Below are 72089 nucleotides of genomic sequence, written 5' to 3'. Positions count from 1 at the left end.
TTAGATGATTAAATACATGGAGATAACACATTGGAAATTAATCTAACCACTAACTGTCTTTTTGACCAAATACCACCCAATTATCCACATTGAAATGATGTGGTGTGCCCAGTTTCAAATCATTGCGACGACATGTAGCCTAATCAACTAGACATTAGAGGCATTAAACGCTGCAAAATAGGATACTCAATAACATGTTTTCAGTGTGGCTCGTAAAATCTGAATTTTAATAGTGTATGTCCGAGTGTCTTTAGTAATGTAAAATAGTCTAGTTTGTAAGCCTATTTAGGGGAAATGGCACCCTACGTGATAATCTCTGAGCATCATCACAGTATGACAAAAAATGAAATACACATGGCTGAACAACATCCACTCTAAATCAGTGATTATTAAAGTGTTACCTATGCTGAACAAAAATATAAATGATTGTACTGAGTTACAGTTTATATACGGACATCAGTCAGTTTAAATAAATTCATTAGGCCCTAATCTATGGATTTCACATGACTGGGAATACAGATATTGATCTGTTGGTCACAGATACACTACATGATCAAAAGTATCTGTGGACACCTGCTTGACTTGCTTCCATTCAGACACAAGAGAGTTAGGTCGGGCACTGATGTTGGGAGATTAGGCCTGGCTCGCAGTCGGCGTTCCAATTCATCCTAAATATGTTCTATGGGGTTGAGGTCAGGGCTCTGTGCAGGCCAGTCAAGTTCTTCCACACCAATCTAGACAAACCATTTCTGTATGTACCTCGCTTTGTGCACAGGGGCATTGTCATGCTGAAACGGCAAAGGGCTTTCCCCAAACTGTTACCACAAAGTTGGAAGCACAGAATTGTCTAGAATGTCATTGTATGCTGTAGTGTTAAGATTTCCCTTCACTGGAACTAAGGGGCCTAGCCTGATCCATGAAAAAATCCCCAGACCTTTATTCCTCCTCCACCAAACTTTACAGTTGGCACGATGCATTCGGGCAGGTAGTGTTATCCTGGCATCCACAAAAACCACTGATTCGTCACTCTAAAGAATGCGTTTTCACTTCTCCAGAGTCCAATGGCGGCAAGCTTTACACCACTCCAGCCAACGCTTGGCATTATGCATGCTAATCTTATCCTTGTGCGGCTGCTCGGCCATGGAAACCCATTTCATGACGCTCCCAACGAACAGTTCTTGTGCTGACATTGCTTCCAGAGACAGTTTGGAATTCGGTAGTGAGTGTTGCAACCAAGGACAGAAAATGTTTACGTGCTACTCACTCTAGCACTCGGCGATACTGTTCGGTGAGCTTGTGTGGTCCACCACTTTCGCGGCTGAGCTGTTGTTGCTCCTAGACATTTCCACTTCACAATAACATCACTTACAGTTGACCGGGGCAGCTCTAGCAAGGCAGACATTTGACGAACTGACTTTTTGGAAAGGTGGCATCCTATGACAGTGCCACGTTAAAAGTCACTGAGCTCTTTAAGAAGGCCATTCTACTGCCAATACAGTGCCTTCTGAAAGTATTCAGACCCCTTGACCTTTTCCACATTTTGTTAAATTACAGCCTTATTCTGAAATATTTTTTTTTCAAATGCAGCAATGTACACACAATACCCCATAATGACAAAGTGAAAACAGGTTTTTAGAACATTTTGCAAATGTATAAAAAGAAAGGACAGAAATACCTTATTTACATAAGTATTCAGACGCTTTGCTATGAGTCTTGAAATTGAGCTCAGTTGCGTCCTGTTTCCATTGATCATCCTTGAGATGTTTCTACAACTTCATTGGAGTCCACCTGTGGTAAATTCAATTGATTGGACATTATTTGGAAGTGCATGTCAGAGCAAAAACCAAGCCATGAGGCTGAAAGGATTGTCCGTAAAGCTCAGAGACATGATTGTGTCGGAGCAAAGATCTGGGGAAGGGTAACATAAAATGTTTGCAGCATTGAAGGTCCCCAAGAACACAGTGGCCTCCATTATTCTTAAATGGAAGAAGTTTAGAACCACCAAGACTCTTCCTAGAGCTGGCTGCCCAGCCAAACTAAGCAATGGGGAGAGAAAGGCCTTTGTCAGGAACCCAATGGTCACTCTGAAAGAGCTCCAGAGTTCCTCTGTGGAAATGGGAGAACCTTCCAGATGGACAACCATCTCTGCAGCACTCCAACAATCAGGCCTTTATGGTAGTGGCCAGATGGAAGTAAAAGGCACATGACAGCCCTCTTGAAATTTGCCAAAAGACACATAAAGACTCCCAGACCATGAGAAACAAGATTCTCTGGTCTGATGAAACCAAGATTGAACTCATTGGCCTGAATGCCAAGCGTCACATCTGGAGGAAACCGGGCACCATCCCTACCGTGAAGCATGGTAGTGGGCCATCATGCTGTGGGGATGTTTTGCAGCAGCAGGGACTGGGAGACTAGTCTTGATTGAGGCAAAGATGAACGGAGCAAAGTACAGATAGATCATTGATGAAAACCTGCTCAAGAGCTATCAGGACCTCAGACTGGTGCTAAAGTTCCCCTTCCAACAGGACAACGACCGTAAGCACACACCCAAGGCAATGCAGGATTAGCTTCGGGACAAGTCTCTGAATGTCCTTGAGTGGACCAGCCAGAGCCCGCAATTGAACCCGATCTAACGTCTCTGGAGAGACCTGAAAATAGCTGTTCAGCGACGCTCCCCATCCAATATGACAGAGCTGGAGAGTATCTGCAGAGAAGAATGGGAGAAACTCCCCAAATACAGGTGTGCCAAGCTTGAAGCATCATACCCAAGAAGACTCGAGGCTGTAATCGCTGCCAAACGTTCTTCAACAAAGTACTGAGTAAAGGGTCTGAATACTTACAGTCATGTCATATCTGTTTTTATTTTTAATACGTTTCCTAACATTTCTAAAAACCTGTTTTAGCTTTTTCATAATGGGTTTTGTGTGTAGATTGATTTGGGAAAAATAACAATTTAATCAATTTTAGAATAAGACTTTAATGTAACAAAATAATTGGGAAAAGTCAAGTGGTCTGAATACTTTCCGAATGCGCTGTATTTGTCTATGGATATTGCATGGCTGTGTGATCGAAATAGCCAAATCCACTGAAGTCCACATACTTTTGAATATATAGTGTACCTCAATTAAAAGGTAGGTGCGTGGATCAGAAAACCAGTCAGTATCTAGTGTGACCATCATTTATATCATGCAGCGCGATACATCTTCTTCACATAGTTGATCAGGCTGTCGAGTGTCGCCTGTGGAATGTTGTCCCACTCCTCTTCAATGGCTGTGAAAAGTTGCTGGATATTGCCGGGAAATGGAATGCGCTGTCGTACACGTCGATCCTGAGCATCATAACATGCTGAATGGGTGACATTTCTGGTGAGTATGCAGTTCATGAAAGAACTGGGACATTTTCAGCTTCCAGGAATTGTGTACAGATCCTTGCGACATGGGGTTGGGCTTATCATACTGAAACATGAGGTGATGGCGGCGGCTGAATGGCACGACATTTGGCCTCAGGATCTCGTCACTGTGTCTCTGCGCATTCGAATTGCCATCGATAACATGCAATTGTGTTCGTTGTCCATAGGTTATGCCTGCCCATACCATAACCCTACTGCCACCATGCGGCACTTTGTTCATAACTTTGACATCAGCAAACCACTATCCCAAACGACTCCATACACCTGGTCTACTGTTGTGAGGCTGGTTGAACATATTCTCTAAAGCGACGTTTGAGGCTGCTTATGCTTAAGAAATTAACATTACATTCTCTGGCAACAGCTCTGGTGGACATTCCTGCAGTCAGCATGCCAACTGCACGCTTCCTCAAAACGTGAGACATCTATGGCGTTATGTTGTGTGACAAAACATTTTGGAGTGGCCTTTTATTGTCCCCAGAACCTGTGTAATGATCATGTTGTTTAATCCTTTTCTTGATATGCCACATCTGTGAGGTGAACAGATTGTCTTACAAAGGAGAATGCTCACTAATAAGGATGTAAACAAATGTATGTAAAACATTTGACAGAAATAATATTTTTGTGTGTATGGAACATTTCAGGGATCTTTTATTTCAGCTCATGAAACATGGGACCAACACTTTACATGTTGCATTTATATTTTTGTTCTATGAACAGTACCAGTCAAAAGTTTGAACACATCTACTCATTCCTGGGTTTTTCTTTATTTTACTATGTTCTACATTGTAGAGTAATGGTGACGACATCAAAACTATGAAATAACACATATGGAATCATGTAGTAACCAAAACAGTGTTAAACACATTGTTTTATATACTTTTTTATTTCACCTTTATTTAACCAGGTGGGCCAGTTGAGAACAAGTTCTCATTAACAACTGCGACTTGGCCATTATAAAGCAAAGTAGTGCGACAAAAACAACAACACGGAGTTACACATAAACAAACGTACACAAAATAATATAAAATCTATGTACAGTGTGTGCACATGTTGGGAGGTAGGCAATAAACAGGCCCTAGAGGCCTGGAGGGATAGATTTGCAGATGATGTGCAAGTAGAGATATTGGGGTGAAAAAGAGCAAGAGGGTAAGTAATAATATGGGGATGAGGTAGTCGTGTGTGCTATTTACAGATTGGCTGTGTACAGGTACAGTGCTCAGTAAGCTGCTCAGACAGCTGATGCTTAAAGTTAGAGAGGGAGATATAAGACTCCAGCTTCAGAGATTTTTGCAATTCGTTCTAGTCATTGGGAGCAGAGAACCTTAAGGAAAGGCGGCCAAAGTAAGTGTTGGCTTTGGGGATGACCAGTGCAATATACATGTACCTGCTGGAGCGCGTGCTACGGTTGGGTGTTGCTATGGTGACCAGTGAACTGAGATAAGGCAGGGCTTTACCTAGCAAAGACTTATAGATGACCTGGAGCCAGTGGGTTTCGACGGATATGTAGTGAAGGCCAGCCAATGGGAGCATACAGGTTGCAGTGGTAGGTAGTATATGGGGCTTTGGTGATAAAACGGATGGCACTGTGATAGACTACATCCAGTTTGCTGAGTAGAGTGTTGGGGACTATTTTGTAAATGACATCGCCGAAGTCAATGATCGGTAGGATAGTCAGTTTTACAAGAGTATGTTTAGCAGCATGAGTGAAGGAGGCTTTGTTGCGAAATAGGAAGCCGTGTCACGTTCTAACCTTAGTTCCTTTGTTTTGTCTTTGTTTTAGTATGGTCAGGGCGTGAGTTGGGGTGGGCAGTCTATGTTCCTTTTTCTATAATTTGGGATTTCTGTGTTTGGTCTGGTATGGTTCTCAAACAGAGGCAGCTGTCAATCGTTGTCCCTGATTGAGAACCATACTTAGGTAGCCTAGTTTCACTTTTGAGTGGTGGGTGATTGTTTCCTGTGTCTGTGTTTGTACCATACGGGACTGTTTCGATTTTCGTTTGTTCATTCACATTGTTATTTTGTATTTTTGTAGTGTTCCGTTTTATATATTAAAATGGACACTTACCACGCTGCGCATTGGTCCTCCGATCCTTCCTACCGTTACAAGTTGATTCTAGATTTGATTTTGGATTGGAGATGAAAGAGGGGGTGGAGTAAAGAACAGGGCCACCTTCGAAGAGCAGCCACGCATAGAAGTGTCTCAACATATTGTCTCCTGACATCCTCCCATTCCCTGGTGCTGTGTAGGCTAGTCCAAGGGATTCACAAGGGCCTTCACTGCCTACACAACTCAGGGGCATGGGAGAGTGCAATATCAGAGCACTTTTAACCATTTCTAGATTATCCTCTGTATGTCTCTTGACTGTTGAGCAAATAATATGACAGGAATAGGTCTGACCTGCAATTTGCTCAGATGTTTTAATTGTCAAATTTCTTTAGGTTACAATGACATGACGTCGATAAGTCATTTCCATTTAAAAAAACAGGTATGTGTGTTTGGGCATCAAGTGTGTGTAGGTGTGTGTGCGCATGTGTGTGTGTGTGTGTGTGGCAAGTCAAGAGAGTGACCTGGGTTAGGGGGTGAGATGAATTTGGGGAAAATGGGGATACAAATCTGTGAAAAGCTAAGGGAGAGTAGAGCACACAGCTGGAGGCAGATTGGCATGTAGCAGAAAGAGGACATAAAAGCTGGCCACTGGACCATGTAGCGACTGGAGCTGGGTGGCACAATATCAATTGACCATCCCTGTTTCTGATCATAAGGATGATGCACTCCAACCACCAAATCTATCATGAACTGATTTGATTTCCAATGAATCCTACTGGGGAACTTCTAAAAAGATTACACTGGAGAGGCTAAAGGGTTAGGTGAAACAGGGTAACTCCAAATCAATTATTAGCTTTTAGACTAGGGCCAAATAATGAGGGACTGTCTTGGAGGTGTCTTCTCGATCAGTCTCGGAGGCTTTAGAGGAAGGTAGAAAGAGCAAATCAGAATATTTGGCAATGAAAACCAGCCATTGTGGAAAGTGCTGGAACTACAACTGGCACTGAGACCGTTGTGCTTAGGTTCTGTTGTAAAGAGCGTGACTTTCTCTCTCGCCCTCCCTCCCTCTTTCTCAGACTATTTGGACACCAGAGGAGGCTGGTGAGTGGAGCACAGCATGGCTCATAATAATACATGGAATATAATCAAACTCATGGAAAAACTTACAGGAGCAATTAGGGTTAACTGCTTTCCTCATTTTTCACCTAGTCTCTGGAGTTTGAACCAGCAATCTTGCGGTTTACCGGCCCAATGCTCTTAACCGCTAGGCTACCTTCCACCAATACCATAGCAATGAATTGACAGGGCACTGAGGGCAGAGGCGCACAGGACCATGCCTCTGAGGTCACTCTGATGGGGAAAGGGGAACTTTACAGTCAGTAGGCTTGGCTTTAGACAGTGTCTTGGTATTAAAGGCTCTCTATTTCTCAGCAAACAGCTGTCAGCATCTCATTAGTCTAACTCCACCAAACTGTGTGTTTTATGAGTTGAAGTATGATCAGTAAATTATCATAAATCCACAAGTGAAAGTAGTCTATCTATGTTGGGGGAAATAGGCAGGGAAGTGGAAGTTAGTCTCTGGTCAATGGGAATAAATCTAGCCTGAAAGAGAGGCATGCTGTTTTTCAAACCAATAAAGAAGAATATAGTAAAAATCTGAATTATTTCACAACCGATCATCGTACTTTACAGCTATGTTTCACAGATGACTGCATGCATGTGGTGAGAAAAACGGGATTAAGCAAACAATAAAAACGCAACCGCTATCATTTTAACCGGCATAACCACACAGCTTCAAGTTTTGTTGATTTTTCCAAAACGACTCCGGACGCCTTTTGAAAGTAGAAAACAGAATGCATGTGATTTATGCAGCCCCGACACATAAACTAATTCCAAATGAGGCCGATGTTTAGGTCGAATCGTAAAGGAGCTCCCATTCTGACCTGTCAGCGTGTTCCTTGACCACCCATAAAAGTCCAAGTGTTTCGGAGATGACCTTGGATGGCCTGGGGCCAGGGGCATGGAAGTCTTAACATATTGTTGTCAGAGTGGATAATCAGCAGAGCACATGAAAGGAATACATTCCAGGTTTTATGGGCCAAGGCGGGCTGCTGAAGCCTTTGCTCTGGAGTGAATTCATGTACCCCATTGCAAGGATTAATAACACCGGGCTCATTAGTGCATCCCCACTACCGAGACCCCTGGCGGGAGGCATGGTGGGAAACGAACCAACTGCATCGCACACCATGCTCTCTTTCGCAAATCATCATCCTCTCTCGAACATTTTTATTGTAAAGAATTTATCTGACTATTCTATCATGGAAGGTCCCTCAGTATATTTTCCACTGTGTAGACAGATTCCACACATTTTAATTGCTCGTATATTGCTTTCTTCATTGGCTATAAAATGGCATTTGGCATCTCTTCTTCTTTCTCTCATCTCCTTTTACTTAAGTTGTACTTTGGGTCAACAAAGGTGAGGATGATCAAGGTCCTATAAACCACGTCATTTTTACCATTGCTATTTCAGAGCAATGGTAAAAAATGATGTGGTTTATAGGACCTTGATTGAAGGTCAATTTCTTCCAAATTTGAGTCGTGCACATATTATTAATCGCCTTAATGACATTTTACATCCCCAAACAAATGTTTTGTTGTTGTAAAATGTTGTAAAATGTATTCATGCTTGATACATGTGTATGTCATTACAGATACTCCACTCTGGCGGAGCATATTATCATGTAATACAAGGCTCTCCCTTTTCTATCTTCTGCCAGACAGTCACTGAGGTAGCCAAGGGAATTCTCCACTATGTATGCAGCACATTATACATAATCCAATGTATGAATTGAAGCTATATAAAAATAAAAAAAACACATGAATGCATAAAATCACAGGAATGTTACTTATTAACGTTCCACAGATAAGCCTCCGTATATTTCAGGATGCTGTTTCTGTAGCTGTACTCTCTGCGTATATATATATGGATGGGAGGTGTGGATTATTGTTGCATCCTGTATCTGGGAGATGTGTTTAGCCTAGGCTGAGGCTCAATACTTGGATATGAGAAGGAGGTTTTTAGGGGGCTATGATAATCCACTGTGTTAAGATAAATCTTCAAAGTCCGGTACATACGCTGCTTACAGAGAGAGAGGACTGAAAGGCACGCAGACTGTATTTGATCCCAAGGCACGCCGACATGATTTTTGGATTACTGCATTACGGTAGGTGTCAACCTTCGGGCCTTCTGGGACTGGGACACAATATATAAGACGGGGCCTCATAGTGAAGTGTCAGGCTTGGTGTGCACATTATGTCTGACTTTTCAACCACTCTTACAACTAGGAAAAAAATCTTTCAAAGTACAATAGGCCTAGATAAGCAGTATTCTAAGCTTGAAGTACATCATTTTGGACTGGAGTGTCCTATTGATTTTTAATGGCCTGTTTCACGGCAGCAGTCCCATTCTCCATTTGCACCCTCTGGCAAGTTTAATGTAAAATATTAGTCCCGCTGACAATTGTCATTTTTTTTAATGAACTATGGTGATATTGCTGTGATTGTAAGTATCTTGTGAAACGTGTCAATGTTTCATTTACCTGTTGAAATCCGGAACATATTGAGGCTAGTCTGTGGATTCAAATGATCACTGCATGGTTTTGACACATGTAGCCAACCATTGTCTTCTCTTAGTGAATCATGGGTAAAACCTGAGCTTGTGATATCCAAGATGGATGCCAGTCATTTGGCCTCCATCTCACCCTCATCCTCATTTTAACATCAACCTTTGTTGACCCACTTCTCCCCTTCCATCCCATTCCATGCCAGAGGAATCGACATGAGGGGCCAAGCAAAATGGCAGGTGCTAAAAGTTTGGCTGGATATATGTGTTCTGTGGAACATGAGGCGTAAGGAGTGGGGAGGAAGGGGGAGGGATAGAACGATGGCAGAGTTGTATCGACTCTGCATCAAGCCTTGGAAGATATAACACACCCTTGACAGGCACATTCTCTTGGCTGGGAGGGGGGGGGGGCAACAGCCTTGCACTTCAGCGAACCCACTGCCACCAAGGCACGACAGCGGTGCTCACCCCCAATACTCTATCCTACAACCACTATTACTGCTGAACAAGGTGGGCTTTTATCACATTGCTAATCTTGACTCAGAAACTGCATTTCGGTCCCCTCTATATTTTCCCCCACCCCTTTTTGGACAGGGAGTACTCCTGCTCTGCCTCAGTGTGGTTAAATCAGTGAGTCAGAAGTGAGAATGTAGCTTCTAGAGAAACACAGAGGAAAGCCCTAGCTGACTCGCTATGCTGGTGGGAGGATGGCTATGTAGCATGGTTGAAGGCTGACCCGCGGTGAAACCGTGCCACTGCCCAGGGATCTCTAGTACCTCTCTGGGGAGCTGCACTTACTTACAATGCTAGACTTGGCTCTTCAGTGCACCTCTCTGTCTGTCAATCTCAGTAAATGTCTAGCTCATATATTTATATCACTTGCAGAAATGATTCTTGGCTTTCAGTACATTTTCTCAGACATCAATCCAATAATAAACAATTCAATCGTTCATTCAACAATGGTTGAATTTTTGCTTCATCCAGAGACAAAATGCAATTAGGGACCACAGAATGGAATTGTATTAAAACATTCCCTGTAATTTGGCAGCTCCATGTTTTAGATGTATTGGAGCAGGCCACACACTCATGCACCGCACACTCATATATGCACACACACAGGGACCTGTGTGCAAAGGACCCCTTCAATATTGAACACGGGCGCAGGCCCTCGTCTCTGTATTTACATGTAAATGGCCTACAACAATCTGGGTCCCTCCTGTACTGTAGGATCCCTCCAGAAGGCTGGTGGAAGGATGGGTGGCGACTAGTCAGATGGAGAGACCACATCAGATGCGCTTGCATGGCTCTGGAGCCAAAGCACCAAAGGAAGAGCCTGGCAGTCAGGGAAACAGCAGGGACTCCCACATACATTGTGGCGGCCCATAGCGGTTCAGTCTAATTGGAGAGAAGCACAGTGTCAAGTGCAAAAGCAAAGAAACCTGTGACAGAATGAAGATTTTTTTTTTACAGAAAATTTGCTTACCTGTTACCCCGAACAGGGTCCAGCAAAGTAGAAAGTGAGAGATGGACCTACTGGGCACACACTGGTTGAATCAACATTGTTTCCACATCATTTCAATACAATTACGTTGAGCCAACGTGGAATAGATGTTGAATTGATATCTGTGCCAAGTGGGGAGTAATCGTGTTTATTTATTTATTTATTGGGTTGACAGAAATGCATGGGAAAGTTTAGTTATAGTACAACCCATTGACAGCAACAGTAAATGAATGCCTCCACCACAGACATACGAAGAGGTATCAATGCAAACTCCCTCAGGTTGGACTTCCCAGAAGTGTAGGGGTCTTGCGTGACAAGAAACGCTGAACAGCAACGATCATGAGTCTCCACGTTACACGGGGAAGGGAAAGGAGTCTGTCTGTTCCTTTGGATCGTTTGTCGAGTGTTTGCCATGTTTGTCATGTCCTTCTGTGCTAGCAGGTTAGACATGATGGAGGTCTAGACACATCGATCGAACATTCTGTCGGTCAGGGAAGGGGAAGCTTCCTTTTGAGGATCATCTGATTGCTTTGGACCTTGCTAGAACAGAACAGCTGGGACCAGTTGGCCCCAAAGTCGGCGCTAACGCTCCGGGTTCTGTTTCAAAAATCTGTTGTATAGGCAATCAACGACTCACCCCCCCCGCGCCACAAATGCTTGCATTTTTTTACTCACTCATGCACATAGACATCTACATACAATATTAAGTTGTCAGATAATGTGCCACTCACAAATGTATAGATTGAAAAGGTTTTAGAGCCCAATTTACGTGTAGAGCCCACTTAAAAATGTCGGTGAAAAGGCAAGACGATGGGCTATGTCTTGAATATCCAACGAATTTTGGCTAGCAATGAGCATGAAAGACACAAAGAACATGACAACTACTAAGTAAACACCCCCCTTGAACTGGTAATAAAGCATCATCTTTCCTTATCAGCTCAGTAACAGGGGATCCCCTATGAAAAGGGACGCTACACGACTCTTTCCAATCACACAAAGGAAGTGTGATAAAGCAGCAGAGGATATCCCAACATAATACATACATGTAGGCCTGATTGAAGAGTGGTCCCCCCACCTCCACACCAGCAAGAGCAGCAGTCACACCTTCTGCGAGTACGCTGTCAAAAGGGGAGCCCCGGGCTGAAGCAGTGTGTGTGTGGGACACAGCGAGGTACATTTGTGTGGGAGGTGTTAGAGTTGAGACCCCTTCATACACAGTCAAAGAACAACGCCTGAAAACACTACTTGATCGTGTCGTTACCTATGGGGTCTTGTTTCAGGCTGTTCATTCTCTGTCGTGATAGGTATTTTGTTGAATTCTGCTATGGTATTTTGGTATTTGAATTAGGCTGTTATGGTGGTATTAGTCTAGTGAGCTTTAATCAACGGCAACACTCAGCTTGGGTGGTTTGGAAAGTCCTTATACTTGATATATTGGATGAGCTGTGGTCTGTGTCCTAGTTTGTGCAATATCAGGCCACATGTCAGTTGTTTAGGACAAGTCTTTTGACCTTTGAGGTTCCTGTTACTTGCAAAACTTTGGGGTGTGGTGAGAATTGTGGGTAACCAGGTACACCTCTGATACCCATCTAGCCTATGTGTGTGTGGGTGGAATTGAGGTGAAGTGAGTCAGTGGGTGCGGGAAGAGTGAGTGGGTGGGTGGGCAGCTCCAAGTTTGTGTACTTTCTCTTTCTCATTTTGTCTTTCACTCTCCTCTCTCCTGACACAATATCGTGTACAATAATATGTGACAGCCAATCACCCCATTTCATAGTGATTTATTCAATGAGACTCTCTTTCAACGTGACAAAATAACCTAATTTGAGGCATCCGGTTTCCACCTAACACTGTCCATTCTGATCTTGACAGGCCCTACATGGCTTGAGGGTCAGTGCAAGGGTAAGGCAGGTACGTTCCACTTTGTGCTTTTTATGTTCTGTGACATGCCTATAAAGGGTCTCTGCCTCCCCCCTATGCTCCTGCCTGCCTGCCAGTGCCTGTGAGTGTAGCCGAGGTTCCCATAGCAGGAAGAGGAGTCTGTGACCCTGCGCCTGCCTGCAGCCTGCTGGTCCTCCTCCCTGCCGAGACCAGAAGGCCTGCTCCCGAGCTCTGCCAGCTCAGCCACAGTCTGGGGCACTGATGTCATAATGGCAGGAGCCTGTAGGCGGCTGCTATTGGTGAGTCGTACTAACACCGGATTCCGGAGTGCCATCAGCTAGTTGTGTAATATTTGTTTTCTTTGTTTTTGTGGGGGGGCAAAGAACTTTAGGTAGGAAACAAGATGTTCTTCAACACGCTTGTTAATTAACGCACCTGTACACTTGGTGATGTGTAGATGTTGATGTGAAGATCTTTAGGGTCTTTGGAAGGATTTTGAACACAAGCAGGTATTGAGTTTTAGATTACCCTTTGATATGGGTGCCCTCCCCACGTGTGTTTTTATGGTTTGGTCCTATCTCCTGTAAAGAGTAGCAGCAGGAGCGAACCATCACATTTGGTGCCCAGCGTGGGGGCGGTTGGTGAGCTGTCACGCTCCAACTATCCCATGGAGTTTTTCTTCTGTCTTTTCAGTACAATTTTGACTAACCTCATTTGCATCTGCTAATTAGATCCTGTTAGCATAATTCATACACATGACACCCTTTTGAAGCCAATGAATAGATACATCTCCAGACAACTCACAAAGAGCATATAATGAGGTTCAACTTAACCATAAATACATGTTTCTGAAGGGAGCAAACCACAAGGCAAAATCAGACGCATCATATTTTGTAAGCTACCTGAAAACCAACACGGAGAGTTGGAAACTGGCTGACCAGAAAACTTTTTTTTTAATTAAACGGTGATTCTGGAGTTTCTGGAACCCCGATTTGCCGTGGCAAGAAATACAGAGATTTCCGCACGTGTGCAGGATAATTTTTTGCGTAGCTGTTGCCCACTCCGCTGCCTACGTAGCTGTTGCCCACTCCGCTGCCTACGTAGCTGTTGCCCACTCCGCTGCCTACGTAGCTGTTGCCCACTCCGCTGCCTACGTAGCTGTTGCCCACTCCGCTGCCTACGTAGCTGCTGCCCACTCCGCTGCCTACGTAGCTGCTGCTCAGTGCTCCGCTGCCTACGTAGCTGTTGCCCACTCCGCTGCCTACGTAGCTGTTGCCCACTCCGCTGCCTACGTAGCTGCTGCCCACTCCGCTGCCTACGTAGCTGCTGCTCAGTGCTCTGCTGCCTACGTAGCTGTTGCCCACTCCGCTGCCTATGTAGCTGCTGCCCACTCCGCTGCCTATGTAGCTGCTGCTCAGTGCTCCGCTGCCTACGTAGCTGCTGCTCAGTGCTCCGCTGCCTACGTAGCTGTTGCCCACTCCGCTGCCTACGTAGCTGTTGCCCACTCCGCTGCCTATGTAGCTGTAGCCCACTCCGCTGCCTACGTAGCTGTTGCCCACTCCACTGCCTACGTAGCTGTTGCCTACTCCCCTGCCTACGTAGCTGCTGCTCAGTGCTCCGCTGCCTCTTTGACCAGTGGTGAACGCCTTTGTCAGGTGTAGCCTACACACTTCATGTTGTACACAAAAGGACACGGTCAACATGTTCAAACTATTTGCATTCCATGTCTATGTAGACTATTAAGCATAAGCACGATTTCGTATGATTTTTTTTGCAGGAGGCCGAGTTAGGCTACATGCAGCTATTTACATGTTGTACACAAAAGACATGATCAATATGTTCATCCAAACTCGCCGATAGTTTTTTGCAAAACTCAAGAAGGGAGTTACATGCAGATATCTTGGCAGCATGTAAAACACAAGACAGAGACCTAGTCTAATTAGTGATTGAATGTCATTTTTTTCATCGTCATTGCCAACATTGGCTGTAGCAGGAGGCGGACAGGCAGTGTTCCTGTTCAGCAACTCTGGGTAGCAGCTTCGATATGGCAGCAACTATAAAGATTAGCCTGCATCATCACACAAAACGCTGATTGTTTTTTCTCCAATGCAATGAATGTGTCGGGGACTGCATTCTGCTTGTGCGACTGCAATATTCGTTTCAACAGACAGAGACGGTTGTAGCCTTCATAAATAGCCAATTTCAGCTGTCCAGAAATATGAGGCAGAGACATAAACTAAATTCGCATGGTTCAGAAGAGGGTGATTAAAGAGAGAATTTTAAATGTGTATTTATTTAACCTTTATTTAACTAGGCAAGTCAGTTAAGAACAAATTCTTATTTATAATGACGTCTTACCCCAGCTTAACCTTAACCTTAACGATACTGGGCCAATTGTGCGCCGCCCTTTGGGACTCCCAATCCCGGCCGGTTGGATACAGCCAGGAATCAAACCAGGGCCTCTAGCACTGAAATGCAGTGCCTTAGACCGCTGCGCCACCCGGGAGCCCTTTGAGAAATTTGTAGGAAGGTGGAGTGTGAGTAGCAGCTACGTATATTATTATAATCGGTTTTTGTTGCCTAACACGTGCAGAACGTGATCTGGAGCCATAGCTTTGAGAAAGCGGTTTCCATTGGGGTTTCCATTGGGGCAAGGCTGGAGCAGGGCAGGGCTGGAGCAGGGCAGGGCAAGGCTGGAGCAGGGCAAGGCTGGAGCAGGGCAGGGCTGGAGCAGGGCAGGGCAAGGCTGGAGCAGGGCAAGGCTGGAGCAGGGCAGGGCTGGAGCAGGGCAGGGCTGGAGCATGGCAAGCCTGGAGCAGGGCAGGGCTGGAGCAGGGCAAGGCTGGAGCAGGGCAGGGCTGGAACAGGGCAAGGCTGGAACAGGGCAGGGCTGGAGCAGGGCAGGGCAGGGCTGGAGCAGGGCATGGCTGGAGCAGGGCAGGGCTGGAGCAGGGCAAGGCTGGAGCAGGGCAGGGCTGGAACAGGGCAGGGCTGGAGCAGGACAGGGGTGAAAACTCCATATTCGCAGCCATGGCCAACTTTAAAATGTTCAGAAACCATTGCCAATGCTATCTTCATATATTGAACCAGCAGGTATTTGTGTTCTATTTAGAATGCACTTTCGTTGAAAATCACTTGTAACATATAAAATACAGTGACGTTAAAGATGACCACCGATGGTGTGACTGGTTCATAAAGACTCAATCAGGAATCTGAGAGACCCTACCATTCATTTCAAGTAAAAATAAGCTATAAGCAAATATGTTTTCTTAATAACACTTGAATCTTGATACATACATGTTAAAATATGCATAAATAGGCATGGGTATGTTTCATGATACGCAATAAGGCCCGAGGGGGTGTGGCACAGTACACTGCCAATAAATATACCACGGCTAAGGGTTGTTCTTAGGCACAATGCAATGTGGAGTGCCTGGATACAGCCCTTAGTCATATACCACAAACCATTGAGGTGCCAACGTAATTAGAACAGTAAACAAGTCTTTTTACATCATACCCGTGGTATATTGTCTCATATGCCACAGCTTTCAGCCAATTAGCATCCAGGGCTCAAACGACCCGGTTTATAAAGGATTTTCACTGAGGGAAAATATATAGACATAATATATAGAGTAGCTTGCAAGTTGTCAAAACAAGAAGAGGCCCTCTAAGGAGTTGAGCTGATAACGGCCTCATCATGATCTATTCCTGATGTAACTTCACAGCAGCTGTCAGGCTGTAGCACCCAAATCTGGGGCTCATTTTCCACATTAGATAGAAATGTTACCTCTCGCTAATATCAGTCTCCCTAATATAATACAGATTGTATTGGCATGGTAGTCACGTAGCAGGTAATATGTAATTACAGAGTATGCTCAAATTGTTACATAGTACTTAAAAAAACTGCATCCAATATTCCGACCCAGTCCTGTAATGTAGCTGCAAAGAGAGAGAGTAAACTAGCCAAGCTCCAAGTCTTGAAGTTCTTCCGAAGTGAAGAGGTGCATCTGCATGCTACAGTAGGGAGGCCCCAGTAGGGAGCCTTGAGTCATCCCATGTGAAGCATGGCCTGGCCTGACTAGAGGCTACAGGACGTGAAACCAGTAGGGAGCCTGCCGTGTGTGTGCGTGTGTGGATGCACGTTTATAGTATGTTCTATATGTGTGTGATCCCGTCTGGTCTCTCCAACCGCTTGATCTTTCACATTTCGCAGGAGGGACAGGAGGCTGCCAGGGTGCAGCCGGAGCCTGGGTACAGTACGTTAGCAGTGCCCGGCATTCATTAGCACCTCCCAAGCTGTCTGCACTTTCACCAAACGCTCTCTACCATGCACTCACTAGCTCCCCGCTCCCTCCCGTCACCCTGCTCAAAGGCCTTCACTCGTTGGCTTCACTTAGCCGCAGCTGAGGCCTCCCATCTTGGCTTGGTCCACGTCAACTTTGGTGGAGTTCACCCACCGACACTCAGAAGGCGGTCAACTTCATTGAAGTCTTCAGTAGTAGTAGTGATGCGATTATCAACTTTGGCTTGCTAAGGTCCATCAGTACACTCTTGATAGCGACACTGACATGGCTTGCCTCCTAAGTCTTTACTTTATAGTTGACTCGGAAGTCAACTATAGATGATTTGTAAAATGTTCTACGGTGCTCAGTTCTCCTATGATCGCAATCAGTTCACAAACAATAACCAGCCTCAGTTGAATCCCCCATCATACCATCACAACAACCAAATCCCCGCTCAACCCCTGCTACCGTTCATCTAATCTCCCAGCAGAGCAAGCCTATAATCTCTCCACCAGGTATCCATATCATGGCACCTCTCACTGTCACCCTTGACTGGTCAGAGCTGACTGTGAGCTGATCAGCACTAACAGGTGCTTATGAACTACACTGCACCGTGGCAGCTACGCTAAGAAAGAGGCCAATCTGCGAAAAAAGGTGATTCACCCTCAGAGTGAGAAAAGAACCCCCCCTCCGACTCCCCCACTCACCCCTACTGTGGTTTATGTCCAGCACTCAGGCGACCGGGCCACTTGGTTTTTTACACTTTACACCACCATGCAACTTCATGACGCAACTCCTGAAAGAACGAGGGATGGGGAGGAGGAGAGGGATGGAGGGATGGGGAGGAGGAGAGGGAGATGTGAGCAGTGACCTGAGGTCTGAGTCTGTGAACCCTGATGCTGCAGCAGGCGACATGGCACATTCTGGGCTGATGAGTGAGGTGTCGCTCTTTCTTTCAACCCCCACCCCTCTCTCCTCCTCTCTCTCTCTCCCTCTCTCTCTCTCTCTCTCTGTCTCTCTCCCTCTCCTTTTCCTCGCACGATCAACAGGCAGGGGATACCTCAGAGAGCTGAGATCAGGGTGCAAAGAACACAGCAGGAGGGGTGTTTACCATACTTCTGGAAGCCTGCCAGCCAGTTGCCGTAATAACAGCATTATGCCTATACCACACAGTATCACACAGTATTAGTGGAGAGTGGTCCTGTTTTTCACAGTGGATTTCTGGGGGGGCTGACACACTGTCCTCTCACTGTTACCAGATTAGGATATATTATTACTGTAGCAGACTGTGACGCCTAATGCTTTGAGAAATAAATTGTGGCATTTAGCATTTTCGCTAACACTGTTTGGTTGGTTTGAGGGGTATGTTTGGGTTCTTGTTTGAAGGGCACGTTTACATTCTGGTTCGAAAGGCAGATTTCAGTTACCAGTGCTAATAAACTGGTCTGCGACCAAAAGGCTCCTGAACAGCTTCTACCCCCAAGCGATAAGACCGCTGAACAGTTAGTCTATGGCTACCTCGATTATTTACATTGACCCGTTTGCACTGACTCTATGTGCACTCACTGGACTCTACCCACACACTCACACATACTTACATTGACACTCCAATACACACGCGCACAAGATCAGACACACGCGTACACACACTTTCGCACTCTTCACATACGCTGCTGCTATTCTGTTTATTATCTATCCTGATTGCCTAGTCACTTTTACTCCTACCTACATGTGCATATTACCTCAACTACCTCGTACCCCAGCACATTGACTAGGTACAGGTTACTCCTTGTATATAGCCTTGTTATTGTTATCTATTGTGTTACTATTTTCTATTTTGCTAATTGCTAATGTTCTTACTTTTTAACTCTGCATTGTTGGGAAAGGGCTCACAAGTAAGCACTTCACCTGTTGTATTCTGCACGTGACAAATACAATTTGATTTGATTTACTGTGAGGTATATGAGACAAAGAACTATCAAAACACATATCCAGTGGTTTGTCTTGGAGCAATTTGATCTGAGCAATGTCTGCTGAACCATAACCCGCTGTAGTTCACTTTCACCTTTAGCTGTCAGCTGCAGCAGCCTCCACAGTAGTTGTGTTAGCCTGCAGGCTAATGTAAATGCTAAGGGCTTTGAGGGCTAACGCAGACTGAAGGTGTGTACCACGATCTCACGGTGCTCATCTAAGCCGAAGCATGTTCTGACTGTCCATCCCTGAGCGCTTGCGTCCCCTTCAAATCCACTCAAACAGATAGGGCACACTGACAGCCACTTGGTTGGAATTTAGTTTCAGGCCAATTAGCTCAGCAGCAGATGAACCCCAAAAAGCAGCAAGCTGTTCCGCAAAATTCTGCCGAACAAGGGGGTAATGGTATTTGATAGGGAATGTATTTCGATGCTAACCCACGTCGTGTTCAACATAATCATGATAGATAGGGAATGAGGGCCTGGAGTCTTGGGGCCAATTAACGCCTCTGAATTTGTCTAGCTAACTCATCATGCAGAGCCTCTGTCTGTGTTAGCATATGTAATGATCTGGAATTAAAACACTTCTAACTAAGCATACTATCGTAAAGGAAAGCTAGATTATTCTGCTTTATTCTTTTCGGAGTATGTTTGATCATCTGCCTGATATACACTTTGCAGTATATAACACTTTATTCTCTAAATCAAGAATACATTAGCATTCTTTATGCATAGGGATCCTGTCCTTACGGAAAATGAATGTGTATATATAGAGGTTTAACTGTCATCGGGTATGGATGCATTAAATCCACCATTCAAAGGTGTTATACTCATTAACACATGACTTAAAATGCACCACAAAGAAAGAAAAAGACCTAGATATTTAAAACTGATAGTGTCTCGTTGCTGATGATGATATGTGTAGGTATTACATTTTCTACAGTGCTTAGTAAATATACGTTTTTAATATGTATGAAAGAGAGTTCCTCAACAGGGGCATAAACTCTTTCAACGAATTTATTATAAAAACAGCGGATTACTTTTTGACTGCATTACTTCTTGGTCCACCATTTCAAAGTACCCAGATCAATAAATCGTCAATACATTGACACCGGTGGACTTAATTAATAAAAAAACGGCAATATTTTCACATTGTAAGAGGTTTTGCTTGAAGCCCCTTTTTTTGATAATAAAAAAAAGAATCTAAGTTGTAGTCCAAGTATTCAGACAGTGAGACAAAGGTGTTTTTCAGCGCTGTTGTTTTTGGACTGGCATTGTAGCGAACATCCTCTGAGGCAGAACTGCAAAGAGGCCACCGCTGACTCCAACTAAATTTAGGAGCTACCACGCATATGGGACAGCCTGTTGGGCCCTTCATGGGCCTTCACCATGCCACGAAACAAACGAATGGTGGGCGAAAAGGGAGAACATTTATAAAGCCAGCTCCCACGCCAGTTTTTTTCTCTCCAACTGAACAATACCAGCATTGTTCAGCAGGGGCTCTGGCATGCCTGACGGCGGTTCATTGTTTGTGCAAAAATCAACAACTTGGAAAATAGATTTTGAAATGTCTGGTTTCAGGTTGCAATGCGGGTTCACTTTGAGAAGACTTTTAGCAGTCCAAAATAAGAGAAAAATAACATATGTTTGTTCAATAAAAACTTATTTTGACGGTCAGATATATCCAATTTCGATATTGATTTTCAACGACAAGAAATGAAAAGTAAGTAAGAGAGACTGTGGGCAGTCAGAGAGAGAGTGCGAGAGAGAGCGAGAAAGACAAATAGAAGAGAGAGCGAAGTTGAGGACAATACTGGAGCCTCTGCTGGAGGGCAGAGAAAGCCCTGACGCACCCTGTTTGCTGAGATTCTGAAGAAGCCAATCCTCCATTCCACTTGACCCTGGATAGATGTAAAGTAAAGCATCACTGGCCATGACGCTGTTCCCTCCCGCTACAGCACGTCAGTCCCCTTTGTCCTTCGGCTCACCATGAGCTGTTTGGGTAGATGCTAAAGGCAAAGGGCACATACCCAGAAACCCGACCCTCCTCCTCTCCAACTCCCCCCTTCACATTCAGTGTTGGCCTTTGTCTGTCTTAATTGAGCCCCCTACTCCATTTAATGGGCTGTTTAATACTTATGCTGCGGGTTAAATACATCTTAATGCACCACAGCTAATCACTTCATTAAAAGAGTTGTAAGGCTGGTCGAGGGCCGCAAGGTTGCGTCCATTAATTAGGGGGTCTCTCTCTGCGCCCATGTCAGGCCGTACAGAGGGGCATAGCAGCGGGCTGTGAATGGTGGGAGAGGAGGAAAGGGGAAAGTTGGATGCAAGCATAAATACAGCAGGGAAGAACAGGGAGTTGGGAGTTTATGCATCAAAGCTTGTCATTGAATGAGTTTGCTCTGTATACATTTCTTCATCACCATTTTATTCTTATGAGAATACTGTTGAAGGTGAATAATTATGGGGAGTTCAAGGTGAATAATTATGGGGAGTTCAAAGGGGAATAATTATGGGGAGTTCAAGGTGAATAATTATGGGGAGTTCAAGGTGAATAATTATGGGGAGTTCAAAGTGAATAATTATGGGGAGTTCAAGGTGAATAATTATGGGGAGTTCAAGGTGATTAATTATGGACATCAAAATTCTTTGAATGTGGAGAGAGATCGGAAGCACCTTTTTTTTCTCACAGCGTGTTGATTATTTGAAAATACAGTATATTCCTATGTTACAAATCACCACAATATGTGTAATCTATACAGCATCAATTGGAAAATAATGAATAGTATTATGGAATCTTTTCCAAGTGAGTGTCTAAATAAACAGATTTTGTAGTCATTGTCATAACATTATATAGTAAGTAATGTGTGCATGTATAACTGGTGTACATTTCACAATTTGAAAAGATTACAAACTGTAACTGTAGTTTGTAGTATCACTTCTCTTTACGGTATGGGGTAGGTGCAGTGTTGGCGCTAAGCTGCCGGTCCCAATGCTAATGTTCCTGACTCTGTACAGGGTGGTGAGCCTCTCTGTGGCACGACAGGCAGGCCCAGCGTCGTCTTGTCTGGGCTCAGAGCCATGATGCATGCCCCCCTAAACGCTAACAGGCCCCTTGTATTTACTCTTCTATCCTCATATCTGAAGACACCTTTTGACGAGGAACTTCCTTTGATGAGAAGGCACCTTCTGATGACCTGACCTCAGGCTTGCAAACAAAATGCAACTTATAATAGGTTTGACACACTACATTTCAGAAATAGTGCATTTTAGTTTGAAATGATCTACTCCAGTTTTGTGTTTTAGGTCTGTTGACGCAGGCTTGCGGTCTCTTGCCCTAATGATGTTGGAGAGCATCGAGGCCCTTGAGGACAACCAGTGCTTGACTTGGAGCTGTCCGGAGTGCTGTACCCGTCTGTGAATCTGGTGTGTGCGTGCTAGTAGACTGTTGGAGTCTGAGAATGTACAGATTGAGAATGCGAAGGATGCGTTGTTCCAAGTTGTCAAATGAGAGTTTTTACAGTCATGAAAATCCTGGAAAAGTCATGGAAGTTTAATGTTGTGTTTTCATTTTAAAATATATTATCAATCATTTTCAAATCTACATATCACCCATGCTCAGAATTAGGCCTATACCCTTCTGCGTGTCTCTCTGTGTGTGCTCTGCATCATCTGCATGTGTGTCAGTGTGAGTGGGCCATTGTCCGAGGAGTGAGAGAGAGAGACATTTCAGCAGCAGTTAGCCTATAAAATAGTTATAGTCTAACTATAGCCAATTCAAAACATAGTGTAACGTCTACTTCCAGCTCACACTCTCAAACTCGTAGATCCCCTCAATGCAGCTCACTCTCCAGATCCTAATCACCTGAATTCTGATCACCTGTTCACAAACCTGTATGTCATTATCACACACTGTTTAGTTCAGTTCTTTGCACCCCATCATGGTAAGGTATTGTATGTTTTGTGACACACTTCTAGTCGGAGCTCTGTTTTTCCTGTAATTTAATCCTCCCGTGTATGATAGTTTTGCCTGCCTCACTAACGATGCCTTTTGCCTATTCCCTGCCTGTACTTTAGCCTATCGGATTTCCTGTTATCAACCTAGTGCCTGATCTCCCGGACAACGGTTCTAGCCTTTTCCCTGCCTGTACATTTGCCTTTTTGGACCCCCTGTGTATGACCTTCTGCCTGCCCCTGGACCCAGCTACCTGCCTCCCCCTGTGGTCCTTTACCTGCTGCGCCCTGCGCTTAAAACCAGCTCTCTGTCTCCCATCGTGTTCATTACACATAGCTTGTAGTATAGCTATCTATTTAGCTATCAGCATTAATGTTGACTCGCTTTGAACTAGCCTACTTTATCAATTGTGTCCCCATGATCAAATGGCGCCGGAGCAGAAGGCAGTCGTTGCCCCCAACTGTGTTTTTTGATCGTTTATCTGCATTGTTTGTTTAACTGTTTTTTTTCTCTCATTTTGTACACAATGCTGCTGCTACTGTCTCTTATGACGAAAATAACTTCTTGACATCAGGACTGCGATTACTCACCACGGACTAGCAGAATCCTTTTTCTTCTTTCACGACTCTGACGAGCGTGAGGCGGATGATATACGGCTCCCTCGGAAACAGGTCCCAAGCCCCGTGATCTGTGTGAAGAGGAGGTGAGAGAAAGAGAGGCCGGCGAGCGGGCTGCCTGCTGGGAAGTTGAAGAAGATCGAATAAACCCCAACTTCCCTCAATTCTGTTAACGGGACATTAATGCTTCACGGAGTCGTGGCTGAATGACGACAACATCAACATACAGCTGGCTGGTTATACGATGTACCGGCAGGATAGAATCAGTGTCTGGTAAGACAAGGGGCGGCGGTCTATGTATTTTTGTAAACAACAACTGGTGCACGACATCTAAGGAAGTCTCAAGCTATTGCTCGCCTGATGTAGAGTTTCTCGTGATGCTGTAGACCACACTACCTACCGAGAGAGTTTTCATCTGTATTCTCTGCAGCATTTTATATACCACCACAGTCAGAGGCTGGCACTAAGACAGCATTGAATGAGCTGTATTCCGCCATAAGCAAACAAGAAAACGCTCACCCAGAGGCTCTGCTCCTAGTAGCCGGGGACTTTAATGCAAGGAAACTTAAATCAGTTTTACCAAATTTCTATCGACATGTTAAATGTGCAACCAGAGGGAAAAGAACTCTGGACCACCTATACTCCACACACAGAGATGCATATAAAGCTCACCCTCGCCCCGGATTACCAGGACGTGTACTGCTGACCAACTAGCAAGTGTCTTCACTGATATTTTCAACCTCTCTCTGTCCGAGTCTGTAATACCAACATGTTTTAAGCAGACCACCAAGAACACTAAGGTAACCTGCCTAAATGACTACCGACTACCCATAGCACTCACGTCTGTAGCCATGAAGTGCTTTGAAAGTCTGTTCATGGCTCACATCAACACCATCATCCCAGAAACCCTAGACCCACTCCAATTCGCATACTGTCCCAACAGATCCACAGATGATGCAATCTCTATTGAACTCCACACTGCCCATTCCCACCTGGACAAAAGGAACACTTATGTAAGAATGCTATTCATTGACTACAGCTCAGCATTCAACACCATAGTGCCCTCAAAGCTCATCAATAAGCTAAGGACCCTGGGACTAAACACCTCCCTCTGCAACTGGATCCTGGATTTCCTGACTGTCCGGCCCCCAGGTGGTAAGGGTAGGTAACAACACATCCGCCACGCTGATCCTCAACATAGGGGCCCCTCAGTGGTGTGTGCTCAGCCTCCTCCCTTACTCCCTGTTCACTCATGACTGCACAGCTAGGCACGACTCCAACACCATCATTCAATTTGCCGATGACACAACAGTGGTAGGCATGTTCACCGACAACAACGAGACAGCCTATAGGGAGGAGGTCAGAGACCTGGCCATGTGGTGCCAGGACAACAACCTCTCCCTCAAAGTGATCAAGACAAAGGAGATGATTGTGGACTACGGGAAAAGGAGGACCCAGCACGCCCCTATTCTCATTAACGGGGCTGCAGTGGAGCAGGTTGAGAGCTTCAAGTTCATTGGTGTCCACATCACCGACAAACTAACATGGTCCAAGTACACCATGACAGTCGTGAAGAGGGCACGACAAAACCTATTCCCCCTGAGGAGACTGAAAAGATTTGGCTCCTCAGATCCTCAAAATGTTCTACAGCTGCACCATCGAGAGCATTGGTTGCATCACTGCCTGGTATTGCAACTGCTCGGCCTCCGACCGCAAGGCACTACAGAGGGTAGTGCGTACGGCCCAGTACATCACTGGGGCCAGGCTTCCTGCCACCCAGGACCTCTATACCAGGCGATGTCAGAGGAAGGCCCTAAAAATTGTCAAAGACTTTTCTACTTTGTGGCGGTTTAAGTGCCTTGGCCAAGGGCACAACAGCAGGAGATAGTAGGCCTACATAGGATCAGAGACCAGCAGCCGTTTAGTGTCAATACGGCATTCATGCGTTCATGTAAATCTGGTTAAAAGTCTTGGAGAAGTCATAGTAATGTCACGAAATTCAACCTGTGAAAATGTCTATGAACCCTTAACCGGCAAATAATCAGAGGTCTCTATAATGTCTGCCGGTCATTTCTGTGAACATTGTCCCATAAACCGACTTGAGAAAAGACAGCTCCCGCACCTCTTTCATCCCAAGTCGAGCACTGAGGACATCTCTTCTTCTCTGGAGTCGGACAAGCAGACTGCGATCATCTTGAACGTTCATCACTCCCCCCCACACACACACTGCAATTTCCTGACACTTTGAGAGCTTTTCTCGCTGTATATTTTATCACTTTCTCTTAAGACTTGTGCTCAGCTACGCCTCGGATCCTCTTAATAAACACAGCCAAAAGACGAGATGAACGATTCGCTCATAAGATTTCTTCCTCATTTGAACCCGAGCAGGCGTACTGTGTATTGTAAGGAGCACACTGTATTAGTCAAATGTATCTTTTCACACCTGTAAATATGGTGCTTGGATCGTTTGGTAACCAGTTGCTCTGAGGGAAGGCCGCTTGGGGCTGACAAAATGGTGGACTTTCTTTTCAACTGTCAGGGTATGGAAAGGATTGTGGCACACGCATCAGCATTGTATATACAGTATAATATTTATACACGTTTTTATCAATTGTTGCTGGAATTAATGAACTGTGCACGGTATAATTTATTTTTTCCAAATATGGCTCGTGCTCATTCAACGGAATCGTGGATTTGTTGTGATCTGTTTTTGTTTTTTACATTAAACATTTTTTATTTACATTAAACATTTTTTATTTACATTAAACATTTTTTTTAAATCACACAACAATTTTCATTATTCTGTCGTTGTGCATTTATGAATATCATTGCCTATTTTAATGTATTAATCAGACAATATGTTGGCACATTTATGGGATGTCAATATCATCAGAGATGAATTATTTGTCACCTCACTATATGTTTGTTAATGTTATGAGATGAAAGTGTAACTGAAGTGTGACAGCAAGTCGAGAGTTCTCCTTTCTGATTGTAGAAAAGCTGATAGAGATGTAGGCGTGTAATCACACCAAGGTACTGACACTCTCTGAAGACACACATTATCATTTCTAGTGCCAACAAGTTCATGACTGAAATCCTGTGGATGTCATGTACAGTATAGTCATCATAAAATTAGAACAAGGATAAAAGAAGAACAACAAAATGTCAGATAAGGTTCTCTGAGATGCTGCAGTTTGTGTTTGTCCAATTAAACAAATTGAATGAAAAAGCACCCTCACACACACACGTGCACATGCTCACACTCGGGACATACTCTGTCAGAAATAATCCTCACGTTTTGTTCCCTGCAGTTTTCTGCAAAAATAAAGCTTTACTTCAAAAAATGATCTATTTGCTTCTTAGACACCAGATTCAATTCACTCCTCACATTTCAAGGCATGTCGTCGCCTTGTGTGTACAGTACAGTACGCATGCCTCTTTTGTCAAAACACGCAAGTCCTGACCGGTATCTATTGATCATTACTCCGAGCAGGTGGATCAATCCTCCGATCAATATGGCTCCTGTTGATGAGGTGCTGTCACGACGTGCACTGTACGGCCTCCCCAACCACCACTGCCACCATCTACCCCATCCTATGGTCGTACTCAGCCCTGTCTAATTGCCTACAGCCTCCCCCCTACTGCTCTCCCCCTCACCCCTATCCATGCCCCCTCCTCCACCCCTGCACCCTCCACCCAGCCCCAGGCCAGAGCTGTCCTCGTGGCGGTCGGTCGGTTGTGGGGGGCTCAGGAGAGTGGCCTCGGCTGGGGCCCCCTCACTCACACTCAGCTCAACGTGTTAATAGATCCAATGCCATCTTATTTTCTCACTTCTGTGAGACGGCGAGGGGCGGCCAGGCGGGAACGTCAGTCTGCCGCGTTAGAAGGCCTGGGAGGAAGAGGGGGAAGGCAGGGGGAGGTGAAGGTGGAGGGAGGGTTGTGGCACTACCAAGGAGGTCAAATACAAGGCAGGGGGCACAAGTTCATCAGTGCAACATAGGAGGATTGGATAAAGAGGGGAAGTGAAGAGATAGGAGGGATGGAGGATACTAAGAACCACTGCTGGGTTTTGGTTTCTCTCTTTATATCAGATGCCTCGGGGGGGCACTTTACGTGATTGGCCGAAACGCGAGAGCAGGGGTCACAGGTTTGTCACTCATCCACAAGACAATAGTATCAGTTTCTCATCATTTTATTCACAGCTGAGCAAGTCGGTGGCAGAGATCTTTGACGCTCTACTCCTCATAATAGAAAGGAGATGCATGAGCCATAAAAGGTCATTTGTTATCCTTGTATTCTTCTATTTCTTTGTTCGATTTTTGACTCACTTACTGTTTAAGGCAGCTCACACTGAGTGTACAAAACATTAGGAACGCCTGCTCCTTCCATGTCCTCGACTAACCGGTGCCCCCGCACATTGACTCTGTACCGGTACCCCCCTGTATATAGACGGGCTATTTTTATTTTACTGCTGCTCTTTAATTAAAGTATTTTCTTAAAACTGCGTTGTTGGTTAAGGGCTTGTAAGTAAGCATTTCCACTGTAAGGTATACCTACACCTGTTGTATTTGATTAGATTTTTTAAATTTGATTTGATAGACTGACCAGGTGAATCCAGGTGAAAGCTATGATCCCTTATTGATGTCACCTGTTAAATCAACTTCAATCAGTGTAGATGAAGGGGAGGAGACAGGCTAAAGATGGATTGTTAAGCCTTGAGACAATTGAGACATGGATTGTGTGTGTGTGTGCCATTCAGAGGGGAAACGGGCAAGACAAAAGATTGAAGTGCCTTTGAACGGGGTATGGTAGTAGGTGCCTGGCACACCGGTTTGAGTGTGTCAATCAAACTGCAACGCTGCTGTATTTTTCACGCTCAACAGTTTCCTGTGTGTATGAAGAATGTTCCACCCACCACCCAAAGAACATCCAGCCAACTTGACACAACTGTGGGAAGCATTGGAGTCAACATGGACCAGCATCCCTGTGGAACGCTTTCGACAACTTGTAGAGTCCATGGGCAAAAAGAGCTGCAACACAAATTAGGAAAGGGTTCCTAATATTTTGTACACTCAGTGTATGTCACCAACACAGATGTTCAATCCAGGATATACCTTGCTGTGCACAACATTTTCCAGGACAGACATTGTTCAAGAAATTAAAACAAAATATTGAAAAATATGAATTGACTATCAATTGACCGTAATGACTGCCAGTCCTCACCATTCAAAATCAGTGAGGTAGTAGTGTAACAAGTAAGCTTACAGTAGATATTTTTGCATTACATACTGTAATCTCATTGTACTGAAGAGTACAACATCAGGCTGAGGTACTTCCACGGTGCTGTGCTTTTTGTTGAACTGAAAGTAAATCATGTCAGAGCAGACCACAGACCACCATTGCAGATACAGTACATTTGATTAAAAAAAAGAGGTTTTCATGAAAAGAACATGAGAATCTCTGATTGGCACCTACCACAACTCCCACACAGTAACTAACGTGAGAATATAGTAATCTTGGGATATTTGTCTTAGAAAAAAAAATAAGACACAGAAAGCAGCACCTGTTTTCAGATTGATACACTGGTAAGTTGGCAAAAGGGCAACATGTTTGCCAACGAGGGTAGATAGCTGAACAAAGATTTAGCCTGTGTGAAGCTATGATAATATAATTTACTTGGCCCATTCTATAAAACTGCACATATTGGTGGCAAGGTCATAGACAGAACTGCAATGAGGTTTTCTAATGACACTTGTCACAATGTCAAAGAGTCTGATTATTGTACATCCTTTTGCATTTCTCCTCAGGGTGTAAAGGTTAGAAGGATCAGAAAGTATACAAGTTCACAGAGACATCCTCATGTGTTAAGAGGGGAAGGAGGAGGATGGTGTGTAAGAACTAGGCCGTCCTATTCAACTATTGCTCTACATAGACTATTCTATCCACGTATTCTTCAGATATACTACATATTCTATCCACACATATATATATATATATATATGGTTTGTTATATACTCCGGACTCCTACAATGTTGCGTGTATTGTTGTGTATTGTTAGATGTTACTGCCCTCTTGGAGCTAGGAACACAAGCATTTCACTACACCCACAACAGCATCTGCTAAACATGTGTTTGCGACCAATACAATTTGATTTGATTTGATTTGAGTCAAGTGCCTCTTAAGCGTTTTTGGGTTCCTCACCATGCCCTGGCCCTGTCACGTTGGTCACAGTCTCCCTCTCTCGGCGCCGGGGATTGGAGGTGACTCTGACAGCCAGGGTGGCCACCGTGTCTCGGAGGTGAAACAAGGCTCTCAAGGCTAAATGGCCTGACTGAGGAAACCCCTATGTGTACGCAGCGTGTGGAAAAAAAAAACAACCCATCCTTTCTCACCGTGGCCGTGGTGTCTCGTGATGATGTTAATGACATGGGCAGGATGAACACCCCCTGTAGCCATGTATGATGTCGGCTCCTTCTCCACCCATCCCGAGGTCCACCGTCAAATTGAGGTGAAACACAACGCAGTCATTTGATGTGGCAGTGTGTTAAGCCGTTCATTGGGGTTTAATTGAGGAGACGGCTTTAGGGGGGGAAGGAGAGACAATGATGACAATGACAATGAGAGTTTGTCTCTGTGAGGTGAGAAGTGACAGAGACATGTCAAAGTTCACCAGGGGCCAGAGGTCAGCCCCAGTGGATACATTCAGTCACCGTGTACACACTTTATTTAGATGTAGATGCACATTCAGACACTGAACACATACAACACACACACTCATGCATGCACGCTTGCACACAAATGCAAACACACTTCTGACAGGGAGGGCTATCAGAATGACAGAGAGGGATATCTGAATGACTGATGAGGGGATAGTGTCTGTCTCATGCCCTTCTCCTTTGCCCCCTCCCCTGTATGGCTCACACCCCTGTTGTGCCCTTGCACTCACATCCTGCCCTGGCCAGACACAAGGTCACTCATCTGTTTATAAAACAGATGCTTTCAGATGGCTACTTTCAGCTTATGCGTGTGTGTGTGTCGGTGGACGCAAAGTCATTTAGGTTTGTTTTCTCGGATGGCATCTTCCTCCTTTCATCCACCCTCCTACCCTACCTAAAGGTCAAAGTCCTCTCTATAATACCTGTGACCTTTTGCTTCAAATCACGCTTTAACCCTTTGTCCATTTCAAATGATAACCCATTTAATTATGTTTTGTAATAGACCATCAATAACAATGGAAGTAATCCATGATGAAACCCATACATGAACAAGTAGAATGCTGAGGAAATGAATAGATACACGGCCTTTCTCCTAAACAGGCTGACACTGAGGGTGAACAAGGGGGAGTTAAGGTCACCTGTGATATGCTGGAAACGAAAAGGCTCCCCGTCTCAATACAGAACCACACGCACGCATGCAAATGCGTAGGCACACACCCACATGCACACACACACTTTCTGTGTTTTAGTATGGTCCCGCTGGGCCTTAGTAATGGCATTGTTTATGTTGGTCAGCAGGGTCTCTGTCCACACAGTCAGAGGGGTCAGTGCTCCCACAGCAGGCATTGGACAGAGTGGTACACACAAAATGGGAGGTACCACTCCTAGTTGGGGGGGGGGGGTTCCACTCCCCCACACATTCAAGCCAATGCATTCAATGTCTGTCAGGGCCCTTCTCTGTGGGCTCTGGCCTTGGCATCCCACTGTAAAAGAGGCATAAGCTGGCATAGGCTGACACTGGCTGTCCCATATGGCACCCTATTCCTCATATAGTGCATAGGGCTCTGGTCAGAAGCAGTGCACTATGTAGAGAATAGGCTGCCATTTGGGACACGAATTTAGCTTCCTTGCGGCGCTGCATATGATTAGCTGGACCATTGGGCAGCTTGGCCACAGCGCTGCCTGGGCCATGGGCATTGGTCCACAGGGCAAGGGCAAGGACATCAGGGACTCTGCCAAGGTGGAAGCGGATCTTGTGCTTGTTTACAATACATTGTGCTGACTTGGAGTATTTCAGTTTTATCTCCATTGCATCACATGGATAGCATTGCCAGTATACTGTATCTATGTATTGCCAGTATACTGTATCTATGTATTGCCAGTATCTATGTCTCACACTTAGATAGTGTCTATGTGCAAACTTGGGTACTGGTCATAAATATGCACAGTATCTCAGAATTTTGCAGTATTTTGATGAGGGAAGCATTCTTCTGACCATATTTCTATATATTTTAGCTTTATTTCATGATAGAGATGGGAAGCATACAATATCATTGTCACCTCTGTATGGTAAAGCAGCACAAATGGCATAAAGATGGTGCTATTTTTCTCTGTACTGTCAGTGCAACACAGCACAGTTGATCTCCAATAGGAGATCACAAGCCTCTCTAGAAAAGGAGATTTTATCTCAATGAGACTAACCTGTAACGTGTATAAACAATGGATAGATACATGTATCAATTCACAACCTTTTGACTTGTACACTAGGAGCGCTTGAGCTCTTGTCCACGTCTCGTTTTAAATTCCTCTGATTTCTCTCGGACAGGAAAGGGTTAAACCATCTCGTAAAACAGCAGTCCAAGAAGCTGTCTTTCAGCCTGATCAAGTCTCATTCTATCACACCTCCAACTTCGCAAGTGTGTGACTTCCGTCTGTTGCAGTCTCCATCTCTATCCCTCCTCTCTTTTCTCTCTCCTTTTTTCACTTGCATATCCGAGCACCACAGTCCCACATGAATACATCCTTGCTATTAACATCCAGCTCCAACACCCTCTTACCATGCCAACACCCCTTACAGCCCATATCCCCTCTCTAGCCCCCCACTCCCCTACTCCCTTACAGTACCCCCTACCCCCTGGCTTCCCCCCACCCCTCCACTCCCTCTCCTTTCCCTGTGGGTCGCTTCTTCCCTCTGCATTGCCGCCACCCCGGCCCTGTGCTGTCACTCTGGATGGCTCCTTGTCCACTCTGCCCCGCTGTGATTGAGCATTACGAGGTGTTTCACGCCTCTGTGCATTAGCCCAGAAAGCGGGGAGGGGAGTGAGGAGGGTAAGGCTGCGGGTAAATGATACGTATAGATCGCAGGGGCACAGGGTTCAGCGGCGGGTCAGGTCTGTACCACTGAGCCCCGCTGATGGTGCCAAAGCACGCACACGGGCAATGGATGGATGGAAACACACACACGTGTGGACACGCGCACACCAACACTTTCTCTCTCACACTTAGGCAGATACTGTACACAGGAGCTACAGTTGGGCATTTGAGCAGGGATTCCTATGAGAATCACCTCCATTCGCCAATTACATTTCCACATACTCAGAATTTTACTTGGTGATATGGTGCTGCTAGTGATAGACAACATTTAGAGACAGAATACAGACACTGGACTTTCAACAAAGTTTACATACATTATATAGAACTAGGTAGAGTGAGCATAGAGCTATAAGGGAATGAGCAGATATACAAATGTATAGTGGCTATATGGTTGATATGCAGTGGATGTACATATGCACAGTATCAGTATGGACACTATGTCTAAATGCAGAGAGATGGACAGACTGCAATGCAGTGTAGCTCAGTTATTTTGTGTACAGTTCAGAGATGGCTTGATGCCGTGTGCAGCACAGTCCTTTAGTCTCTATGGGTCAGAAGGTCCGGTTGGTGAGGGTAAACAACTTTTCAGCTGGTGGGAGGTTTTGGTCATGAATTACCTCAACCGCCTTCCAAAGGACAATTTCTGGAGGATCTGGTGACCAGGGTGGAAGGGGACGGCGATGATCTTTCCTGCATGCTTCTTTGCCCTGGAGCCGTGCAGGGACCTCGAAGGAGGGCCGGTGGCAGACGGTGACCCTCTCTGCAGACCGGACAATGTGTTGCGGATTTCCCTTGCAGCGGGGCAGACACAGACCCAAAGCAGATGGTGATAGAGGAGGTAAGGATGGACTCAAACAATCGATGTGAGATTTAGCATTTCTTCAGCTGCCGCAGGTATACATCCACTGGTGTGCCTTCTTGGTGACCGCTGTGATGTTGTCCTCCCACTTGAGGTTGTTGAAGATGCTTGTCCCCAAGAATTTGAATGATTCAGCTGTGCTAACAGCTGAGCCATCAATCTCGAGGGGGACAGATGGTGGGGGGGGGGCATTTCCTGAAGTCAACCACCATTTCCACGGTTTTGTCTGTGATGAGTTCCATGTTATTGCGACTGCACCAGGCCACTAGCCGGTCGACCTCTCCACGGTTCATGGACTCATCGCCGTCAGTGATGAGACCGACCAAAGTGGTGTCATCTGCAAACTTGATTAGTTGGACAGATGATTTGTTGGAGGTGCAGTCATTGGTTTAGATTGAGTAGAGTAGAGGTGAGAGACTGCATTCCTGCAGCGAGTTCGAAAGGTGTTTTCCCAGCTTCACATGTTGCGTCCTGTCGGACAGGAAGTCAGGAAGTCAAAGGTTTTCATGATGACAGAGGTGAGTGCTACAGCTCTGTAGTCGACACCTTTTGCTTTTTTTGGGACTGGAAAAATGATGGAAGATTTGAAACATACAGGAACAGTGCATTGCTCTAGTGACTGGTTGTCCATGAAGACAGGGGAGAGCTGGTCAGTGCTGTGTGGCTGGAGAGACCTTGTCCGGGCCAAAAGCCTTCCTGCTGTTCTGTTTCCTAAAGTGTCTGTTGATCTCCTGCTCTGTGATGACCAGGGGTGGGGGTAGTGGGGAGGGCAGCCTGGGACAGGTTGGGGGAGGGAGGGGTGGCGGGGGTTCCTAGGATGGCAGAAGGGTAGAGGAGAGAGAAGCCTGGAGAGGAATGCAGAAGGGAGAGGTCGATGGGTGAGAGGGGGATGATAGGGAAAATATAGATGAATTACAAGTGCATGCAAAAACATGAATAAAACATCACAAATTAAATAGACTATTTACTTTCATAAGTAATGATTTGGTGGCAGCTCAACCACAGCATGTTCGAAATCTAATTATCTAATTAATGGATTCTGACGAAGGGCATTCTGCACTCTGACGGTGACAGAACAGCAACTGGGTTTTAATTCTGCCTGTCAAAGTGGCCCCAGGAAGCACCACAAAGTACTGTCTTTGATCTGGAGTTAATAATGGAGAAAACATCAGCCATTTTACTGGTTATTAAAGCCAAGTTGTACTAACTGTTTGTGGACATAATGTCAAGAGGAGCCCTTTCCTGGTTTTGGACCAATAGCATGTTCAGTAAGTCAGTCAGTCAGTCAGTCAGTGGAGGGCTGAAAGGTATCAGGGGTGTTCAGTCAGTCAGGCAGTGGAGGGATGAATGGTATCAGGGGTGTTCAGTCAGTCAGTGGAGGGCTGAATGGTATCAGGGGTGTTCAGTCAGTCAGTCAGTGGAGGGATGAATGGTATCAGGGGTGTTCAGTCAGTCAGGCAGTGGAGGAATGAATGGTATCAGGGGTGTTCAGTCAGTCAGTGGAGGGCTGAATGGTATCAGGGGTGTTCAGTCAGTCAGTCAGTGGAGGGTTGAATGGTATCAGGGGTGTTCAGCCAGTCAGTGGAGGGCTGAATGGTATCAGGGGTGGTCAGCCAGTCAGTGCAGGGCTGAATGGTATCAGGGGTGGTCAGCCAGTCAGTGGAGGGCTGAATGGTATCAGGGGTGTTCAGCCAGTCAGTGGAGGGCTGAATGGTATCAGGGGTGTTCAGTCAGTCAGTCAGTGGAGGATTGAATGGTATCAGGGGTGTTCAGCCAGTCAGTGGAGGGCTGAATGGTATCAGGGGTGGTCAGCCAGTCAGTGCAGGGCTGAATGGTATCAGGGGTGGTCAGCCAGTCAGTGGAGGGCTGAATGGTATCAGGGGTGTTCAGCCAGTCAGTGGAGGGCTGAATGGTATCAGGGGTGTTGTCACGTTCTGACCTTTATTTCCTTTGTTTTGTATTCATTATTTGGGGATTTCTATGTTTCGGCCTAATATGGTTCTCAATCAGAGGCAGGTGTCATTAGTTGTCTCTGATTGAGAATCATGCTTAGGTAGCCTGGGTTGCACTGTTTGTTTGTGGATGATTGTCTATGTTGATTGCTTGTTTCAGTACAGTTCTCATTAGCTTCACTGTTGTTATTTTGGTTATTGTTTTTGTATAGTGTTTCAGTGTTCAGTGTTCTCTTTATTAAAATTAATGATGAACACATACCACGCCGCATTTTGGTCCTCCGATCCTTCTCGCCTCTCCTCTTCAGATGAAGAGGAGGACGACCGTGACAGGTGTTCAGTCAGTCAGTGGAGGGTTGAAGGGTATCAGGGGTGTTCAGTCAGTGGATTGTTGAATGGTATCAGGGGTGTTCAGTCAGTCAGTGGAGGGTTGAATGGTATCAGGGGTGTTCAGTCAGTCAGTCAGTGGATGGTTGAATGGTATCAGGGGTGTTCATGCAGTCAGTCAGTGGAGGGTTGAATGGTATCAGGGGTGTTCAGTCATTCAGTCAGTCAGTCAGTGGAGGGCTGAATGGTATCAGGGTGTTCAGTCAGTCAGTCAGTGGAGGGCTGAATGGTATCAGGGGTGTTCAGTCAGTCAGTCAGTCAGTGGAGGGTTGAATGGTATCAGGGGTGTTCAGTCAGTCAGTCAGTCAGTGGAGGGCTGAATGGTATCAGGGGTGTTCAGTCAGTCAGTCAGTGGATGGTTGAATGGTTTCAGGGGTGGTCAGTCAGTCAGTCAGTCAGTGGAGGGCTGAATGGTATCAGGGGTGTTCAGTCAGTTAGTGGAGGGCTAAATGGTATCAGGGGTGTTCAGTCAGTCAGTGGATGGTTGAATGGTATCAGGGGTGTTCAGTCTGTCAGTCAGTGGAGGGCTGGATGGTATCAGGGGTGTTCAGTCAGTCAGTCAGTCAGTGGAGGGTTGAATGGTATCAGGGGTGTTCAGTCAGTCAGACGAGGGCTGAATGGTATCAGGGGTGTTCAGTCTGTCAGTCAGTGGAGGGCTGAATGGTATCAGGGGTGTTCATTCAGTCAGTCAATGGAGGGCTGAATGGTATCAGGGGTGTTCAGTCAGTCAGTCAGTCAGTGGAGGGCTGAATGGTATCAGGGGTGTAGGGGTGTTCAGTCAGTCAGTCAGTCAGTCAGTCAGTGGAGGGTTGAATGGTATCAGGGGTGTTCAGTCAGTAAGTCGAGGGCTGAATGGTATCAGGGGTGTTCAGTCAGTCAGTCATTGGAGGGCTGAATGGTATCAGGGGTGTTCAGTCAGTCAGTGGAGGGCTGAATGGTATCAGGGGTGTTCAGTCAGTCAGTCAGTCAGTCAGTGGATGGTTGAACGGTATCACGGGTGTTAATTCGGTCAGTCAGTGGAGGGCTGAATGGTATCAGGGGTGTTCATTTAATCAGTCAGTGGAGGGCTGAATGGTTTCAGGGGTTTTCAGGCAGTCAGTCAGTGGAGGGCTGAATGGTATCAGGGGTGTTCAGTCAGTCAATCAGTGGAGGGTTGAATGGTATCAGGGGTGTTCAGTCAGTCAGGCAGTCAGTGGAGGGCTGAATGGTATCAGGGGTGTTCAGTCAGTCAGTCGAGGGCTGAATGGTCAGGGGTTTTCAGTCATTCAGTCAGTCAGTGGAGGATTAAATGGTATCAGGGGTGTTCAGTCAGTCAGTCAGTGGAGGGCTGAATGGTATCAGGGGTGTTCAGTCAGTCAGTCAGTGGAGGGTTGAATGGTATCAGGGGTGTTCAGGTCAGTGGAGGGCTGAATGGTATCAGGGGTGTTCAGTCAGTCAGTCAGTGGAGGGCTGAATGGTATCAGGGGTTTTCAGTCATTCAGTCAGTCAGTGGAGGATTAAATGGTATCAGGGGTGTTCAGTCAGTCAGTCAGTGGAGGGTTGAATGGTATCAGGGGTGTTCAGTCAGTCAATCAGTGGAGGGTTGAATGGTATCAGGGGTGTTCAGTCAGTCAGTGGAGGGCTGAATGGTATCAGGGGTGTTCAGGCAGTCAGTAGAGGGCTGAATGGTATCAGGGGTGTTCAGTCTGTCAGTCAGTGGAGGACTGAATGGTATCAGGGGTGTTCAGCCAGTCAGTCAGTGGAGGGCTGAATGGTATCAGGGGTGTTCAGTCAGTCAGTCAGTGGATGGTTGAACGGTATCAGGGGTGTTAATTCGGTCAGTCAGTGGAGGGCTGAATGGTATCAGGGGTGTTCAGTTAATCAGTCAGTGGAGGGCTGAATGGTTTCAGGGGTTTTCAGGCAGTCAGTCAGTGGAGGGCTGAATGGTATCAGGGGTGTTCAGTCAGTCAATCAGTGGAGGGTTGAATGGTATCAGGGGTGTTCAGTCAGTCAGGCAGTCAGTGGAGGCTGAATGGTATCAGGGGTGTTCAGTCAGTCAGTCAGTGGAGGACTGAATGGTATCAGGGGTGTTCAGTCAGTCAGTCAGTGGAGGGCTGAATGGTATCAGGGGTGTTCAGTCAGTCAGTCAGTGGAGGGCTGGATGGTATCAGGGGTGTTCAGTCAGTCAGTCAGTCAGTGGAGGGTTGAATGGTATCAGGGGTGTTCAGTCAGTCAGTCAGTGGAGGGCTGAATGGTATCAGGGGTGTTCAGTCAGTCAGTCAGTGGAGGGTTGAATGGTATCAGGAGTGTTCAGTCTGTCAGTCAGTGGAGGGCTGAATGGTATCAGGGTGTTCAGTCAGTCAGTCAGTGGAGGGCTGAATGGTATCAGGGTTTCAGTCATTCAGTCAGTCAGTGGAGGGCTGAATGGTATCAGGGGTGTTCAGTCAGTCAGTGGAGGGCTGAATGGTATCAGGGTGTTCAGTCAGTCAGTCAGACAGTCAGTGGAGGGTTGAATGGTATCAGGGGTGTTCAGTCTGTCAGTGGAGGGCTGGATGGTATCAGGGGTGTTCAGTCAGTCAGTCAGTGGAGGGCTGAATGGTATCAGGGGTTTTCAGTCATTCAGTCAGTCAGTGGAGGATTAAATGGTATCAGGGGTGTTCAGTCAGTCAGTCAATTAGTGGACGGCTGAATAGTATCAGTGGTGTTCATGCAGTCAGTCAGAGGAGGGTTGAATGGTATCAGGGGTGTTCAGTCAGTCAATCAGTGGAGGGTTGAATGGTATCAGGGGTGTTCAGTCAGTAAGTGGAGGGCTGAATGGTATCAGGGGTGTTCATTCAGTCAGGCAGTCAGTAGAGGGCTGAATGGTATCAGGGGTGTTCAGTCTGTCAGTCAGTGGAGGACTGAATGGTATCAGGGGTGTTCAGCCAGTCAGTCAGTGGAGGGCTGAATGGTATCAGGGGTGTTCAGTCAGTCAGTCAGTCAGTCAGTGGATGGTTGAACGGTATCAGGGGTGTTAATTCGGTCAGTCAGTGGAGGGCTGAATGGTATCAGGGGTGTTCAGTTAATCAGTCAGTGGAGGGCTGAATGGTTTCAGGGGTTTTCAGGCAGTCAGTCAGTGGAGGGCTGAATGGTATCAGGGGTGTTCAGTCAGTCAATCAGTGGAGGGTTGAATGGTATCAGGGGTGTTCAGTCAGTCAGGCAGTCAGTGGAGGGCTGAATGGTATCAGGGTGTTCAGTCTGTCAGTCAGTGGAGGACTGAATGGTAATCAGGGGTGTTCAGCCAGTCAGTCAGTTGAGGGCTGAATGGTATCAGGGGTGTTCAGTCAGTCAGTCAGTGGAGGGCTGAATGGTATCAGGGGTGTTCAGTCAGTCAGTCGAGGGCTGAATGGTATCAGGGGTGTTCAGTCAGTCAGTCATTGGAGGGCTGAATGGTATCAGGGTGTTCAGTCTGTCAGTGGAGGGCTGGATGGTATCAGCGGTGTTCATGCAGTCAGTCAGTGGAGGGCTGAATGGTATCAGGGGTTTTCAGTCATTCAGTCAGTCAGTGGAGGATTAAATGGTATCAGGGGTGTTCAGTCAGTCAGTCAGTCAATTAGTGGACGGCTGAATAGTATCAGTGGTGTTCATGCAGTCAGTCAGAGGAGGGTTGAATGGTATCAGGGGTGTTCAGTCAGTCAATCAGTGGAGGGTTGAATGGTATCAGGGGTGTTCAGTCAGTAAGTGGAGGGCTGAATGGTATCAGGGGTGTTCATTCAGTCAGGCAGTCAGTAGAGGGCTGAATGGTATCAGGGGTGTTCAGTCTGTCAGTCAGTGGAGGACTGAATGGTATCAGGGGTGTTTAGCCAGTCAGTCAGTGGAGGGCTGAATGGTATCAGGGGTGTTCAGTCAGTCAGTCAGTGGATGGTTGAACGGTATCAGGGGTGTTAATTCGGTCAGTCAGTGGAGGGCTGAATGGTATCAGGGGTGTTCAGTTAATCAGTCAGTGGAGGGCTGAATGGTTTCAGGGGTTTTCAGGCAGTCAGTCAGTGGAGGGCTGAATGGTATCAGGGGTGTTCAGTCAGTCAATCAGTGGAGGGTTGAATGGTATCAGGGGTGTTCAGTCAGTCAGGCAGTCAGTGGAGGGCTGAATGGTATCAGGGGTGTTCAGTCTGTCAGTCAGTGGAGGACTGAATGGTATCAGGGGTGTTCAGCCAGTCAGTCAGTGGAGGGCTGAATGGTATCAGGGTGTTCAGTCAGTCAGTCAGTGGAGGGCTGAATGGTATCAGGGGTGTTCAGTCAGTCAGTCGAGGGCTGAATGGTATCAGGGGTGTTCAGTCAGTCAGTCATTGGAGGGCTGAATGGTATCAGGGGTGTTCAGTCAGTCAGTGGAGGGCTGAATGGTATCAGGGGTGTTTCAGTCAGTCAGACAGTCAGTGGAGGGTTGAATGGAATCAGGGGTGTTCAGTCTGTCAGTGGAGGGCTGGATGGTATCAGGGGTGTTCAGTCAGTCAGTCAGTGGAGGGCTGAATGGTATCAGGGGTTTTCAGTCATTCAGTCAGTCAGTGGAGGATTAAATGGTATCAGGGGTGTTCAGTCAGTCAGTCAATTAGTGGACGGCTGAATAGTATCAGTGGTGTTCAGTCAGTCAGTCAGCGGAGGGTTGAATGGTATCAGGGTTGTTCAGTCAGTCAGTCGGTGGAGGGCTGAATGGTATCAGTGGTGTTCATGCAGTCAGTCAGAGGAGGGTTGAATGGTATCAGGGGTGTTCAGTCAGTCAATCAGTGGAGGGTTGAATGGTATCAGGGGTGTTCAGTCAGTTAGTGGAGGGCTAAATGGTATCAGGGGTGTTCAGTCTGTCAGTCAGTGGAGGGCTGGATGGTATCAGGGGTGTTCAGTCATTCAGTCAATCAGTGGAGAATTGAATGGTATCAGGGGTGTTCAGCCAGTCAGTCAGTGGAGGGCTGAATGGTATCAGGGGTGTTCAGTCAGTCAGTCAGTCAGTGGAGGTTTGAATTGTATCAGGAGTGTTCAGTCTGTCAGTCCGTGGAGGGCTGAATGGTATCAGGGGTGTTCAGTCAGTCAGTGGAGGGTTGAATGGTATCAGGGGTGTTCAGTCAGTCAGTCAGTGGAGGGTTGAATTGTATCAGCGGTGTTCATGCAGTCAGTCAGTGGAGGGCTGAATGGTATCAGGGGTGTTCAGTCATTCAGTCAGTCAGTCAGTGGAGGGCTGAATGGTATCAGGGGTGTTCAGTCAGTCAGTCAGTGGAGGGCTGAATGGTATCAGGGGTGTTCAGTCAGTCAGTCAGTCAGTGGAGGGTTGAATGGTATCAGGGGTGTTCAGTCAGTCAGACGAGGGCTGAATGGTATCAGGGGTGTTCAGTCTGTCAGTCAGTGGAGGGCTGAATGGTATCAGGGGTGTTCATTCAGTCAGTCAATGGAGGGCTGAATGGTATCAGGGGTGTTCAGTCAGTCAGTCAGTGGAGGGCTGAATTGTATCAGGGTTTCAGTCATTCAGTCAGTCAGTGGAGGGCTGAATGGTATCAGGGGTGTTCAGTCAGTCAGTCAGTCAGTGGAGGGCTGAATGGTATCAGGGGTGTAGGAGTGTTCAGTCAGTCAGTCAGTCAGTCAGTGGAGGGCTGAATGGTATCAGGGGTGTTCAGTCAGTCAGTCGAGGGCTGAATGGTATCAGGGGTGTTCAGTCAGTCAGTCATTGGAGGGCTGAATGGTATCAGGGGTGTTCAGTCAGTCAGTCATTGGAGGGCTGAATGGTATCAGGGGTGTTCAGTCATTCAGTCAGTCAGTCAGTGGAGGGCTGGATGGTATCAGGGGTGTTCAGTCAGTCAGTCAGTGGAGGGCTGAATGGTATCAGGGGTTTTCAGTCATTCAGTCAGTCAGTGGAGGATTAAATGGTATCAGGGGTGTTCAGTCAGTCAGTCAATTAGTGGACGGCTGAATAGTATCAGTGGTGTTCATGCAGTCAGTCAGAGGAGGGTTGAATGGTATAAGGGGTGTTCAGTCAGTCAATCAGTGGAGGGTTGAATGGTATAAGGGGTGTTCAGTCAGTCAATCAGTGGAGGGCTGAATGGTATCAGGGGTGTTCATTCAGTCAGTCAGTCAGTAGAGGGCTGAATGGTATCAGGGGTGTTCAGTCTGTCAGTCAGTGGAGGACTGAATGGTATCAGGGGTGTTCAGCCAGTCAGTCAGTGGAGGGCTGAATGGTATCAGGGGTGTTCAGTCAGTCAGTCAGTCAGTCAGTGGATGGTTGAACGGTATCAGGGGTGTTAATTCGGTCAGTCAGTGGAGGGCTGAATGGTATCAGGGGTGTTCAGTTAATCAGTCAGTGGAGGGCTGAATGGTTTCAGGGGTTTTCAGGCAGTCAGTCAGTGGAGGGCTGAATGGTATCAGGGGTGTTCAGTCAGTCAATCAGTGGAGGGTTGAATGGTATCAGGGGTGTTCAGTCAGTCAGGCAGTCAGTGGAGGGCTGAATGGTATCAGGGTGTTCAGTCAGTCAGTCAGTCAGTCAGTGGATGGTTGAACGGTATCAGGGATGTTAATTCGGTAAGTCAGTGGAGGACTGAATGGTATCAGGGGTGTTCAGTCAGTCAGTCAGTGGAGGGCTGAATGGTATCAGGGGTGTTCAGTCAGTCAGTCAGTGGAGGGCTGAATGGTATCAGAGGTGTTCAGTCAGTCAGTGGAGGGCTGAATGGTATCAGGGGTGTTCAGTCAGTCAGTCAGTCAATCAGTGGAGGGCTGAATTGTATCAGGGGTGTTCAGTCAGTCAGTCAGTGGATGGTTGAATGGTTTCAGGGGTGGTCAGTCAGTCAGTCAGTCAGTGGAGGGCTGAATGGTATCAGGGGTGTTCAGTCAGTTAGTGGAGGGCTAAATGGTATCAGGGGTGTTCAGTCAGTCAGTCAGTGGATGGTTGAATGGTATCAGGGGTGTTCAGTCTGTCAGTCAGTGGAGGGCTGGATGGTATCAGGGGTGTTCAGTCAGTCAGTCAGTCAGTGGAGGGTTGAATGGTATCAGGGGTGTTCAGTCAGTCAGACGAGGGCTGAATGGTATCAGGGGTGTTCAGTCTGTCAGTCAGTGGAGGGCTGAATCGTATCAGGGGTGTTCATTCAGTCAGTCAATGGAGGGCTGAATGGTATCAGGGGTGTTCAGTCAGTCAGTCAGTGGAGGGCTGAATTGTATCAGGGGTTTCAGTCATTCAGTCAGTCAGTGGAGGGCTGAATGGTATCTGGGGTGTTCAGTCAGTCAGTCAGTCAGTGGAGGGCTGAATGGTATCAGGGGTGTAGGGGTGTTCAGTCAGTCAGTCAGTCAGTCAGTGGAGGGTTGAATGGTATCAGGGGTGTTCAGTCAGTAAGTCAGTGGAGGGCTGAATTGTATCAGGGGTTTCAGTCATTCAGTCAGTCAGTGGAGGGCTGAATGGTATCAGGGGTGTTCAGTCAGTCAGTCAGTGGAGGGCTGAATGGTATCAGGGGTGTTCAGTCAGTCAGTCGAGGGCTGAATGGTATCAGGGTGTTCAGTCAGTCAGTCATTGGAGGGCTGAATGGTATCAGGGGTGTTCAGTCAGTCAGTGGAGGGCTGAATGGTATCAGGAGTGTTCAGTCAGTCAGTCAGACAGTCAGTGGAGGGTTGAATGGTATCAGGGGTGTTCAGTCTGTCAGTGGAGGGCTGGATGGTATCAGGGTGTTCAGTCAGTCAGTCAGTGGAGGGCTGAATGGTATCAGGGTTTTCAGTCATTCAGTCAGTCAGTGGGGATTAAATGGTATCAGGGGTGTTCAGTCAGTCAGTCAATTAGTGGACGGCTGAATAGTATCAGTGGTGTTCATGCAGTCAGTCAGAGGAGGGTTGAATGGTATCAGGGTGTTCAGTCAGTCAATCAGTGGAGGGTTGAATGGTATCAGGGGTGTTCAGTCAGTAAGTGGAGGGCTGAATGGTATCAGGGGTGTTCATTCAGTCAGGCAGTCAGTAGAGGGCTGAATGGTATCAGGGGTGTTCAGTCTGTCAGTCAGTAGTGGAGGACTGAATGGTATCAGGGGTGTTCAGCCAGTCAGTCAGTGGAGGGCTGAATGGTATCAGGGGTGTTCAGTCAGTCAGTCAGTCAGTCAGTGGATGGTTGAACGGTATCAGGGGTGTTAATTCGGTCAGTCAGTGGAGGGCTGAATGGTATCAGGGGTGTTCAGTTAATCAGTCAGTGGAGGGCTGAATGGTTTCAGGGGTTTTCAGGCAGTCAGTCAGTGGAGGGCTGAATGGTATCAGGGGTGTTCAGTCAGTCAATCAGTGGAGGGTTGAATGGTATCAGGGGTGTTCAGTCAGTCAGGCAGTCAGTGGAGGGCTGAATGGTATCAGGGGTGTTCAGTCTGTCAGTCAGTGGAGGACTGAATGGTATCAGGGGTGTTCAGCCAGTCAGTCAGTGGAGGGCTGAATGGTATCAGGGTGTTCAGTCAGTCAGTCAGTCAGTCAGTGGATGGTTGAACGGTATCAGGGATGTTAATTGGTCAGTCAGTGGAGGACTGAATGGTATCAGGGGTGTTCAGTCAGTCAGTCAGTCAGTGGAGGGCTGAATGGTATCAGAGGTGTTCAGTCAGTCAGTGGAGGGCTGAATGGTATCAGGGGTGTTCAGTCAGTCAGTCAGTCAATCAGTGGAGGGCTGAATTGTATCAGGGTGTTCAGTCAGTCAGTCAGTGGAGGGTTGAATGGTATCAGGGTGTTCAGTCAGTCAGTGGAGGGCTGAATCGTATCAGAGGTGTTCAGTGAGTCAGTCAGCAGAGGGTTGAATGGTATCAGGGGTGTTCAGTCAGTCAGTCAGTCAGTGGAGGTCTGAATGGTATCAGGGTTTCAGTCAGTCAGTCAGTCAGTGGAGGGCTGAATGGTATCAGGGGTTTTCAGTCAGTCAGTCAGTCAGGCTCAGGGTTGAATGATATCAGGGGTGTTCATGCAGTCAGTGGAGGGTTGAATGGTATCAGGGGTGTTCAGTTAGTCAGTCAGTCAGTGGAGGGCTGAATGGTATCAGGGTGTTCAGTCAGTCATTCAGTGGAGGGCTGAATGGTATCAGGGGTGTTCAGTCAGTAAGTCAGTGGAGGGTTGAATGGTATCAGGGTGTTCAGTCAGTCAGTCGGTGGAGGGCTGAATGGCATCAATGGTGTTCAGTCAGTCAGTCAGCTCAGGGTTGAATGATATCAGGGGTGTTCATGCAGTCAGTGGTGGGTTGAATGGTATCAGGGGTGTTCAGTTCAGTCAGTCAGTCAGTGGAGGGCTGAATGGTATCAGGGGTGTTCAGTCAGTCAGTCAGTCAGTCAGTCAGCAGTCAGTCAGTGGAGGGTTGAATTGCATCAGGGGTGTTCAGTCTGTCAGTCAGTGGAGGGTTGAATGGTATCAGGGGTGTTCAGTCAGTAAGTCAGTGGAGGGCTGAATTGTATCAGGGGTTTCAGTCATTCAGTCAGTCAGTGGAGGGCTGAATGGTATCAGGGGTGTTCAGTCAGTCAGTCAGTGGAGGGCTGAATGGTATCAGGGGTGTTCAGTCAGTCAGTCGAGGGCTGAATGGTATCAGGGGTGTTCAGTCAGTCAGTCATTGGAGGGCTGAATGGTATCAGGGGTGTTCAGTCAGTCAGTGGAGGGCTGAATGGTATCAGGAGTGTTCAGTCAGTCAGTCAGACAGTCAGTGGAGGGTTGAATGGTATCAGGGGTGTTCAGTCTGTCAGTGGAGGGCTGGATGGTATCAGGGTGTTCAGTCAGTCAGTCAGTGGAGGGCTGAATGGTATCAGGGGTTTTCAGTCATTCAGTCAGTCAGTGGGGGATTAAATGGTATCAGGGGTGTTCAGTCAGTCAGTCAATTAGTGGACGGCTGAATAGTATCAGTGGTGTTCATGCAGTCAGTCAGAGGAGGGTTGAATGGTATCAGGGGTGTTCAGTCAGTCAATCAGTGGAGGGTTGAATGGTATCAGGGGTGTTCAGTCAGTAAGTGGAGGGCTGAATGGTATCAGGGTGTTCATTCAGTCAGGCAGTCAGTAGAGGGCTGAATGGTATCAGGGGTGTTCAGTCAGTCATTCAGTGGAGGGCTGAATGGTATCAGGGGTGTTCAGTCAGTAAGTCAGTGGAGGGTTGAATGGTATCAGGGTGTTCAGTCAGTCAGTCGGTGGAGGGCTGAATGGCATCAATGGTGTTCAGTCAGTCAGTCAGCTCAGGGTTGAATGATATCAGGGGTGTTCATGCAGTCAGTGGTGGGTTGAATGGTATCAGGGTGTTCAGTTAGCCAGTCAGTCAGTGGAGGGCTGAATGGTATCAGGGGTGTTCAGTCAGTCAGTCAGTCAGTCAGTCAGCAGTCAGTCAGTGGAGGGTTGAATTGCATCAGGGGTGTTCAGTCTGTCAGTCAGTGGAGGGTTGAATGGTATCAGGGGTGTTCAGTCAGTAAGTCAGTGGAGGGCTGAATTGTATCAGGGTTTCAGTCATTCAGTCAGTCAGTGGAGGGCTGAATGGTATCAGGGTGTTCAGTCAGTCAGTCAGTGGAGGGCTGAATGGTATCAGGGGTGTTCAGTCAGTCAGTCGAGGGCTGAATGGTATCAGGGTGTTCAGTCAGTCAGTCATTGGAGGGCTGAATGGTATCAGGGGTGTTCAGTCAGTCAGTGGAGGGCTGAATGGTATCAGGAGTGTTCAGTCAGTCAGTCAGACAGTCAGTGGAGGGTTGAATGGTATCAGGGGTGTTCAGTCTGTCAGTGGAGGGCTGGATGGTATCAGGGGTGTTCAGTCAGTCAGTCAGTGGAGGGCTGAATGGTATCAGGGTTTTCAGTCATTCAGTCAGTCAGTGGGGGATTAAATGGTATCAGGGGTGTTCAGTCAGTCAGTCAATTAGTGGACGGCTGAATAGTATCAGTGGTGTTCATGCAGTCAGTCAGAGGAGGGTTGAATGGTATCAGGGGTGTTCAGTCAGTCAATCAGTGGAGGGTTGAATGGTATCAGGGGTGTTCAGTCAGTAAGTGGAGGGCTGAATGGTATCAGGGGTGTTCATTCAGTCAGGCAGTCAGTAGAGGGCTGAATGGTATCAGGGGTGTTCAGTCTGTCAGTCAGTAGTGGAGGACTGAATGGTATCAGGGGTGTTCAGCCAGTCAGTCAGTGGAGGGCTGAATGGTATCAGGGGTGTTCAGTCAGTCAGTCAGTCAGTCAGTGGATGGTTGAACGGTATCAGGGTGTTAATTCGGTCAGTCAGTGGACTGCTGAATGGTATCAGGGTGTTCAGTTAATCAGTCAGTGGAGGGCTGAATGGTTTCAGGGTTTTCAGGCAGTCAGTCAGTGGAGGGCTGAATGGTATCAGGGGTGTTCAGTCAGTCAATCAGTGGAGGGTTGAATGGTATCAGGGGTGTTCAGTCAGTCAGGCAGTCAGTGGAGGGCTGAATGGTATCAGGGGTGTTCAGTCTGTCAGTCAGTGGAGGACTGAATGGTATCAGGGTGTTCAGCCAGTCAGTCAGTGGAGGGCTGAATGGTATCAGGGTGTTCAGTCAGTCAGTCAGTCAGTCAGTGGATGGTTGAACGGTATCAGGGATGTTAATTCGGTCAGTCAGTGGAGGACTGAATGGTATCAGGGGTGTTCAGTCAGTCAGTCAGTCAGTGGAGGGCTGAATGGTATCAGAGGTGTTCAGTCAGTCAGTGGAGGGCTGAATGGTATCAGGGTGTTCAGTCAGTCAGTCAGTCAATCAGTGGAGGGCTGAATTGTATCAGGGGTGTTCAGTCAGTCAGTCAGTGGAGGGTTGAATGGTATCAGGGTTGTTCAGTCAGTCAGTGGAGGGCTGAATTGTATCAGAGGTGTTCAGTCAGTCAGTCAGCAGAGGGTTGAATGGTATCAGGGGTGTTCAGTCAGTCAGTCAGTCAGTCAGTGGATGTCTGAATGGTATCAGGGTTTTCAGTCAGTCAGTCAGTCAGTCAGCTCAGGGTTGAATGATATCAGGGGTGTTCATGCAGTCAGTGGAGGGTTGAATGGTATCAGGGGTGTTCAGTTAGTCAGTCAGTCAGTGGAGGGCTGAATGGTATCAGGGGTGTTCAGTCAGTCATTCAGTGGAGGGCTGAATGGTATCAGGGTGTTCAGTCAGTAAGTCAGTGGAGGGTTGAATGGTATCAGGGGTGTTCAGTCAGTCAGTCGGTGGAGGGCTGAATGGCATCAATGGTGTTCAGTCAGTCAGTCAGCTCAGGGTTGAATGATATCAGGGGTGTTCATGCAGTCAGTGGTGGGTTGAATGGTATCAGGGGTGTTCAGTTAGCCAGTCAGTCAGTGGAGGGCTGAATGGTATCAGGGGTGTTCAGTCAGTCAGTCAGTCAGTCAGTCAGCAGTCAGTCAGTGGAGGGTTGAATTGCATCAGGGGTGTTCAGTCTGTCAGTCAGTGGAGGGCTGAATGGTATCAGGGTGTTCAGTCAGTAAGTCAGTGGAGGGTTGAATGGTATCAGGGGTGTTCAGTCAGTCAGTCAGTGGAGGGTTGAATGGTATCAGGGGTGTTCAGTCTGTCAGTGGAGGGCTGGATGGTATCAGGGGTGTTCAGTCAGTCAGTCAGTGGAGGACTGAATGGTATCAGGGGTGTTCAGCCAGTCAGTCAGTGGAGGGTTGAATGGTATCAGGGTTGTTCAGTCAGTCAATCAGTGGAGGGTTGAATGGTATCAGGGGTGTTCAGCCAGTCAGTCAGTGGAGGGTTGAATGGTATCAGGGTTGTTCAGTCAGGCAGTCAGTGGAGGGCTGAATGGTATCAGGGGTGTTCAGTCTGTCAGTCAGTGGAGGACTGAATGGTATCAGGGGTGTTCAGCCAGTCAGTCAGTGGAGGGTTGAATGGTATCAGGGTTGTTCAGTCAGTCAGTGGAGGGCTGAATCGTATCAGAGGTGTTCAGTCAGTCAGTCAGCAGAGGGTTGAATGGTATCAGGGGTGTTCAGTCAGTCAGTCAGTCAGTGGAGGTCTGAATGGTATCAGGGTTTTCAGTCAGTCAGTCAGTCAGTGGAGGGCTGAATGGTATCAGGGGTTTTCAGTCAGTCAATCAGTCAGTGGAGGGTTGAATGGTATCAGGGGTGTTAATTTGGTCAGTCAGTGGAGGGCTGAATGGTATCAGGGTTGTTCAGTCAGTCAGTCGGTGGAGGGCTGAATGGTATCAGGGTTTTCAGGCAGTCAGTCAGGGCTGAATGGAGTGGCTGAATGGTAGTCATGGGGGTGTTCAGTCAGTCAGTGGAGGGTTGAATGGTCAGTCATGGTATCAGGGTTGTTCAGTCAGTCAGTGGAGGGCTGAATCGTATCAGGGGTGTTCAGTCAGTCAGTCAGCAGAGGGTTGAATGGTATCAGGGGTGTTCAGTCAGTCAGTCAGTCAGTGGAGGTCTGAATGGTATCAGGGTTTTCAGTCAGTCAGTCAGTCAGTGGAGGGCTGAATGGTATCAGTGGTTTTCAGTCAGTCAATCAGTCAGTGGAGGGTTGAATGGTATCAGGGGTGTTCATTCAGTCAATCAGTCAGTGGAGGGTTGAATGGTATCAGGGGTGTTCAGTCAGTCAGTCAGTCAGTGGAGGGTTGAATGGTATCAGGGGTGTTCATCCTGTCAGTAAGTGGAGGGCTGAATGGTATCAGGGGTGTTCAGTCAGTCAGTGCTCCATCCCTGACCTTTCCCCAGGTCCCCTCCAATTAGTACACACCCTGTTGCACACCCATGAGCGGTGGGGACGTGCTTGATAACACTCCCGTCTCGCATGCTTAACCCCTTCACCGCCTACAACCCCCTGCCCCCTGCCCCCTCACCCCACCCCCACACACACAATGGATTAATATTGGATTGAATATGATACCGGTGCCTGTAAAATGCTGTCTACGATAACGGATACTCCATGCAATCTGCCATTACCAGAGAGAACCCTGAAGCGCCCGGTGTTGCATTGTTGACTGACTCCATTTTAAATGTGTCACACTGGCCCTGTGAGCTTCCATCGATACACTGTTGCAATGATATCCTCCTCCCGGTTTTGTCTTCTGGTGTAGGGACACGCTTCTAACATGGCTCTTTCAACCTGAGTAAACAGACTACAGGGCTCCCGAGCCGACACACTACAGTACACAGACTGCACACTACTGTACCTGCACTACAAAGGGTCCTCAGTGCCCTCTTAGACACTGGAGGTAAGTGTGGGCTCTTGTTTCCAGACACAGGCACCTTGTACTTTTGTAGGGAGAACTGATCCCCCATTCACCCTCCTCCTTCTTCTCTTCCTTCTCCTCTGCTCCCGGAGTCACTCTCTGGTAGACCAGACATATCCAGATCAATATTGTTTTCCAGGGGGCTGCTCTGTATGTCTGGTGGGAGCTTTCTGAAGTGTCTTCCCAGTCTACGGGGTTTCTGTTATTGTTTCTGTCTGTCTCACTCGCTCTGTTTCTCATCATTTCCTCTGACTACCTTTGTTTCTTTATTTCTTACTCCCTTTTCCCCCCGTACCCACTCCCTCTCTTAGCATCCTTCGCCCAATGTCTCTCTGTCCACTTTCTTTCCCTTTTCACCTCGCTTGTCTTTACTGTCCCTCTGTCTGTGTCATTTCCCCCTCTCCTCCCACTTCTCTCCTCCCTCTCTTTCCCTTTACCACTCCCTCTCTCCCTTCCCGCCCGCAACCCCGGGGCTCGACAAGCTGGCCGGGCCGCCGCATCTGCCAGCACATCTTTAGCGGCTTGGCAGCGAGTGGCGTCCGTCACAGGTTGTAATCAAACCTGCCTGGAAACGAACGGAGAGGGGCCCCCCTTCTGGCTGATTAATCATAATGTAATTTTAATTAAAAAGCACAGTGTCAAAGGGTTTAGCTGCCTGAGAAGTGAGCCCAGATTGCCACGCAGCGGCAGCCCTCAGTTTGCACACAGGAAATGCGTCCTGACAAATCCACGCAAACGCGCCAAGAAAAACAAAGGCGGCCATTACCGGGACATTGTCATTGGAGAGGGAGGGATGGAGGGAGGTGAGTGGGGGTGAAATGGATGACGAGCGGGGAGGAGGGGTGAGGAGGGGGTAGAAGGGTTGTGGGTCATGCTGTCATGGCAATTGGGTCTTGGTGAGAACGCCTGTGCCACGCGAGGCAAGAGGGAGAGGGGAGGAGAGGCGTGAGATTCAGAGATTGTTTTTGTCAGGGGGTGGATTTCATTTGTGGGTGGATATTGTGACCGCATGTGAGAGATGCTTTAGGGTGGATGGGTGGTTGCATGCACGAGGCATTACGTTCATATGTCTCAGATGGATGTATGGTCTAGTCAGTGTCGGCTACCTGAGCAGTGGCTCCTGCACCTCTTGAAATATGCTCCAGGCCAACCTTTAGCAATGTGTGGATGATAGCTACTTAAGACAGGGCGAGTCTCAACAGGAAGCCAGAGGGTTGGCTAGGGTCAGATAAGGCTTTGGTGGAGACGTGGTAGGTCAACGCTGGTGAAGGCCTTAGCCCCAAATACACGCATAGCTACATGGTATTAAAGTTACGATGACAGATTAATAAAAGGATTACAGACATGGGTGAGCTGTTTGTCCGTGTGCCCATAAGGAAGTGTGAGATCAGGGGTTATTTGGAAAATATGACACACACACACACATGCATGACACACACATAAAGGCACAAAGGCACGACGTACACGTGCACACACACACGTGCACACACACACGTGCACACACACACACACACACACACACACACACACACACACACACACACACACACACAGCACTGAGACGTGAGATCAACACAGGCGCAAAAGACAAGAGACTCCAAGGTGACTCTATTGTATCATTGCAGGATTATCCTCACTGTGAAGCGGCAGGTAGCCTAGCATCTAAGAGTGTTGGGCCAGTAACCGAAAGATACCTGCATCGATTTCCCCAGCCTCCTAAGTGAAAAATCTGTTTCTACCCTTGAGTAAGAAACTTAACCCTAATTGTTCCTGTAAGTTGTTCTGGATACGAGTGTCTGCTCAATGACTAAAATGCAGTTTAACTTGTTATGCAGGTAGGTACAGTCCTTCAAAACCTCTCATAGATGTACCACCAAGCCTTGATTACTGAACACTGTGCCCTGCCCTGGGACAGTGAGACAAAGGGACATGGCCTTTGTGATCAAGGGAGGCAGAGAGCCAGCTTACCCATGGGAAGAAGAGAGAAAGAGTGAGAGAGAAAAGGACAAAGAGGGACAGAGAGAGAAGGACATAGATTGAAGGCTGTGGCTTTTATCCCCCTCCTTCTCGAGAGGTACGGATTGAACTCCTAAGAAGCGTTAGGGACCCATGTAGTCTAATTGTGTTTCTGGGGTGAGGTCCGCGAGGTGACGATTCCTCAGGGCCCCTTGTGTCACTGACCCCCACTGTGCTCTCTTACCTTCTCTCTCTCTCTCTCTCTCTCTCTCTCTCCCCCCTCTCTCTCTCTCTCTCTCTCTCTCTCTCGCTCTGTCTCTCCCTCCCTCTCTTTCTTTCTCTCTCTCGTTCCCCCTATCGGATGACCTTTGGAGAGTGGAGGATGCTGGGAGGGTGACAGGGGGGGCTCCTCAGGGTCCCGGGCTGAGGGGTGAAGGTGAGAGACCGTGAAGGGCCTTCATCCACCCGGTCACAACACGCATGTGATTTCTCCCTCCAGGTGTCGTGTCGCGTGAGTGGAAGCGTCGCCAAGTGAAGGTCCATAAACAAAGCATGACGGGTGCTGTCCCTTGTTGTTGTGGCAGATCCCTTGTTGCTGGATCCCGGGAAGATTAGTATTATTGCTGAGAGTGGACAATTGCCAATATTCTGAATTATGAAAACCCTGACATGTACTGTAGTTGCACAGGACTGAAAAGAGGGAGCAGTCAAGGCCTCATAGAAGCAAGTGACATACACTGAGTGCACAAAATATTAGGTACATCTTCCTAATATTGAGTTGCACCCCCTTTTGCCCTAAGAACAGCCTCAATTTGTCAGGGTATGGACTCTGTTAGGTGTCTAAAGTGTTCCACAGGGATGCTGGCCCATGTTGACTCCAAATGCTTCCCACAGTTGGCTGTATGTCGTTTTGGTGGTGGACCATTCTTCATACACACGGGAAACTGTTGAGCATTAAAAAGGCATCAGCGTTGCTGTTCTTGACACACTCAAACCGGTGCGCCTGGCACCCACTACCATACCCCGTTCAAAGGCACTTGAATCTTTTGTCTTGCCCAACCACCCTCTGAATGGCACATATACAATCCATGTCTTAATTGTCTCAAGGCTTAAAAATCCGTCTTTAACTTGTCTCCTCCCCTTCATCTACACTGATTGAAGTGGATTTAACAAGTGACATCAATAAGGGAGCAAAGCTTTGTTTTGTACACTCAGTGTGTATCAGTCATCAAGACAAACAAATGTGTCCCAAATCACATCCCTATGTATTATTTTGACATCCTGAAAGCCCACAATTAAAATATGTATAACACATTTCTAAGCTTACACGGTATTTTGTTGGTAGATTTCAATATCCCAATCTACTCCTTTCTATTTCTTTGTGGCTTTGGTAACTTAACCAATTGAGCGAACACTATGAGCAGAATGCTAGCATTAAGGTAGTACTGAGGTATCCATATGATAAGACAGGAACCATATTGTCCTGTGATAGGGAGCCATGCTCCAGCCGTGGTATTTGCTCTGCCACGCTGCCTGGCACACTGCGACACTAAGGAGAGAAACCAGACGACCCCAAGACTATGCCAGCCCCCTGAAAAGAGAGCAAGAAACAGACAAATTACATTTGGACCACAGTTATCACACTGTAATCACACTATATTAAAGCAGATTGGTTTGATTAGCATTTCCAAAGCACATGAAATTCACATAGAAATGTGCACATCTGCACACATGCAGGTAGGCACACACACACGCATACCCACAAACATGCACTGTACGTATCCCAAAATCGGTCCTCAGGTCCCCAAGGGATGCACATTTTGTTTTTTGCACTACACAGCTGATTCAAATGATCAAACCTGGATGATTTGTTGATTATATGAATCGGCTGTGTAGTGCTAGGGCAAAAAACGAAATGTGTACCCAGGGGGGTGGTCCAGGACCGAGTTTGGAAACCTTGACGTAGAGACACAAAAATCACAGCCACAAAAACATAGAAACATACATGCAAATCCTGGTGATTAGCATATGTATTATAAGATAACCTTTCCTTTAGAACCCAACAGTTGATGAGGAGTTGACAAGGAGCGGTGTTGTGCTGCAGTTCTGCCAGTCCCCTTTCACCCTGAGAGCTGGCTGTTGGACTCCCGGTTTGTTGAACCCCCCGCTGTTCGCCTTAACCATGTTCTAAAAACCCCATCTGTTGTCATTATTGTGTCCTCAGCCATCTGAAGTGGCTGGTGGGGGTGGGGGTTCAATGTTCAATGTAAAGCATAGAGAGGTTTGGAATGATTATAGGGGGTTATTTTTTAAATTAAGTCAAGGGGTCTTTTTGGTGGCATGATGACGCAACCGTCTCACTTTGTTCTCCAGGCAACCAACCCTATGTAATGGGCATACGTTAGATGACATAATGCTGGAAACAGCAATCATGTTTAGTATAAGAAAATAACCACAGGCTCTATGATCCTACATTTTCTGAAGCATATTTTAACATAATATGAAAATAATACTAGTAGTAGTATGAATCCGTGGCCATCTTTCAGCAATTATTGATTTAAGTAATACATTCACAATTGCTCAATGTAATACAATTTTGACAACATTTCTCGCATGTACTGTATTTTCCTGTAGTATAGATTGGATTACAATGATTACACACAGTCTCACAGTAATAGACTTGCATGATCTAATTCACAATACAACTTTACCATTTACTGTACAGGACAAAACAAAGGTAAAGACCTGGCATCAAATGCCATTGTCAGTTAAATATAACATTGGTAAAATATACTGAACAAAAATATAAATATATAGTGCTGGTCCCATGTTTCATGAACTAAAATAAAATATATCAGAAATTATACATAAGCACAAAAAACGTATATTCCTCTCAAATGTTGTGCACAATTTAGTTTACATCCCCTGTTAGTGAGCATTCTCCTTTACCAACATAATCCATCCACCTGACAGGGGTGGCATATCAAGAAGCTGATTAAACAGCATGATCATTACATAGGTGCACCTTGTGCTGGGTACAATAAAAGGCCACTCTAAAATGTGCAGTTTTGTCACACAACACATTGCCACAGATGTCTCAAGTTTTGAAGGAGCTAGCAATTGGCATGCTGACTACAGGAATGTCCAGCAGAGCTGTTGCCAGATAATTGAATGTTAATTTAAGCTGCCTCCAACGTCTTTTTAGAGAATTTGGCAGAATGTCCAACATCACAACCGCAGACCATGTGTAACCACACCATCCCGGGATCTCCACATCCGGCTTCTTCACCTGAGACGAGCCACCTGGACACCTGATGAAACTGTGGGTTTGCACAACCGAAGAATTTCTACACAAACTGTCAGAAACCATCTCAGGAAAGCTCATCTGCATGTTCGTCATCCTCACCAGAGTCTTGACCTGATTGCAATTCGACATCCTAACCAACTTCAGTGGGAAAATGCTCACCTTTTTGATGGCCACTGGCACACTGAAGAAGTGTGCTCTTCACGGATGAATCCTGGTTTCAACTGTACCGGGCAGATGGCAGACAGCGTGTATGGCATAGTGTGGGTGAGCGGTTTGCTGATGTCAACGTTGTGAATATAGTGCTCCATGGTGGGATTATGGTGTGGGCAGGTATAAGATATAGACAACGACACAATTGCTTTTTTTATCCATGGCAATTTGAATGCCAGAAGTGCGTCATTCTTTGCCCGTTGCTCGTTCACTGTTCTCATTCCATGGGGAAAGAGAATGCTCCTACTTCTGTCTCTCTCAAACATCTACAGTGCCTTGCGAAAGTATTCACCCCCCTTGGCATTTTTCCTATTTTGTTGCCTTACAACATGGATTTGAAATGTATTTTGGGGGGGGTTTGTATCATTTGATTTACACAACATGCCTACCACTTTGAAGATGTCAAATATTTTTTATTGTGAAAGAAGCAAGAAAAACCCCCAAAGAAACTCAACTTGAGCGTGCATAACTATTAACCCCCCAAAAGTCAATACTTTGTAGATCTACCTTTTGCAGCCATTACATTAGTACAGCAATCTTTAAGTTATACCACAGATTTTCAATTGGATGGAGGTCTGGGCTTTGACTAGGCCATTCCAAAACATTTGAATGTTTCCCATTAAACCACTCAAGTGTTGCTTTAACAGTATGCTTAGGGTCATTGTCCTGCTGGAAGGACAATCCCAGTCTCAAATCTCTGATAAAATTGAAACAGGTTTCCCTCAAGAATTTCCCTGTATTTAGCTCCATTCATCATTCCTTCAATTTTGACCAGTTTCCCAGTCAGTTTCTCCACAATTCCGTGATATCCAATTACAATCTTGTCTCATCGCTGCATCTCCCCAATGGGCTCGGGAGAGGCAAAGGTTGAGTCATGCGTCCTCCGAAACATGACCCGCCAAAACGGCCAAACTCTACCCTAACCCTGACGACGCTGGGCCAATTGTGCACCCCCCTATGGGACTCCCGGTCACGGCCGGTTATGACACAGCCTGGGATCGAACGAGGGTCTGTAGTGACGCCTCCAGCAGTGCAGTGCCTTAGACCGCTGCGCCACTCGGGAGGCCACAACAGTTTATCGAACTAAAATAACATGCTTATTTTAAAAGTGTTAATTTGAACGTTCACAGTCTTCCTAATAATTATGACCACCTTGTTCATGATCTGTCTTCTCACAATCATGACTGTTCCATTGTTGCCTTTTCAGAAACATGTCTGACTGAAGAGACAGTCAACCTTATAATGCCGTTTACCTCTGAAGAACATTAAGAGTGGGAGGAGGAGGGTACCTTTTTGTTCATAAACGTTTCTTATTCTTTGTAAGAGAGGACCTCAAAGGTCTGATAATATTGATGTTAAATCTCATTTCATAGAAATTCCCTGCTATTCATTTTGTTTGTGGTAAAAAAGTGGTGATTGGATACACCTATCGGCCACCTGGTTCTGACATTGATGTCTTTGTATCAACCTTGGATTTGATTAATAATGAAGATACAGTTTGTTTTCTATTGGATGATCACAACAAAAACTTATTGAAGAGAACCACTCACTGACACCTGACTTGTTGAAGACTTTATATTCCAACTATATGTGTCCCCTCGTCTATAAGACCACAGACTGACCAGTTCATCTGTATCTCCTCATCTATAAGACCACAGACTGACCGGTTCATCTGTATCCCCGCATCTATAAGACCACAGACTGACCAGTTCATCTGTATCCCCTCATCTATAAGACCACAGACTGACCAGTTCATCTGTATCCCCTCATCTATAAGACCACAGACTGACCAGTTCATCTGTATCCCCTCATCTAAAAGACCACAGACTGACCAGTTTATCTGTATCCCCTCATCTATAAGACCACAGACTGACCAGTTCATCTGTATCCCCTCATCTAAAAGACCACAGACTGACCAGTTGATCTGACTTGTTGAATACTTTATACTCCATCTATCTGTATCCCTCATCTATAAGACCACAGACTGACCAGTTCATCTGACTTGCTGAATACTTTATACTCCATCTATCTGAATCTCCTCATCTTTAAGACCACAGACTGACCAGTTCATCTGTATCCCCTCATCTATAAGACCACAGACTGACCAGTTCATCTGTATCCCCTCATCTATAAGACCACAGGCTGACCAGTTCATCTGTATCCCCTCATCTATAAGACCACAGACTGACCAGTTCATCTGTATCCCCTCATCTATAAGACCACAGACTGACCAGTTCATCTGTATCCCCTCATCTATAAGACCACAGACTGACCAGTTCATCTGTATCCCCTCATCTATAAGACTGACCAGTTCATCTGATCCCCTCATCTTAAGATCTGACATGCTGACCAGTTCATCTGACATGTTACGTTATACTCCATATCTCTGTATCTCCTCATCTATAAGACCACAGACTGACCAGTTCATCTGTATCTCCTCCTCTATAAGACCACAGACTGACCAGTTCATCTGTATCCCCTCATCTATAAGACCACAGACTGACCAGTTCATCTGTATCCCCTCATCTATAAGACCACAGACTGACCAGTTCCTCTGACTTGTTGAATACTTTATAGTGCATCTATCTGTATCCCCTCATCTATAAGACCACAGACTGACCAGTTCATCTGACTTGTTGAATACTTTATACTCCATCTATCTGTATCCCCTCATCTCTATGACCACAGACTGACCAGTTAATCTGTATCTCCTCATCTATAAGACCACAGACTGACCAGTTCATCTGTATCTCCTCATCTATAAGACCACAGACTGACCAGTTCATCTCTATCCCCTCATCTATAAGACCACAGACTGAAAAGTTCACCTGACTTATTGAATACTTTATACTCCATCTATCTGTATCCCCTCATCCATAAGAACACCGACTGACCAGTTCATCTGTATCCCCTCATCTATAAGACCACAGACTGACCAGTTCATCTGACTTGTTGACTATGTTACACTCCATCTATCTGTATCCCCTCAACTATAAGACCACGGACTGAACAGTTCATCTGACTTATTGAATACTTTATACTCCATCTATCTGTATCCCCTCATCTATAAGACCACAGACTGACCAGTTCATCTGTATCCCCTCATCTATAAGACCACAGACTGACCAGTTCATATGACTTGTTGAATACTTTATACTCCATCTATCTGTGTCTCCTCATCTATAAGACCACATACTGACCAGTTCATCTGTATCTCCTCATCTATAAGACCACAGACTGACCAGTTCATCTGTATCCCCTCATCTATAAGACCACAGACTGACCAGTTCATCTGACTTGTTGAATACTTTATACTCCGTCTATCTGTATCTCCTCATCTATAAGACCACAGACTGACCAGTTCATTTGTATCCCCTCAACTATAAGATCAAAGACTGACCAGTTCATCTGACTTGTTGAATACTTTATACTCCATCTTTCTGTTTCTCCTCATCTTTCTGATCACAGACTGAGCAGTTAATCTATATCCCCTCAACTATAAGATCAAAGACTGACCAGTTCATCTGACTTGTTGAATATGTTACACTCCATCTATCTGTATCCCCTCATCTATAAGACCAGGGACTGAACAGTTCACCTGACTTATTGAATACTTTGTACTCCATCAATCTGTTTCCCCTCATCTATAAGACCACAGACTGACCAGTTCATTTGACTTCTTGAATATGTTACACTCCATCTATCTGTATCTCCTCATCTATACGACCACAGACTGACCAGTTCATCTGTATCCCCTCATCTTTAAGACCACAGACTGAACAGTTCATCTGACTTGTTGAATACTTCAAACTCCATCTATCTGTATCCCCTCATCTATAAGACCACAGACTGACCAGTTCATCTGTTTCCCCTCATCTATAAGACCACAGACTGAACAGGTCACCTGACTTTTTGAAGACTTTATACTCCATCCATCTGTATCCCCTCATCTATAAGACCATAGACTGACCAGTTCATCTGTATCCCCTCATCTATAAGACCACAGACTGACCAGTTCATCTGTATCTCCTCATCTATGAGCCCTCAGACTGACCAGTTCATCTGACTTGTTGAATATGTTACACTCCATCTATCTGTATCCCCTCATCTATAAGACCACGGACTGAACAGTTCACCTGACTTATTGAATACTTTGTACTCCATCAATCTGTATCCCCTCATCTATAAGACCACAGACTGACCAGGTCATCTGAATCCCCTCATCTATAAGACCACAGACTGACCAGTTCATCTGTATCCAATCATCTATCTGACCACAGACTGACCAGTTAATCTCTATCCCCTCATCTATAAGACCACAGACTGACCAGTTCATCTGTATCCCCGCATCTATAAGACCACAGACTGACCAGTTCATCTGTATCCCCTCATCTATAAGACCACAGACTGACCAGTTCATCTGTATCCCCTCATCTATAAGACCACAGACTGACCAGTTCATCTGTATCCCCTCATCTAAAAGACCACAGACTGACCAGTTTATCTGTATCCCCTCATCTATAAGACCACAGACTGACCAGTTTATCTGTATCCCCTCATCTATAAGACCACAGACTGACCAGTTCATCTGTATCCCCTCATCTAAAAGACCACAGACTGACCAGTTCATCTGTATCCCCTCATCTATAAGACCACAGACTGACCAGTTCATCTGTATCCCCTCATCTAAAAGACCACAGACTGACCAGTTTATCTGACTTGTTGAATACTTTATACTCCATATATCTGTATCCCCGCATCTATAAGACCACAGACTGACCAGTTCATCTGGCTTGTTGAATACATTATACTCCATCTCTCTGTATCCCCTCATCTATAAGACCACAGACTGACCAGTTGATCTGACTTGTTGAATACTTTATACTCCATCTATCTGTATCCCCTCATCTATAAGACCACAGACTGACCAGTTCATCTGACTTGCTGAATACTTTATACTCCATCTATCTGAATCTCCTCATCTTTAAGACCACAGACTGACCAGTTCATCTGTATCCCCTCATCTATAAGACCACAGACTGACCAGTTCATCTGTATCCCCTCATCTATAAGACCACAGACTGACCAGTTCATCTGTATCCCCTCATCTATAAGACCACAGACTGACCAGTTCATCTGTATCCCCTCATCTATAAGACCACAGACTGACCAGTTCATCTGTATCCCCTCATCTATAAGACCACAGGCTGACCAGTTCATCTGACATGTTGAATACATTATACTCCATATCTCTGTATCTCCTCATCTATAAGACCACAGACTGACCAGTTCATCTGTATCTCCTCCTCTATAAGACCACAGACTGACCAGTTCATCTGTATCCCCTCATCTATAAGACCACAGACTGACCAGTTCATCTGTATCCCCTCATCTATAAGACCACAGACTGACCAGTTCCTCTGACTTGTTGAATACTTTATAGTGCATCTATCTGTATCCCCTCATCTATAAGACCACAGACTGACCAGTTCATCTGACTTGTTGAATACTTTATACTCCATCTATCTGTATCCCCTCATCTATATGACCACAGACTGACCAGTTAATCTGTATCTCCTCATCTATAAGACCACAGACTGACCAGTTCATCTGTATCTCCTCATCTATAAGACCACAGACTGACCAGTTCACCTGACTTATTGAATACTTTATACTCCATCTATCTGTATCCCCTCATCTATAAGAACACCGACTGACCAGTTCATCTGTATCCCCTCATCTATAAGACCACAGACTGACCAGTTCATCTGACTTGTTGACTATGTTACACTCCATCTATCTGTATCCCCTCAACTATAAGACCACGGACTGAACAGTTCACCTGACTTATTGAATACTTTATACTCCATCTATCTGTGTCCCCTCATCTATAAGACCATAGACTGACCAGTTCATCTGTATCTCCTCATCTATAAGACCACATCACTGACCCGTTCATATGACTTGTTGAATACTTTATACTCCATCTATCTGTGTCTCCTCATCTATAAGACCACATACTGACCAGTTCATCTGTATCTCCTCATCTATAAGACCACAGACTGACCAGTTCATCTGTATCCCCTCATCTATAAGACCACAGACTGACCAGTTCATCTGACTTGTTGAATACTTTATACTCCATCTATCTGTATCTCCTCATCTATAAGACCACAGACTGACCAGTTCATCTGACTTGTTGAATACTTTATACTCCATCTTTCTGTTTCTCCTCATCTTTCTGATCACAGACTGAGCAGTTAATCTATATCCCCTCAACTATAAGATCAAAGACTGACCAGTTCATCTGACTTGTTGAATATGTTTACACTCCATCTATCTGTATCCCCTCATCTATAAGACCACGGACTGAACAGTTCACCTGACTTATTGAATACTTTGTACTCCATCAATCTGTTTCCCCTCATCTATAAGACCATAGACTGACCAGTTCATCTGACTTGTTGAATACGTTATACTCCATCTATCTGTATCCCCTCATCTATAAGACCACAGACTGACCAGGTCATCTGAATCCCCTCATCTATAAGACCACAGACTGACCAGTTCATCTGTATCCAATCATCTATCTGACCACAGACTGACCAGTTAATCTCTATCCCCTCATCTATAAGACCACAGACTGACCAGTTCATCTGTATCCCCTCATCTATAAGACCACAGACTGACCAGTTCATCTGTATCCCCTCATCTATAAGACCACAGACTGACCAGTTCATCTGACTTATTGAATACTTTATACTTCATCCATCTGTATCTCCTCATCTATAAGACCACAGACTGACCAGTGCATCTGTATCCCCTCATCTATAAGACCACAGACTGAAAAGTTGCCTGACTTATCGAATACTTTATACTCCATCTATCTGTATCCCCTCATCTACAAGACCACAGACTGACCAGTTCATCTGTATCCCCTCATCTATCTGACCACAGACTGACCAGTTAATCTCTATCCCCTCATCTATAAGACCAGAGACTGACTAGTTCATCTGTATCCCCTCATCTATAAGACCACAGACTGACCAGTTCATCTGACTTGTTGAATACTTTATACTCCATCTATCTGTATTTCCTCATCTATAAGACCACAGACTGACCAGTTCATCTGTATCCCCTCATCTATAAGATCAAAGACTGACCAGTTCATCTGACTTGTTGAATACTTTATACTCCATCTATCTGTTTCCCCTCAACTTTCTGACCACAGACTGACCAGTTAATCTCTATCCCCTCATCTATAAAACCACAGACTGACCAGTTCATTTGACTTCTTGAATATGTTACACTCCATCTATCTGTATCTCCTCATCTATACGACCACAGACTGACCAGTTCATCTGTATCCCCTCATCTTTAAGACCACAGACTGAACAGTTCATCTGACTTGTTGAATACTTCAAACTCCATCTATCTGTATCCCCTCATCTATAAGACCATAGACTGACCAGTTCATCTGTATCCCCTCATCTATAAGACCACAGACTGACCAGTTCATCTGTATCTCCTCATCTATGAGCCCTCAGACTGACCAGTTCATCTGTATCTCCTCATCTATAAGACCACAGACTGACCAGTTCATCTGACTTGTTGAATATGTTACACTCCATCTATCTGTATCCCCTCATCTATAAGACCACGGACTGAACAGTTCACCTGACTTATTGAATACTTTGTACTCCATCAATCTGTTTCCCCTCATCTATAAGACCATAGACTGACCAGTTCATCTGACTTGTTGAATACGTTATACTCCATCTATCTGTATCCCCTCATCTATAAGACCACAGACTGACCAGGTCATCTGAATCCCCTCATCTATAAGACCACAGACTGACCAGTTCATCTGTATCCAATCATCTATCTGACCACAGACTGACCAGTTAATCTCTATCCCCTCATCNACCACATATAAGACCACAGACTGACCAGTTCATCTGTATCCCTCATCTATAAGACCACAGACTGACCAGTTCATCTGACTTATTGAATACTTTATACTTCATCCATCTGTATCTCCTCATCTATAAGACCACAGACTGACCAGTGCATCTGTATCCCCTCATCTATAAGACCACAGACTGAAAAGTTGCCTGACTTATCGAATACTTTATACTCCATCTATCTGTATCCCCTCATCTACAAGACCACAGACTGACCAGTTCATCTGTATCCCCTCATCTATCTGACCACAGACTGACCAGTTAATCTCTATCCCCTCATCTATAAGACCAGAGACTGACTAGTTCATCTGTATCCCCTCATCTATAAGACCACAGACTGACCAGTTCATCTGACTTGTTGAATACTTTATACTCCATCTATCTGTATTTCCTCATCTATAAGACCACAGACTGACCAGTTCATCTGTATCTCCTCATCTATGATCCCTCAGACTGACCAGTTCATCTGTATCTCCTCATCTATAAGACCACAGACTGACCAGTTCATCTGTATCTCCTCATCTATGAGCCCTCAGACTGACCAGTTCATCTGTATCTCCTCATCTATAAGACCACAGACTGACCAGTTCATCTGTATCCCCTCATCTATAAGACCACAGACTGACCAGTTCATCTGACTTGTTGAATACTTTATACTCCATCTATCTGTATCTCCTCATCTATAAGACCACAGACTGACCTGTGCATCTGTATCCCCTCATCTATAAGACCACAGACTGACCAGTTCATCTGACTTGTTGAATACTTTATACTCCATCTATCTGTATCCCCTCATCTATAAGACCACAGACTGACCAGTTCATCTGTATCTCCTCATCTATAAGACCACAGACTGACCAGTTCATCTGACTTGTTGAATATTTTATACTCCATCTATCTGTATCCCCTCATCTATAAGACCACAGACTGACCAGTTCATCTGTATCTCCTCATCTATAAGACCACAGACTGACCAGTTCATCTGACTTGTTGAATATTTTATACTCCATCTATCTGTATCCCCTCATCTATAAGACCACAGACTGACCAGTTCATCTGTATCTCCTCATCTATAAGACCACAGACTGACCAGTTCATCTGTATCTCCTAATCTATAAGACCACAGACTGACCAGGTCATCTGTATCCCCTCATCTATAAGACCACAGACTGACCAGTTCATCTGTATCTCCTCATCTATGAGCCCTCAGACTGACCAGTTCATCTGTATCTCCTCATCTATAAGACCACAGACTGACCAGTTCATCTGTATCCCCTCATCTATAAGACCACATACTGACCAGTTCATCTGTATCTCCTCATCTATAAGACCACAGACTGACCAGTTCATCTGTATCCCCTCATCTATAAGACCACAGACTGACCAGTTCATCTGACTTGTTGAATACTTTTACTCCATCTATCTGTATCTCCTCATCTATAAGACCACAGACTGACCAGTGCATCTGTATCCCCTCATCTATAAGACCACAGACTGACCAGTTCATCTGACTTGTTGAATACTTTATACTCCATCTATCTGTATCCCTCATCTATAAGACCACAGACTGACCAGTTCATCTGTATCTCCTCATCTATAAGACCACAGACTGACCAGTTCATCTGACTTGTTGAATACTTTATACTCCATCTATCTGTATCCCCTCATCTATAAGACCACAGACTGACCAGTTCATCTGTATCTCCTCATCTATAAGACCACAGACTGACCAGTTCATCTGTATCTCCTAATCTATAAGACCACAGACTGACCAGTTTATCTGTATCCCCTCATCTATAAGACCACAGACTGACCAGTCCATCTGTATCTCCTCATCTATAAGACCACAGACTGACCAGTTCATCTGACTTGTTGAATACTTTAAACTCCATCTATCTGTATCCCCTCATCTATAAGACCACAGACTGACCAGTTCATCTGTATCTCCTCATCTATAAGACCACAGACTGACCAGTTCATCTGTATCTCCTCATCTATAAGATCACAGACTGACCAGTTTATCTGTATCTCCTCATCTATAAGACCACAGACTAACCAGTTCATCTGTATCCCCTCATCTATAAGACCACAGACTGACCAGTTCATCTGTATCTCCTCATCTATAAGACCACAGACTGACCAGTTCATCTGTATCTCCTCATCTATAAGACCACAGACTGACCAGTTCATCGGTATCTCCTCATCTATAAGACCACAGACTGACCAGTTTATCTGTATCTCCTCATCTATAAGATCACAGACTGCCCAGTTCATCTGTATCTCCTCATCTATAAGACCACATACTGACCAGTTCATCTGTATCTCCTCATCTATAAGACCACAGACTGACCAGTTTATCTGTATCTCCTCATCTATAAGATCACAGACTGACCAGTTCATCTGTATCTCCTCATCTATAAGACCACAGACTGACCAGTTCATCTGTATCTCCTCATCTATAAGACCACAGACTGACCAGTTCATCTGTATCCCCTCATCTATAAGACCACAGACTGACCAGTTCATCTGTCTTGTTGAATACTTTATACTCCATCTATCTTTATCCCCTCATCTATAAGACCACAGACTGACCAGTTCATCTGTATCTCCTCATCTATGAGCCCTCAGACTGACCAGTTCATCTGTATCTCCTCATCTATAAGACCACAGACTGACCAGTTCATCTGTATCCCCTCATCTATAAGACCACATACTGACCAGTTCATCTGTATCTCCTCATCTATAAGACCACAGACTGACCTGTGCATCTGTATCCCCTCATCTATAAGACCACAGACTGACCAGTTCATCTGACTTGTTGAATACTTTATACTCCATCTATCTGTATCCCCTCATCTATAAGACCACAGACTGACCAGTTCATCTGTATCTCCTCATCTATGAGCCCTCAGACTGACCAGTTCATCTGTATCTCCTCATCTATAAGACCATAGACTGACCAGTTCATCTGTATCCCCTCATCTATAAGACCACAGACTGACCAGTTCATCTGTATCCCCTCATCTATCTGACCACAGACTGACCAGTTCATCTGTATCTCCTCATCTATAAGACCACAGACTGACCAGTTCACCTGACTTATTGAATACTTTATACTCCATCTATCTGTATCCCCTCATCTATAAGACCACAGACTGACCAGGTCATCTGAATCCCCTCATCTATAAGACCACAGACTGACCAGTTCATCTGTATCCAATCATCTATCTGACCACAGACTGACCAGTTAATCTCTATCCCCTCATCTATAAGACCACAGACTGACCAGTTCATCTGTATCCCCTCATCTATAAGACCACAGACTGACCAGTTCATCTGACTTATTGAATACTTTATACTTCATCCATCTGTATCTCCTCATCTATAAGACCACAGACTGACCAGTGCATCTGTATCCCCTCATCTATAAGACAACAGACTGAAAAGTTGCCTGACTTATCGAATACTTTATACTCCATCTATCTGTATCCCCTCATCTACAAGACCACAGACTGACCAGTTCATCTATATCCCCTCATCTATAAGACCACAGACTGACCAGTTCATCTGTATCTCCTCATCTATAAGACCACAGACTGACCAGTTCATCTGTATCCCCTCATCTATAAGACCACAGACTGACCAGTTCATCTGTCTTGTTGAATACTTTATACTCCATCTATCTGTATCCCCCTCATCTATAAGACCACAGACTGACCAGTTCATCTGTATCCCCTCATCTATCTGACCACAGACTGACCAGTTCATCTGTATCTCCTCATCTATAAGACCACAGACTGACCAGTTCATCTGTATCCCCTCATCTATAAGACCACAGACTGACCAGTTCATCTGTCTTGTTGAATACTTTATACTCCATCTATCTTTATCCCCTCATCTATAAGACCACAGACTGACCAGTTCATCTGTATCTCCTCATCTATGAGCCCTCAGACTGACCAGTTCATCTGTATCTCCTCATCTATAAGACCATAGACTGACCAGTTCATCTGTATCCCCTCATCTATAAGACCACAGACTGACCAGTTCATCTGTATCTCCTCATCTATAAGACCACAGACTGACCAGTTCATCTGTATCCCCTCATCTATAAGACCACAGACTGACCAGTTCATCTGACTTGTTGAATACTTTATACTCCATCTATCTGTATCTCCTCATCTATAAGACCACAGACTGACCTGTGCATCTGTATCCCCTCATCTATAAGACCACAGACTGACCAGTTCATCTGACTTGTTGAATACTTTATACTCCATCTATCTGTATCCCCTCATCTATAAGACCACAGACTGACCAGTTCATCTGTATCTCCTCATCTATAAGACCACAGACTGACCAGTTCATCTGACTTGTTGAATATTTTATACTCCATCTATCTGTATCCCCTCATCTATAAGACCACAGACTGACCAGTTCATCTGTATCTCCTCATCTATAAGACCACAGACTGACCAGTTCATCTGACTTGTTGAATATTTTATACTCCATCTATCTGTATCCCCTCATCTATAAGACCACAGACTGACCAGTTCATCTGTATCTCCTCATCTATAAGACCACAGACTGACCAGTTCATCTGTATCTCCTAATCTATAAGACCACAGACTGACCAGGTCATCTGTATCCCCTCATCTATAAGACCACAGACTGACCAGTTCATCTGTATCTCCTCATCTATGAGCCCTCAGACTGACCAGTTCATCTGTATCTCCTCATCTATAAGACCACAGACTGACCAGTTCATCTGTATCCCCTCATCTATAAGACCACATACTGACCAGTTCATCTGTATCTCCTAATCTATAAGACCACAGACTGACCAGTTTATCTGTATCCCCTCATCTATAAGACCACAGACTGACCAGTCCATCTGTATCTCCTCATCTATAAGACCACAGACTGACCAGTTCATCTGACTTGTTGAATACTTTAAACTCCATCTATCTGTATCCCCTCATCTATAAGACCACAGACTGACCAGTTCATCTGTATCTCCTCATCTATAAGACCACAGACTGACCAGTTCATCTGTATCTTCTCATCTATAAGATCACAGACTGACCAGTTTATCTGTATCTCCTCATCTATAAGACCACAGACTAACCAGTTCATCTGTATCCCTCATCTATAAGACCACAGACTGACCAGTTCATCTGTATCTCCTCATCTATAAGATCACAGACTGACCAGTTCATCTGTATCTCCTCATCTATAAGACCACAGACTGACCAGTTCATCGGTATCTCCTCATCTATAAGACCACAGACTGACCAGTTCATCTGTATCTCCTCATCTATAAGATCACAGACTGCCCAGTTCATCTGTATCTCCTCATCTATAAGACCACAGACTGACCAGTTCATCTGTATCTCCTCATCTATAAGACCACAGACTGACCAGTTTATCTGTATCTCCTCATCTATAAGATCACAGACTGACCAGTTCATCTGTATCCCCTCATCTATAAGACCACATACTGACCAGTTCATCTGTATCTCCTCATCTATAAGACCACAGACTGACCAGTTCATCTATATCCCCTCATCTATAAGACCACAGACTGACCAGTTCATCTGTCTTGTTGAATACTTTATACTCCATCTATCTTTATCCCCTCATCTATAAGACCACAGACTGACCAGTTCATCTGTATCTCCTCATCTATGAGCCCTCAGACTGACCAGTTCATCTGTATCTCCTCATCTATAAGACCACAGACTGACCAGTTCATCTGTATCCCCTCATCTATAAGACCACATACTGACCAGTTCATCTGTATCTCCTCATCTATAAGACCACAGACTGACCAGTTCATCTGTATCCCCTCATCTATAAGACCACAGACTGACCAGTTCATCTGACTTGTTGAATACTTTATACTCCATCTATCTGTATCTCCTCATCTATAAGACCACAGACTGACCTGTGCATCTGTATCCCCTCATCTATAAGACCACAGACTGACCAGTTCATCTGACTTGTTGAATACTTTATACTCCATCTATCTGTATCCCCTCATCTATAAGACCACAGACTGACCAGTTCATCTGACTTGTTGAATATTTTATACTCCATCTATCTGTATCCCCTCATCTATAAGACCACAGACTGACCAGTTCATCTGTATCTCCTCATCTATAAGACCACAGACTGACCAGGTCATCTGTATCCCCTCATCTATAAGACCACAGACTGACCAGTTCATCTGTATCTCCTCATCTATGAGCCCTCAGACTGACCAGTTCATCTGTATCTCCTCATCTATAAGACCACAGACTGACCAGTTCATCTGTATCCCCTCATCTATAAGACCACATACTGACCAGTTCATCTGTATCTCCTCATCTATAAGACCACAGACTGACCAGTGCATCTGTATCCCCTCATCTATAAGACCACAGACTGACCAGTTCATCTGACTTGTTGAATACTTTATACTCCATCTATCTGTATCCCTCATCTATAAGACCACAGACTGACCAGTTCATCTGTATCTCCTCATCTATAAGACCACAGACTGACCAGTTCATCTGACTTGTTGAATACTTTAAACTCCATCTATCTGTATCCCCTCATCTATAAGACCACAGACTGACCAGTTCATCTGTATCTCCTCATCTATAAGACCACAGACTGACCAGTTCATCTGTATCTCCTCATCTATAAGATCACAGACTGACCAGTTTATCTGTATCCCCTCATCTATGAGACCACATACTGACCAGTTCATCTGTATCTCCTCATCTATAAGACCACAGACTGACCAGTTCATCTGTATCCCCTCATCTATAAGACCACAGACTGACCAGTTCATCTGACTTGTTGAATACTTTATACTCCATCTATCTGTATCCCCTCATCTATAAGACCACAGACTGACCAGTTCATCTGTATCTCCTCATCTATAAGACCACAGACTGACCAGTTCATCTGACTTGTTGAATATTTTGTACTCCATCTATCTGTATCCCCTCATCTATAAGACCACAGACTGACCAGTTCATCTGTATCTCCTCATCTATAAGACCACAGACTGACCAGTTCATCTGACTTGTTGAATATTTTATACTCCATCTATCTGTATCCCCTCATCTATAAGACCACAGACTGACCAGTTCATCTGTATCTCCTCATCTATAAGACCACAGACTGACCAGTTCATCTGTATCTCCTAATCTATTAGACCACAGACTGACCAGGTCATCTGTATCCCCTCATCTATAAGACCACAGACTGACCAGTTCATCTGTATCTCCTCATCTATGAGCCCTCAGACTGACCAGTTCATCTGTATCTCCTCATCTATAAGACCACAGACTGACCAGTTCATCTGTATCCCCTCATCTATAAGACCACATACTGACCAGTTCATCTGTATCTCCTCATCTATAAGACCACAGACTGACCAGTTCATCTGTATCCCCTCATCTATAAGACCACAGACTGACCAGTTCATCTGACTTGTTGAATACTTTATACTCCATCTATCTGTATCTCCTCATCTATAAGACCACAGACTGACCAGTGCATCTGTATCCCCTCATCTATAAGACCACAGACTGACCAGTTCATCTGACTTGTTGAATACTTTATACTCCATCTATCTGTATCCCTCATCTATAAGACCACAGACTGACCAGTTCATCTGTATCTCCTCATCTATAAGACCACAGACTGACCAGTTCATCTGACTTGTTGAATATTTTATACTCCATCTATCTGTATCCCCTCATCTATAAGACCACAGACTGACCAGTTCATCTGTATCTCCTCATCTATAAGACCACAGACTGACCAGTTCATCTGTATCTCCTCATCTATAAGATCACAGACTGACCAGTTTATCTGTATCTCCTCATCTATAAGACCACAGACTGACCAGTTCATCTGTATCCCCTCATCTATAAGACCACAGACTGACCAGTTCATCTGACTTGTTGAATACTTTATACTCCATCTATCTGTATCCCCTCATCTATAAGACCACAGACTGACCAGTTCATCTGTATCTCCTCATCTATAAGACCACAGACTGACCAGTTCATCTGTATCCCCTCATCTATAAGACCACAGACTGACCAGTTCATCTGTATCTCCTCATCTATAAGACCACAGACTGACCAGTTCATCTGTATCCCTCATCTATAAGACCACAGACTGACCAGTTCATCTGTATCTCCTCATCTATAAGATCACAGACTGACCAGTTCATCTGTATCTCCTCATCTATAAGACCACAGACTGACCAGTTCATCTGTATCTCCTCATCTATAAGATCACAGACTGACCAGTTTATCTGTATCTCCTCATCTATAAGACCACAGACTGACCAGTTCATCTGTATCTCCTCATCTATAAGACCACAGACTGACCAGTTCATCTGTATCTCCTCATCTATAAGACCACAGACTGACCAGTTCATCTGTATCCCCTCATCTATAAGACCACAGACTGACCAGTTCATCTGTCTTGTTGAATACTTTATACTCCATCTATCTTTATCCCCTCATCTATAAGACCACAGACTGACCAGTTCATCTGTATCTCCTCATCTATGAGCCCTCAGACTGACCAGTTCATCTGTATCTCCTCATCTATAAGACCACAGACTGACCAGTTCATCTGTATCCCCTCATCTATAAGACCACAGACTGACCAGTTCATCTGTATCTCCTCATCTATAAGACCACAGACTGACCAGTTCATCTGTATCCCCTCATCTATAAGACCACAGACTGACCAGTTCATCTGACTTGTTGAATACTTTATACTCCATCTATCTGTATCTCCTCATCTATAAGACCACAGACTGACCTGTGCATCTGTATCCCCTCATCTATAAGACCACAGACTGACCAGTTCATCTGACTTGTTGAATACTTTATACTCCATCTATCTGTATCCCCTCATCTATAAGACCACAGACTGACCAGTTCATCTGACTTGT

Source organism: Oncorhynchus tshawytscha, linkage group LG13, assembly GCF_018296145.1.
Source record: "Oncorhynchus tshawytscha isolate Ot180627B linkage group LG13, Otsh_v2.0, whole genome shotgun sequence".
NCBI lineage: Eukaryota > Metazoa > Chordata > Actinopteri > Salmoniformes > Salmonidae > Oncorhynchus > Oncorhynchus tshawytscha.
Note: the sequence above shows the minus strand (reverse complement) of the source record.